The 69,818-nt window shown below is 37.7% G+C and overlaps 8 protein-coding genes and 1 non-coding gene across 9 annotated transcripts; 5 read left to right on the forward strand and 4 right to left on the reverse strand.

Moving 5' to 3' along the window:
- Window positions 1–1,933: 1,933 nt before the first annotated feature.
- Window positions 1,934–4,927, forward strand: LOC107820719 (psbP domain-containing protein 6, chloroplastic-like). The gene is made up of 3 exons (XM_016647055.2): window positions 1,934–2,294; window positions 3,807–4,123; window positions 4,625–4,927. The coding sequence occupies exons 1-3, from the start codon at window positions 1,970–1,972 to the stop codon at window positions 4,793–4,795; spliced, it is 813 nt and encodes a 270-aa protein (XP_016502541.1). The 5' UTR covers window positions 1,934–1,969; the 3' UTR covers window positions 4,796–4,927.
- A 159-nt stretch (window positions 4,928–5,086) lies between these two features.
- On the reverse strand, window positions 5,087–6,240 carry LOC142176812 (F-box protein CPR1-like). The gene has a single exon (XM_075245179.1). It carries the CDS (start codon window positions 6,180–6,182, stop codon window positions 5,220–5,222), a length of 963 nt encoding a protein of 320 aa, XP_075101280.1. The 5' UTR covers window positions 6,183–6,240; the 3' UTR covers window positions 5,087–5,219.
- A 1,259-nt stretch (window positions 6,241–7,499) lies between these two features.
- LOC107772893 (protein-tyrosine-phosphatase PTP1-like) lies at window positions 7,500–14,893 on the forward strand. Its single transcript, XM_075244606.1, has 8 exons — window positions 7,500–7,837; window positions 9,193–9,289; window positions 9,380–9,462; window positions 9,592–9,726; window positions 11,154–11,288; window positions 12,652–12,800; window positions 12,889–13,030; window positions 13,736–14,893. Exons 1-8 carry the CDS (start codon window positions 7,649–7,651, stop codon window positions 13,817–13,819), a joined length of 1,014 nt encoding a protein of 337 aa, XP_075100707.1. The 5' UTR covers window positions 7,500–7,648; the 3' UTR covers window positions 13,820–14,893.
- Window positions 14,894–15,044: 151 nt separating this feature from the next.
- Window positions 15,045–18,038, forward strand: LOC142176594 (psbP domain-containing protein 6, chloroplastic-like). The gene is made up of 3 exons (XM_075244608.1): window positions 15,045–15,405; window positions 16,918–17,234; window positions 17,736–18,038. Exons 1-3 carry the CDS (start codon window positions 15,081–15,083, stop codon window positions 17,904–17,906), a joined length of 813 nt encoding a protein of 270 aa, XP_075100709.1. The 5' UTR covers window positions 15,045–15,080; the 3' UTR covers window positions 17,907–18,038.
- Window positions 18,039–18,197: 159 nt separating this feature from the next.
- On the reverse strand, window positions 18,198–19,351 carry LOC142176593 (F-box protein CPR1-like). The gene has a single exon (XM_075244607.1). The coding sequence runs from the start codon at window positions 19,291–19,293 to the stop codon at window positions 18,331–18,333; it is 963 nt and encodes a 320-aa protein (XP_075100708.1). The 5' UTR covers window positions 19,294–19,351; the 3' UTR covers window positions 18,198–18,330.
- Window positions 19,352–20,630: 1,279 nt separating this feature from the next.
- Window positions 20,631–27,256, forward strand: LOC107772662 (protein-tyrosine-phosphatase PTP1-like). The gene is made up of 8 exons (XM_075243895.1): window positions 20,631–20,968; window positions 22,324–22,420; window positions 22,511–22,593; window positions 22,723–22,857; window positions 24,285–24,419; window positions 25,783–25,931; window positions 26,020–26,161; window positions 26,867–27,256. Exons 1-8 carry the CDS (start codon window positions 20,780–20,782, stop codon window positions 26,948–26,950), a joined length of 1,014 nt encoding a protein of 337 aa, XP_075099996.1. The 5' UTR covers window positions 20,631–20,779; the 3' UTR covers window positions 26,951–27,256.
- Window positions 27,257–34,619: 7,363 nt separating this feature from the next.
- LOC142176926 (U6 spliceosomal RNA) lies at window positions 34,620–34,727 on the forward strand. Its single transcript, XR_012705725.1, has one exon. It is a non-coding gene; the product is annotated as a U6 spliceosomal RNA (small nuclear RNA).
- Window positions 34,728–34,754: 27 nt separating this feature from the next.
- LOC107773121 (ABC transporter G family member 1-like) lies at window positions 34,755–38,636 on the reverse strand. The gene is made up of 8 exons (XM_075242756.1): window positions 38,375–38,636; window positions 37,920–37,999; window positions 37,341–37,784; window positions 36,522–36,608; window positions 36,309–36,428; window positions 36,027–36,218; window positions 35,585–35,671; window positions 34,755–35,471 (listed from the first exon to the last, which is right to left on the reverse strand). Exons 1-8 carry the CDS (start codon window positions 38,634–38,636, stop codon window positions 34,755–34,757), a joined length of 1,989 nt encoding a protein of 662 aa, XP_075098857.1.
- A 16,686-nt stretch (window positions 38,637–55,322) lies between these two features.
- On the reverse strand, window positions 55,323–56,442 carry LOC142175767 (uncharacterized). The gene is made up of 2 exons (XM_075242757.1): window positions 56,311–56,442; window positions 55,323–55,847 (listed from the first exon to the last, which is right to left on the reverse strand). Exons 1-2 carry the CDS (start codon window positions 56,440–56,442, stop codon window positions 55,323–55,325), a joined length of 657 nt encoding a protein of 218 aa, XP_075098858.1.
- Between the last annotated feature and the right edge of the window lie 13,376 nt (window positions 56,443–69,818).

Below are 69,818 nucleotides of genomic sequence, written 5' to 3' on the forward strand. Positions count from 1 at the left end.
CGATAAACATAAAGACGACTTGTGTCACAAGAAAATTTATAAATATCCTAGCATTGATTATATAGAGACATGTTCTCCTGTGGTGGATGTCGCCATTTCAGGTTTTAATCTAGCAATACAAGAAAAACGTGATATGCGTATAATGGAAATCATTGAATGATTTAAATTGTTCTGAAGCATATTAAGGTTTCCAAGAAATTTATTAAATAAAGCTTTAAAAATTCTTATACGGATTGAAACAATCAGTGCGCATGTGGTATAGTCGCCTGAGTGAGTACCTGTTGAAAGAAGGGTACAAGAAGGATTCAATTTGTCCTTGTATCTTTATAAAAAGATCTGGATCTAAATTTGTTATAATCACCGTGTATGTTGATGATTTAAATATTATTGGAACTCCTAGGGAGCTTCCTAAAGCAGTAGGGGGACTACAATCATTGCCATAAAATAATCTCATATCGGTAGTCCCTTTTAGATACCGCAATATGTGTTTGATTCCATTCCAATATCTCCTTGTAGGAGCAAAGCTATATCTTGTTAAGACATTAACTGAAAAAGTTATGTCAGACCTTGTAATGTTAGAAAGATATATTAGTGCTCTAATTGCACTAAGATATGGTACTTCAGGACCAATAAGCTCTTCATTATTTTTATGAGGTCGGAATGGATGTGCTTTATCCATATATAATCGCTTTAAAATCATTTTAGTGTATGCTGATTGAAGGACAAAAATTCCATCTTTCATATACTTAATTTGTAGACCATGACAAAATTCTGTCTTTCCAAGATCTTTCATTTCAAATTCTTTCTTTAAATAGTCTACTACGATCTTGTTGGTTATGCCGATGCTGGGTATTTATATGACCCACACAAGGCTCGATCTCAAACAGACTATGTGTTTACATATGGAGGCACTGCCCTATCTTGGCGATCGACTAAGCAATCAACCGTGGCTACTTCATCTAATTATGCTGAGATAATTGCTATTCATGAAGCAAGTCAAGAATGTGTATGGCTGAGGTCTATAATACACCTTATTCGAGACAAATGTGTTTTGAAGTGTGACAAACTACCCACAATTTTGTATGAAGACAATGCAGCATGCATAGCCCAATTGAAGGGAGGAATTATAAAGGGGATAGGACAAAGCAAATTTAACCAAAGTTATTTTTCACATATGATCTTCAAAAGAATGGTGATATCAATGTGCAACAGATCCTTTCAAGTGATAATATGGCTAATCTGTTCACCAAATCTCTACCGACGTCAACAAACTAGTGTACAAGATTGGGATGCGAAGGCTCAAGGATGTGAATTGATGCTCTCATCAGGGGGAGTTAATACACGTTGTACTCTTTTTCCCTTACAAGATTTTGTCCCATTGGGTTTTTCTTGCAAGGTTTTTAACGAGTCAACCAAAAGGCGGATTTCTAAACATGTGTACTCTTTTTCCTTCACTAGGATTTTTTTTTCCCATAGGGTTTTTTCCTAATAAGGTTTAACGAGACACAATATCTATGGACATCCAAAGGGGAGTGTTATAAGAAAAATCTAATTATGGTGGATGTCTACTCTTCCTCCATGATCTTCTCAAATGCTTAATGATATATTCAATGACATATTTCTATGCTTAATGATATATTCAATGACATATTTTTCTTCACTTTTTATGCCTATATAAATGCCTTGTAATAGATAAGAAAATACACACAATTGAAGAAGAAAATCTCTTCCTTCTCTCTATCTCTATTTCTTGTTCATGTTTTACTAAATTACTTTTATTTCATAACAACATGTCTTGTTCATGTTTTACTAAATTGCTTTTATTTTATAATATTTTTTGAGTATTTCTATTTTTGTTTTTAACAACCAAATAAAATTGCCGAAAAACACAAAGATACGTACGGCCGAGTCAGACCTCATCCCAAATGGATAAAAGCGGGAACCCCAACTACCTAATAACCACTGCCACATGCGTTTCTCCACACACACACACACAAACATGGCGTTTTCTTCAGTGAAGCCATTGTCCTCAATCTTCTCAAATTCAGATCCACCATTATTCACATCTGCAAAAACCCAGCAAAGTTTGAAGAAAAACAACATAGATCTATCATTATCGAGAAGAGATTTCATGAATGTTGGACTTTGTGTAATGCCACTGGTCTTATCTCCTCCTCCTCCGCCTTCCATTGCTCGAGAAGTTGCAGTTGGTTCTTACCTGCCTCCTTCTCCTACTGACTCTTCTTTTGTTCTCTTCAAAGCCACTCCTAAAGACACCCCTGCTCTTCGTGCCGGTATTATGTAGACTCTTCAACCGTTTTCTTCATTTGATTTTTTTGGGTAGTTTCGTATTGTCTTAATTTGTCCTCAATTATTTGTTTGGACTAACGGTACCACTTTCTTTCTCAATTTTGGGCAAGAATTGTCACTCCAGGGTCAGGAAAAGGTTCATAATTTTGATTAATCTTTTTACTACTCCCTCTATCCCACTTTATGTGATGTAAGCCTCTTCCAGAAAGAATGATATATTTCTATTTTTACAAACAATTTAACCATTTTACTCATGATTTATAGCAACACAAACATTTATGTGGTTTGAGATGCAAGCTCATAAATATATGTTGTATAAACTTTATCCTAAAAAACTTGTATTTGTAAAACCATTGGCTTTTTATATCTATCTTTATCTAAGGCAAATTTGGTCAATATGGAAGCAAACTATTTGGCTTTTTCTATTGTGGATGAACCACCTCTATCCTCTAAAATTCTCAATTTCAGCATGTTCAAGTTCAGCACTTCAGCATATACATGACTTGAATTTCAGCTGTTGTTTTTAATAGTTTTGCACCTGAAGTTATAAGCAAAGCATTTTGAAGTAATTTGTGACATATCGCCTGCTATTTTGCTAGAAGCTTCTGCGAGCAATATCCTGATAACAAGCTCATTAATCTGTAAGAATATTGATTGTATTAGAACTAGAAGCTTGAGCAAAGTTAAGTGGATCCAGAAGCAATATAGCTGTAAAAGTGGACAGAAGACAAGTCTCTAATTCTTTGTAATTCTTTGATAGACTACCTCTTAGGTGCCAAATTACCTGTATTCTGGAATTTGCATAGTTTAAAGCCCAAGCCTAAAATGATTTAATACTTGTATTCTCATTGCTTTTGAGGAATTTATCATCTCAAAAACAAGTTCTAAACTCCTTCGAGATTATATAGTGTAGTCAGAAAGAAAAACTATTCTCTGCTTGTCAGCATGAAACTTGTGTAAAACCTAAGATATGACAACGGAGTGACAGGTCGGAGCCATGTTATAATGCATTTGCTGATACTATGGAACATTTGGTCAAAAAAAACCTAGTCCATTGTAACCTTGCAATATTGTTGCTGCTCAAGTTTTTGTTTGAGTAAAATATTCTGCCATATGATGCTGTTGTAGTTTTTTTGGATAAATAAATGGTGTTGGCAGTAACGCTGGATCAATTTGTAAGTATCTCTTCTGTGGTGTGGACTGCGTCCTTGCTGAGCGATGAGCAAGTTCAGATATGAGAGTGCAATCAGAGTGTTTTCTATATTAGCGCTTCATTTCTTATGTGCCTGTCGCCTATTACGGTTGTTTGCCCAATCAAGTTGATGCCAATTTCCTAGTTATAACATTTCTAGTACTTCTTTTTTTCTTTTTTTTAGTTTATTTAATTTCTTCTTGATATGTCTATGAAGCTTATGATTTGCATAAAATCGTCTCTTTTTTCCTACATTTATTTCTCCGGCAGGTGCTTATGATGTTTTATATTTAGTTGGTTGCAGGAAATGTGCAGCCTTACACGTTTATTCTTCCTCCAACCTGGAAACAAACTCGTGTAGCTAACATATTATCTGGAAATTATTGCCAACCCAAATGTGCAGAGCCGTGGGTGGAGGTGAAGTTTGAAGATGAAAAACAGGGTAAAGTTCAAGTGGTGGCTTCTCCTTTGATCCGTCTCACAAACAAACCTAATGCAACTATTGAAGACATTGGGACCCCTGAGAAAGTTATTGCTTCTCTTGGTCCTTTTGTCACAGGAAACACATTGGATCCAGATGAACTCCTTGAGACTTCTATAGAGAAACGTGGTGATCTAACGGTGATAGTCCTTTTCTTTTTTCGCAACCATTTATCATATTGAAAAAATTATCTTTTCTCCCTTATCTGATGGTTTACTCAAAGCTATACTGAAGCATGGTAGGAAATGAGTCCTGACTAAGTTTCTTAGATAATACCTTAAAATCTCAGCGGGGAAAATGGCATGAAGAAAATTATCCATAGGTTTTATCTTCTGCCCCGACAGTACGTAACACCCTGATTTAGCAAATGTTAGGAGCAGCATAGTTATGTTTTTCCTGGAAAAAAAATCAAATTCTGGTTCTAAAATAATGGTTTCTCTGTTAGTGCTCTGAATCATGTGCTTTTATAAGGGACATGATTGTTTTATCTGCCAAAAAAGTATGCTACTCGAGACTCCTATATGTTTTCTAAGTATTCCATAGAACAATGTATTTCTATGCACTTGGTCTTCCTATTATCTGCAACAGTTGCTCTCTAAACCTCCTGATGAATAGAATACTTCTGTCTTTTGTGCTCGCAGTATTACAAGTACGTTCTTGAAACTCCATATGCTCTTACTGGATCGCACAACCTAGCAAAGGCAACGGCGAAGGGAAATACTGTTGTCCTCTTTGTGGTCAGTGCCAGTGACAAACAGTGGTCTTCATCACAGAAAACTCTAGAGGCTATTCTTGACTCCTTCGAAGTGTAGCTCCTTCCCCTCTTGTCTTAATCTAGATGAACTGTCTTCAATTTCACAGTGTTTCCATACATACAGTGCCATGGTATGAGTGGCTGGAAAATGATTTTTGTAATGCAATAAACAAGAATTGTTTCTGTTGAACCCAGATTATATCATTCTTTTTACTGTATCCCCCCCTCCCCTCCCCCCTCTTCAATTGATCTACCAAAGCTGCTAGTAGAATTTACAAAGTGCGGACAACTTCCGTGCCAAAATTCTTGAGTGAAAGTAAGTTTGAGATGTGAGTAGAGGCCCAGAAAGTACAGAAGTTACCACTAAAATACTCGATTTTGGTCAAAGTTTTCTTCTCAGGATGATAAGTAAACAAGACATCTTCCCACCACTGAAACAAGATCTCTCCATCTTGGAAAACTTTCAAGACTTGTATCATTTGTTAGCAAATCCAATTCCATTCTGGTGTTATGTTTATGACAATTTCTTCGCTCCAAGAACTTGTCACTCCATATTCCTTCATCACCCACACATCAAGATGACTTTCTGCATTATTGTCACATATGCAAAGATGATTTCCCAACACTCCAAGATTTAGAAGATTTGGGCAGTTTTCTTTGTTAAATCCAGGAGCAGTGGAAAAGGTGTGAGATAACTCATCCTGCATGTCAATGAAACAGATTGACTCATTTCCATCAACATCTCCAACTAACCAATGAAGCTTTCCATTCAAATATACCCCAAAATCTCGACATCCAAAACATAGCTTGACATTGCCTATACTTCTCCAAGACCCTGTCCCAAGAGTGTACACTTGAACTTCCGATGTGTAATATGCTCCTTTTGCAGGATCATGAGTTTCTACTTGATAAATTCTTACCACTTTGTATTCCATTCTCACAGGATCTAACCCAAAGCCATAAGTGACTAAATTTGGGTACTTTCTTAGCCCTTTAACCTCAGGAAGAGTGATATATTCTCGAGTAGTTGGATTGAAAATATAAACATCGTCAAGACCACTATCACAGTGCATACGGAATAGGCAAACAAGACCATGGATTGAGCCAACTAGAGAGAAATCAACATCTGGAAAGTTGGGTTTCATGTCGAGGTCAAGATTTGGTTCATATATGAAATTATGATAACGAGGTGTATCTTCAAAATTTACAAACTTGAAAACACTTGTTGAGGGAAGTTCACCCCAGGAACTCTGAGAAAAGTAGATGAAAAGGTTAGCATGGGATTTTGAGAGATGAAGTTTGGAAAAATCAGGCAGTGAAATTAGGTTTAACCAAGACTTGCAAACACTCCTGCAAATGAAGATTGTTTTTGGTGATAGGTTTAAGAGAATATTTTCCATAATTGAGAGTGGTAGATTCATAATGGTTGTTGTTTGATCACTCATTTTCTTCTCTCTTCTTGTGCAGATGCTATTGTTGAATTTCTTGTTTATTGGATTTGCATGGTTTTTTGGTGTTTATAAAGAGTACTACTCATACGTGTTGGACAAATTCTACGCTTTGAATTGTATTCTTTGACCCTATCATGTACAATAGTCCAAACCTGCAGTTTCTGTTGGGAAAGATACCTTTCAGGTATTGGTATTTAAATTCGTTCTTTGTCAACAAGTAGTCTCAATTCACTTACAAGAAAACAATGCATTCATCAGAATGGTGAAGTTTGTTCATGTAGGTTTGGGTTTGAAATAATTTAGATAAATGTATATTTTTAGCCGCTCCTAAAAATAATAGCCGACAAAATATGTATTTTTTGTATATATGTGTATGATATACAAAACAAATACATATTTATACACTTTTTGGCTAGCGAATGCAAATAATTTTGTATTTTCCCTGACCGACCAATTATATATTTTGTCCAATTAAATGCATAAAATCAGTTAACCATGGTAGGTGATAGTATATAATTAACTCCTAATAAAGCACACTTGGCTCCGCCACAACTCACACGTGCTTTCCGGTTTTTCTGTGAAAAAAAAAAGGAAAAAAGCTCATATATATGAAATAGCAGAGCCGGCTGCTTATTTTGTCACATACTTTCTTAATTTAGTTTATCTTGGGAAAAAATGCCTTAATTTAATTAGCACCAACTCATTTACATAAATGTTACCCTTTTACAAAGGTTGCAAAAAGTTATGATATTTCGACTTGATGAATAATTAGGTGTGTGCATGAATCAATAGTCCAGCCACGAACTGATGTAACAAAATGCGTGTTCGTTTATATATCTAGATCATCTCAACTTTCAGCAGCCTATATAAAATTATAAATGGCGACTGTTCAATTCACAAATAAAAAATAACACAAATACCTATAAAGACCAACAATAATTAGTATTATTTGGTGTTACATTTAAAAGAGCAATAATAATTCGTTTGGTTTGATGTTAAATAAGCAAAAAAATATGAAGAAACTGACTATCACTTACATTGTTTTCAAATAAATGACTTGGTAGACATTAATGTAATGTAAACCTTTTCTTTCTCCATAAAAAGATGGCAGTACGATTACTATTCATACAAAAATGAATTGTCTCAACTCTACATTTCTACAACTTTGAAAGATATCGTTTATTGGTTAAGGGCCTAAGTGTTAAATATAAAGTTTAATTTTAATGTTGGATATCCAATATTTAACTAAAACGGGAACGCAAATAGTAATTCAAAATATTAACCAAAAATCTGAAAATGGGATTTCAATTTGAGACTTTTGAGTACATATTTGATTCTGTCGAAAGCAGAACTCTGCTAACTCCCAAATAGAAGAAGACAAAGCAAAATAAATAAAAAAAGGCGAATCCGGAGCCAAAGGTAGCGTACTTTTCATTCAGAATCGAAGCCGGAGATCGGCGATGGATACCGCCGGTAAGCCCTTGTCGTCGGCGGCCACCAAGTCTTTTGATTTCTCCGACGATTCGGTTCCGAAGAGAGTGGTTCTATCTCCTGATCAGCAGCGTTGTTGCTTGGAAGCACTCAAAGTTTTTAAGGACAAGCGGTTTTCTGCTCCCGAAAAAATCCGCCAAGAGTTCATGATTTTGCAGGTCCTTTTTTTTCCTTTTTGTTTCTAGATTATGCTACCTTTTTCTCAATTTTATTGTTATTTTATAGTAGGTGATAATATCATGAATGTTCTAGACATAAAGTCGCTGTGACATTTGAACGGAGCTCAAATCAATTGAAGCTGAGCCGACCACAGCTAGTTAGTGATCGAGAACTAGACGAGAAGTAGTTTACTGGTAGTATGATTGAAGTTTTGGGTGATTAATGAGGTTTAGTTGGATATTTTCCAGTCATTTTTTAGGAAAAAAGATGTTTCCTGTTATTGGAAGCAATTACTGGAATTTAATGACAAGAATCGTATTTTTTTACTTTGGCTTGGTTCCTAAGTGATTGCTTCTAGGCTCTACTTGATTATTTAACTTTAGAAGATGCTGTTCTTTGGACTGCAACATATTATATATACACCTCATTGATGTGACTTTACCTTCCTTATTGTTCTTATTGCATTAGCAATGGCCTTTATGATGATTGGTGCATACCGTGCTCTATCCCCCTCCTTCTTTGCATCTTCAGTTTGAATCTGAAGTAGATGGTTCAAAATTCTAGAAATAAGTTGGAGCTACTCTATCTAACATGGTAAAGAATTCTAGAGGGATAGAAAGAATAGTAAATTTGGGAAGAAGAAAAACTTTGACTGAATAGGTGATGTAAGGTCGCTCTAATACTCAATCGCACACTCAGCAGACTATATTGTTTTCTTACTTGAGATGTGGAACATAATAGGAAAGGCCTCACTCAGGGTATCAACTCCGATGAGAAAAAAATGGAATTATATGGCGTTAGGTGGTCTTAAATGTCTATTTGAAGAAAACAAAAAGCACCTTCCAATAGTTTTAGGTTAATATTGAGAAGCTCCTTTGGTGATTGGGTTCATTTATGTAGTGTTTCCAGCTCTCATTTATATCTAGTTATCCAAAAAAATCCGAGAATCCATTTTATGATGTTTCTGGTGGTGGATTAATTAACTAACTCTAGACTAACTAACTAATATATATATATATATATATATATATATATATATATATATATATATATATATATATATTGTTTTTTAGTGTTTCACTTTTATTTTATTTTGGTAATGATGATGATATGAGTTGAGCTTAATGAAAAAAGTTAGGATTCATATCATCGACCTCAACTTGTTTGGGACTGGGGCGTAATTGTTGTTGTTTTAAAATTATTAAAAGTTAAGATTTATTGAGCTAATTTTTGTCAAAGGACCGCTCTCTTATATCTTGAGAAAATTATTGTTTTTGCTTCTTTGTTACTATTAGCTTGTGATCATGTCACTCCGCAAGTGGCATTAATTTCATGAACATCTCTGATGACTCAGGCAACTAGGATGAGAGCTTCAGAAATGAAGAGTAGATGCTCAGTGGCTTTGGATAGCGTAAACATTAGTAAAAATCGATATACTGATGTTTTGCCATGTATGCAGTTCAGTTTGTTAATCTTTCTCTTGACTTTGGAGCTGTGCATTTTAACTTGTGAATAATTGTATCAAGCTTCATTCTTCTCAGTTGACAATAACAGGGTTGTTTTGGACCCATGTAAAGACTATAGGCCATCAGCTAGTGGATATATAAATGCAAGCTTCATTAAGGTAGACTTCTACATCCTTCATTTAGAATTAGTTAACCGTGCTTTCTTTTTGTCCACGCTTTCTTGGAAATGTCAAGCTCTCTTCCACGAGTCTGCTTCATGATTATTATAATGCTCCTTTTTGTTGTAGATATCCGAAAACGTGTCTCAGTTTATTGCAACACAAGGTCCGCTACCGCACACTTTTGAAGACTTCTGGGAAATGATAATCCTGCATCACTGTCCTGTGATTGTGATGCTTACCCAATTGGTTGACAATTACAAGGTATTTAACTGTAATACTGTATAAGTTACCGGTAATCATTGTAATGTTAACAAGACAAGATATCCTTGTTCTGTGACAAAACATTTGAGATTTTGTGACAATGGTTCTGATCTAAAATTTGCTTCACAGGTAAAATACTAACTTCTCCGTATTTTTCATCTTTTGATCTGCATCATCCATTGTAATTAGATCTAGCATTTTTTTATATTGTCAGAAAGCAAGTATCTTTGATACGGTTTTTGCATATTTGCTAGAGATATTTTGTCCTCTTTCTGTGTACTCTTCTATCTTTTAAGTGGTTAGATAGGGTGAGGGGAAAGAAACTGTAGAGATAAATTCTTAGCCTTTCTTCTTGTTTGGCAACCTATGTTTCACTCCGCTGTGTGTATAATAACATATACAGAAAGGAACAAATTGGTTGGTATTACAGATTAGTTTCTCATTTTCTACCTGCATTCTTTTACATCATCCTTTTGGGCACCAACTTAACCAGAGGTGGTGGGTTTTAGGTCTATTGGAATTTGAAAATAGTCATCACTGTCAATCTTTCTCAGTAGGATATGTTTCTCGTATTAACTATTTGAGAGCTTGGGCATCTTTTGATGGAGTTGGTTTTAAGTGGGCTTTGAATATGATATTAAGGATATTATGCAGTCACTAGCTTGTGACTTAGTGAGGAATGTCGAGCTTAAAGGTGAATAACGTTTGCTATAGAATCAGCTTCTGTTGGGAAAGGTTCCAAATGCAGTTCCTATTCGATCACTGGAAAAAGCTCAAGATCTCCCTCCTAATAAGCTTCGCAGATTGTTTGTTTGTTTATTTATTTATTCTTAGTCTTTCTCTAGTTTCAAAATTGTTATACTTGGATTTTGTTGGTTGTGCTCATTTTTGTTTAGGAAGAGCCAATCTCAATTAAAGAGGCTTGTCACCTGAATCCAATAACTTTTTTGGACTTCTGAGTAATGTCAGTGGAATTATGGTTTTTCGGGGGGTTTGTGCTGGTGGCATAGAATTCCATGAGTATGTTCTCTGGTTATTTGAACTGCAGAAGGATTAGCAAAGTCTAACAAGCAAAGGCTTGGCTACCTTTTTGGAATTGGAATTTAGACTTAATAAGTTCTTCTTTCCGTTCCATCTTCCTAACCTGAGTAGCTGATAAACAATTTCCCGTGCCAAACGAAAAGGGAAGATAGCGACCTTCTTGTTTCATGATCTGTAATCTGGATTATATTTAACTCCACACAAGTAGAGACACTACTAGTCCTTTCCATTCAATCATTCTATAAAACTTGTTAACCTCTGAATAAATTTAAGCTTTTTATTCCAGTAGGTTTTTACTTCATTTATAAGGTGATTAAGCTGGTCTTAATTGGATTGCGTCATTTTCATGATCTCATCCTTCCCTCTTTATGAAAAATGCAATGCAGACGGTCAAGTGTGGGGATTATTTTCAGGCAGATGGTGGTCCTAGAAGATTTGGCAATATATGTATTGTCACGAAGTGGATAAAGACGAGTCAGACTTCATTGATTTTGCGATGTCTGGAGGTGAACCATATTGAGGTTAGTAAATTATTCTCTGTCCGTGTTGTACTCAAGGAAAAGAGCATGAAGAATCTTATTATGTTATTGAGCATGGATATGGGACCCGCCGAAGACTATTTACCTATTCTTTGATGGAGGCTGAGAGTTGCTGATGTACCTTTTTTATTTATTTCTGCACCATTTTACATATCCAGACTGCTACACTTCGGCACCAGTATTATGAGTACTTTCCTCTAGGATACCCTTCTTTAAAGCTGTATGATCATGCATAGCTCTTTTTGCAGAAGTTCTCTCAAGAGTAGGAGTTCTATTTTTATGAGAGAAAGAATAAGAAGGAATTGCAGCATATGAGGAATAGTTTGCAATATTAGACGATGATTTCCATCAGTAATGACTTTAACAATCAACTGGATACTATTGTGTCATTTTTGTTTCTCCATCACCTCTTAAGTCTATGATTGATGCAACTCCAGCTCTAGGTTCAACCTGTGGCCTGTTAGTTTTAAAACCAAACCTGTGTTTGATTTTTAAACCAAACCGAAGGACTAGTTGGTTTGGAAACCATCCAGGTTTGGTTTTGAAAACCAGTTTTTGTCTGGTTTCAAGGCCTCGTGTTAGTTGCAGCAAGAGTTCTAAGCAATCCTAGATAAACATTATAAATCTAAGTAAGCAGCATTGTCTGGAAAAAGATTCTTTGATGGTTCCACCATCCCTCTTTCACTATTTTCAAAGTCCCATTTCGAAGCACTTTGTTCTACTGTGGAAAATCCTTTCTGACTGCACTCGGTCCTTTTCTTACAATCTTCAACGCCTCGGGAAACTATTTGAGATAGATGACAACACCTTTTGCCCTCTTCCTTACTTGAGGGCAACTAGAATCTTAGTTATTTTCGCTTTATCTTCTTGTGTTTTAATTACTATTGTTTATACCCCTTGGTAGTAGTTGAGACTGTATAGCAGATCTAGTTTTTCTCTAGCCATATTGTAGGGGGAAATAGACTGCTTAGGTAGAATTAAGCATTTGGTTGTGTGACAAGGCTTCACAACTGGTACAACAGTTATTGTGACAATCTCTTTTGGATCTGCATCAAGCAATTCTGGCATTGTATTTTCGTGGCTGGAGTAAAGAAAACTTAAATCTTTCGCTTTGCGGTGCAAATGATTTATTTCATATCATGATATCAGATATGTTGTTTCTTCAAACTTGTGCTTTTGGTGGAAGTACCTTTTGGTCTTATAAGTAGTTTCTATGATGGTATGTAACTGTTGCCCAGTTCTCCCACTCAATTGCCATCCTTATATATAGTTAATGTTAACTTCTTCACATATTATGAGTGAGATGGCAAGAAATGTGTGATCTTTTCTCCTTGCTATGTGCCAGTCAAAAGAACCACCTTTGTGTGTTTTACACATTCAATACCCCGACTGGCCTGACCACGGAGTTCCAAAGGACACTCTTGCTGTTCGTGAAATACTGAAACAAACATCTAGTGTCCCACCCAGTCTTGGACCAATTGTAGTCCACTGCAGGTATCTGTCATCACCCTCCCTATAATGCACCTAGAAAGATTCTGTAATTGATCCTTTCTAAAGCCTGACATCTCATTCTCTTGCTCAGTGCAGGTATTGGTAGGACTGGTACATACTGTGCTATCCATAATACCATCCAAAAAATAATGGTTGGAGATATGTCTGCTCTAGATCTTATTAATACGATAACTGTTTTTAGGTCTCAGCGAATTGGGATGGTGCAGACCATGGTACAGCAGCTTATCCTCGTTATTAAAATTGTTTAATGGCTGTATGTAGTGTTTTTTTATTGATAATACAGCCAATATTACATAAGCGTATAACTGCGGATGCAATATTTTCTAGTTAGTTAAAGTAGCAGGTGCCATGTATGTTTTCCCTGAGAAATTTAGCCACTTTTTTGTTTATCACTTAGTGCAACCACATTAATTAAACAGTATTGATGAAACATATTGTAAAAGATAACCTATTGTTTTCACCCGTGCAGTTTACCCCCAAAGAGCAGGTCCACAAAATATTTTTATCTTTGGTGTATTTTTTTCTGTAAGCGCCTGAAAACACAACAAAAACATTAGAGGTGTAATGTCTGACAATCAATTTTAGAAAGTATTTAGAACGCACACAACTTGAGTAGTTCCCAGTGTCCTTTAGTTCTTATTTGTCCATCTTCGATCAATGATGTATGGATGTGTATGTTTAAAGTCTTTCATTGGCCTTCTCAACCGCTCAGATTATTGGAAAGGAAATGTCTTACAATTTGTTCTACTCAAGCTGAACATCTTGCATGTTTTCAGCTAATATTCTCTTTTACTCTTTTGGTATTCCTTGCCCTCAGTATCTATGCTACTGTGTTTCAGTATTCTTAATTAATCTTTGCTCTTTGGTTTTTAAGTACTTACTAAATGTCTGTACTAAATTACTACTGTATATTTCAGGAGCAATACCTCTTTTGCTATGATGCCATTATTGATGAACTTGAAGACCTCATTTCAGATACTAATGCAGAAGAGAGCTCATAATTGTAACTCTCAGTTAGCAGGAAGTCCAATTGGTTATTGAAGCAAATACTCGCACTTATTTGGCTTTCTACAGCTGGATTTCACCCCTTTATTCTTTCTTTAAATAGTCTACTACGATCTTGTTGGTTATGCCGATGCTGGGTATTTATATGACCCACACAAGGCTCGATCTCAAACAGACTATGTGTTTACATATGGAGGCACTGCCCTATCTTGGCGATCGACTAAGCAATCAACCGTGGCTACTTCATCTAATTATGCTGAGATAATTGCTATTCATGAAGCAAGTCAAGAATGTGTATGGCTGAGGTCTATAATACACCTTATTCGAGACAAATGTGTTTTGAAGTGTGACAAACTACCCACAATTTTGTATGAAGACAATGCAGCATGCATAGCCCAATTGAAGGGAGGAATTATAAAGGGGATAGGACAAAGCAAATTTAACCAAAGTTATTTTTCACATATGATCTTCAAAAGAATGGTGATATCAATGTGCAACAGATCCTTTCAAGTGATAATATGGCTAATCTGTTCACCAAATCTCTACCGACGTCAACAAACTAGTGTACAAGATTGGGATGCGAAGGCTCAAGGATGTGAATTGATGCTCTCATCAGGGGGAGTTAATACACGTTGTACTCTTTTTCCCTTACAAGATTTTGTCCCATTGGGTTTTTCTTGCAAGGTTTTTAACGAGTCAACCAAAAGGCGGATTTCTAAACATGTGTACTCTTTTTCCTTCACTAGGATTTTTTTTTCCCATAGGGTTTTTTCCTAATAAGGTTTAACGAGACACAATATCTATGGACATCCAAAGGGGAGTGTTATAAGAAAAATCTAATTATGGTGGATGTCTACTCTTCCTCCATGATCTTCTCAAATGCTTAATGATATATTCAATGACATATTTCTATGCTTAATGATATATTCAATGACATATTTTTCTTCACTTTTTATGCCTATATAAATGCCTTGTAATAGATAAGAAAATACACACAATTGAAGAAGAAAATCTCTTCCTTCTCTCTATCTCTATTTCTTGTTCATGTTTTACTAAATTACTTTTATTTCATAACAACATGTCTTGTTCATGTTTTACTAAATTGCTTTTATTTTATAATATTTTTTGAGTATTTCTATTTTTGTTTTTAACAACCAAATAAAATTGCCGAAAAACACAAAGATACGTACGGCCGAGTCAGACCTCATCCCAAATGGATAAAAGCGGGAACCCCAACTACCTAATAACCACTGCCACATGCGTTTCTCCACACACACACACACAAACATGGCGTTTTCTTCAGTGAAGCCATTGTCCTCAATCTTCTCAAATTCAGATCCACCATTATTCACATCTGCAAAAACCCAGCAAAGTTTGAAGAAAAACAACATAGATCTATCATTATCGAGAAGAGATTTCATGAATGTTGGACTTTGTGTAATGCCACTGGTCTTATCTCCTCCTCCTCCGCCTTCCATTGCTCGAGAAGTTGCAGTTGGTTCTTACCTGCCTCCTTCTCCTACTGACTCTTCTTTTGTTCTCTTCAAAGCCACTCCTAAAGACACCCCTGCTCTTCGTGCCGGTATTATGTAGACTCTTCAACCGTTTTCTTCATTTGATTTTTTTGGGTAGTTTCGTATTGTCTTAATTTGTCCTCAATTATTTGTTTGGACTAACGGTACCACTTTCTTTCTCAATTTTGGGCAAGAATTGTCACTCCAGGGTCAGGAAAAGGTTCATAATTTTGATTAATCTTTTTACTACTCCCTCTATCCCACTTTATGTGATGTAAGCCTCTTCCAGAAAGAATGATATATTTCTATTTTTACAAACAATTTAACCATTTTACTCATGATTTATAGCAACACAAACATTTATGTGGTTTGAGATGCAAGCTCATAAATATATGTTGTATAAACTTTATCCTAAAAAACTTGTATTTGTAAAACCATTGGCTTTTTATATCTATCTTTATCTAAGGCAAATTTGGTCAATATGGAAGCAAACTATTTGGCTTTTTCTATTGTGGATGAACCACCTCTATCCTCTAAAATTCTCAATTTCAGCATGTTCAAGTTCAGCACTTCAGCATATACATGACTTGAATTTCAGCTGTTGTTTTTAATAGTTTTGCACCTGAAGTTATAAGCAAAGCATTTTGAAGTAATTTGTGACATATCGCCTGCTATTTTGCTAGAAGCTTCTGCGAGCAATATCCTGATAACAAGCTCATTAATCTGTAAGAATATTGATTGTATTAGAACTAGAAGCTTGAGCAAAGTTAAGTGGATCCAGAAGCAATATAGCTGTAAAAGTGGACAGAAGACAAGTCTCTAATTCTTTGTAATTCTTTGATAGACTACCTCTTAGGTGCCAAATTACCTGTATTCTGGAATTTGCATAGTTTAAAGCCCAAGCCTAAAATGATTTAATACTTGTATTCTCATTGCTTTTGAGGAATTTATCATCTCAAAAACAAGTTCTAAACTCCTTCGAGATTATATAGTGTAGTCAGAAAGAAAAACTATTCTCTGCTTGTCAGCATGAAACTTGTGTAAAACCTAAGATATGACAACGGAGTGACAGGTCGGAGCCATGTTATAATGCATTTGCTGATACTATGGAACATTTGGTCAAAAAAAACCTAGTCCATTGTAACCTTGCAATATTGTTGCTGCTCAAGTTTTTGTTTGAGTAAAATATTCTGCCATATGATGCTGTTGTAGTTTTTTTGGATAAATAAATGGTGTTGGCAGTAACGCTGGATCAATTTGTAAGTATCTCTTCTGTGGTGTGGACTGCGTCCTTGCTGAGCGATGAGCAAGTTCAGATATGAGAGTGCAATCAGAGTGTTTTCTATATTAGCGCTTCATTTCTTATGTGCCTGTCGCCTATTACGGTTGTTTGCCCAATCAAGTTGATGCCAATTTCCTAGTTATAACATTTCTAGTACTTCTTTTTTTCTTTTTTTTAGTTTATTTAATTTCTTCTTGATATGTCTATGAAGCTTATGATTTGCATAAAATCGTCTCTTTTTTCCTACATTTATTTCTCCGGCAGGTGCTTATGATGTTTTATATTTAGTTGGTTGCAGGAAATGTGCAGCCTTACACGTTTATTCTTCCTCCAACCTGGAAACAAACTCGTGTAGCTAACATATTATCTGGAAATTATTGCCAACCCAAATGTGCAGAGCCGTGGGTGGAGGTGAAGTTTGAAGATGAAAAACAGGGTAAAGTTCAAGTGGTGGCTTCTCCTTTGATCCGTCTCACAAACAAACCTAATGCAACTATTGAAGACATTGGGACCCCTGAGAAAGTTATTGCTTCTCTTGGTCCTTTTGTCACAGGAAACACATTGGATCCAGATGAACTCCTTGAGACTTCTATAGAGAAACGTGGTGATCTAACGGTGATAGTCCTTTTCTTTTTTCGCAACCATTTATCATATTGAAAAAATTATCTTTTCTCCCTTATCTGATGGTTTACTCAAAGCTATACTGAAGCATGGTAGGAAATGAGTCCTGACTAAGTTTCTTAGATAATACCTTAAAATCTCAGCGGGGAAAATGGCATGAAGAAAATTATCCATAGGTTTTATCTTCTGCCCCGACAGTACGTAACACCCTGATTTAGCAAATGTTAGGAGCAGCATAGTTATGTTTTTCCTGGAAAAAAAATCAAATTCTGGTTCTAAAATAATGGTTTCTCTGTTAGTGCTCTGAATCATGTGCTTTTATAAGGGACATGATTGTTTTATCTGCCAAAAAAGTATGCTACTCGAGACTCCTATATGTTTTCTAAGTATTCCATAGAACAATGTATTTCTATGCACTTGGTCTTCCTATTATCTGCAACAGTTGCTCTCTAAACCTCCTGATGAATAGAATACTTCTGTCTTTTGTGCTCGCAGTATTACAAGTACGTTCTTGAAACTCCATATGCTCTTACTGGATCGCACAACCTAGCAAAGGCAACGGCGAAGGGAAATACTGTTGTCCTCTTTGTGGTCAGTGCCAGTGACAAACAGTGGTCTTCATCACAGAAAACTCTAGAGGCTATTCTTGACTCCTTCGAAGTGTAGCTCCTTCCCCTCTTGTCTTAATCTAGATGAACTGTCTTCAATTTCACAGTGTTTCCATACATACAGTGCCATGGTATGAGTGGCTGGAAAATGATTTTTGTAATGCAATAAACAAGAATTGTTTCTGTTGAACCCAGATTATATCATTCTTTTTACTGTATCCCCCCCTCCCCTCCCCCCTCTTCAATTGATCTACCAAAGCTGCTAGTAGAATTTACAAAGTGCGGACAACTTCCGTGCCAAAATTCTTGAGTGAAAGTAAGTTTGAGATGTGAGTAGAGGCCCAGAAAGTACAGAAGTTACCACTAAAATACTCGATTTTGGTCAAAGTTTTCTTCTCAGGATGATAAGTAAACAAGACATCTTCCCACCACTGAAACAAGATCTCTCCATCTTGGAAAACTTTCAAGACTTGTATCATTTGTTAGCAAATCCAATTCCATTCTGGTGTTATGTTTATGACAATTTCTTCGCTCCAAGAACTTGTCACTCCATATTCCTTCATCACCCACACATCAAGATGACTTTCTGCATTATTGTCACATATGCAAAGATGATTTCCCAACACTCCAAGATTTAGAAGATTTGGGCAGTTTTCTTTGTTAAATCCAGGAGCAGTGGAAAAGGTGTGAGATAACTCATCCTGCATGTCAATGAAACAGATTGACTCATTTCCATCAACATCTCCAACTAACCAATGAAGCTTTCCATTCAAATATACCCCAAAATCTCGACATCCAAAACATAGCTTGACATTGCCTATACTTCTCCAAGACCCTGTCCCAAGAGTGTACACTTGAACTTCCGATGTGTAATATGCTCCTTTTGCAGGATCATGAGTTTCTACTTGATAAATTCTTACCACTTTGTATTCCATTCTCACAGGATCTAACCCAAAGCCATAAGTGACTAAATTTGGGTACTTTCTTAGCCCTTTAACCTCAGGAAGAGTGATATATTCTCGAGTAGTTGGATTGAAAATATAAACATCGTCAAGACCACTATCACAGTGCATACGGAATAGGCAAACAAGACCATGGATTGAGCCAACTAGAGAGAAATCAACATCTGGAAAGTTGGGTTTCATGTCGAGGTCAAGATTTGGTTCATATATGAAATTATGATAACGAGGTGTATCTTCAAAATTTACAAACTTGAAAACACTTGTTGAGGGAAGTTCACCCCAGGAACTCTGAGAAAAGTAGATGAAAAGGTTAGCATGGGATTTTGAGAGATGAAGTTTGGAAAAATCAGGCAGTGAAATTAGGTTTAACCAAGACTTGCAAACACTCCTGCAAATGAAGATTGTTTTTGGTGATAGGTTTAAGAGAATATTTTCCATAATTGAGAGTGGTAGATTCATAATGGTTGTTGTTTGATCACTCATTTTCTTCTCTCTTCTTGTGCAGATGCTATTGTTGAATTTCTTGTTTATTGGATTTGCATGGTTTTTTGGTGTTTATAAAGAGTACTACTCATACGTGTTGGACAAATTCTACGCTTTGAATTGTATTCTTTGACCCTATCATGTACAATAGTCCAAACCTGCAGTTTCCTTGAAGTTGTCTATGATTCTGTTGGGAAAGATACCTTTCAGGTATTGGTATTTAAATTCGTTCTTTGTCAACAAGTAGTCTCAATTCACTTACAAGAAAACAATGCATTCATCAGAATGGTGAAGTTTGTTCATGTAGGTTTGGGTTTGAAATAATTTAGATAAATGTATATTTTTAGCCGCTCCTAAAAATAATAGCCGACAAAATATGTATTTTTTGTATATATGTGTATGATATACAAAACAAATACATATTTATACACTTTTTGGCTAGCGAATGCAAATAATTTTGTATTTTCCCTGACCGACCAATTATATATTTTGTCCAATTAAATGCATAAAATCAGTTAACCATGGTAGGTGATAGTATATAATTAACTCCTAATAAAGCACACTTGGCTCCGCCACAACTCACACGTGCTTTCCGGTTTTTCTGTGAAAAAAAAAAGGAAAAAAGCTCATATATATGAAATAGCAGAGCCGGCTGCTTATTTTGTCACATACTTTCTTAATTTAGTTTATCTTGGGAAAAAATGCCTTAATTTAATTAGCACCAACTCATTTACATAAATGTTACCCTTTTACAAAGGTTGCAAAAAGTTATGATATTTCGACTTGATGAATAATTAGGTGTGTGCATGAATCAATAGTCCAGCCACGAACTGATGTAACAAAATGCGTGTTCGTTTATATATCTAGATCATCTCAACTTTCAGCAGCCTATATAAAATTATAAATGGCGACTGTTCAATTCACAAATAAAAAATAACACAAATACCTATAAAGACCAACAATAATTAGTATTATTTGGTGTTACATTTAAAAGAGCAATAATAATTCGTTTGGTTTGATGTTAAATAAGCAAAAAAATATGAAGAAACTGACTATCACTTACATTGTTTTCAAATAAATGACTTGGTAGACATTAATGTAATGTAAACCTTTTCTTTCTCCATAAAAAGATGGCAGTACGATTACTATTCATACAAAAATGAATTGTCTCAACTCTACATTTCTACAACTTTGAAAGATATCGTTTATTGGTTAAGGGCCTAAGTGTTAAATATAAAGTTTAATTTTAATGTTGGATATCCAATATTTAACTAAAACGGGAACGCAAATAGTAATTCAAAATATTAACCAAAAATCTGAAAATGGGATTTCAATTTGAGACTTTTGAGTACATATTTGATTCTGTCGAAAGCAGAACTCTGCTAACTCCCAAATAGAAGAAGACAAAGCAAAATAAATAAAAAAAGGCGAATCCGGAGCCAAAGGTAGCGTACTTTTCATTCAGAATCGAAGCCGGAGATCGGCGATGGATACCGCCGGTAAGCCCTTGTCGTCGGCGGCCACCAAGTCTTTTGATTTCTCCGACGATTCGGTTCCGAAGAGAGTGGTTCTATCTCCTGATCAGCAGCGTTGTTGCTTGGAAGCACTCAAAGTTTTTAAGGACAAGCGGTTTTCTGCTCCCGAAAAAATCCGCCAAGAGTTCATGATTTTGCAGGTCCTTTTTTTTCCTTTTTGTTTCTAGATTATGCTACCTTTTTCTCAATTTTATTGTTATTTTATAGTAGGTGATAATATCATGAATGTTCTAGACATAAAGTCGCTGTGACATTTGAACGGAGCTCAAATCAATTGAAGCTGAGCCGACCACAGCTAGTTAGTGATCGAGAACTAGACGAGAAGTAGTTTACTGGTAGTATGATTGAAGTTTTGGGTGATTAATGAGGTTTAGTTGGATATTTTCCAGTCATTTTTTAGGAAAAAAGATGTTTCCTGTTATTGGAAGCAATTACTGGAATTTAATGACAAGAATCGTATTTTTTTACTTTGGCTTGGTTCCTAAGTGATTGCTTCTAGGCTCTACTTGATTATTTAACTTTAGAAGATGCTGTTCTTTGGACTGCAACATATTATATATACACCTCATTGATGTGACTTTACCTTCCTTATTGTTCTTATTGCATTAGCAATGGCCTTTATGATGATTGGTGCATACCGTGCTCTATCCCCCTCCTTCTTTGCATCTTCAGTTTGAATCTGAAGTAGATGGTTCAAAATTCTAGAAATAAGTTGGAGCTACTCTATCTAACATGGTAAAGAATTCTAGAGGGATAGAAAGAATAGTAAATTTGGGAAGAAGAAAAACTTTGACTGAATAGGTGATGTAAGGTCGCTCTAATACTCAATCGCACACTCAGCAGACTATATTGTTTTCTTACTTGAGATGTGGAACATAATAGGAAAGGCCTCACTCAGGGTATCAACTCCGATGAGAAAAAAATGGAATTATATGGCGTTAGGTGGTCTTAAATGTCTATTTGAAGAAAACAAAAAGCACCTTCCAATAGTTTTAGGTTAATATTGAGAAGCTCCTTTGGTGATTGGGTTCATTTATGTAGTGTTTCCAGCTCTCATTTATATCTAGTTATCCAAAAAAATCCGAGAATCCATTTTATGATGTTTCTGGTGGTGGATTAATTAACTAACTCTAGACTAACTAACTAATATATATATATATATATATATATATATATATATATATATATATATATATATATATATTGTTTTTTAGTGTTTCACTTTTATTTTATTTTGGTAATGATGATGATATGAGTTGAGCTTAATGAAAAAAGTTAGGATTCATATCATCGACCTCAACTTGTTTGGGACTGGGGCGTAATTGTTGTTGTTTTAAAATTATTAAAAGTTAAGATTTATTGAGCTAATTTTTGTCAAAGGACCGCTCTCTTATATCTTGAGAAAATTATTGTTTTTGCTTCTTTGTTACTATTAGCTTGTGATCATGTCACTCCGCAAGTGGCATTAATTTCATGAACATCTCTGATGACTCAGGCAACTAGGATGAGAGCTTCAGAAATGAAGAGTAGATGCTCAGTGGCTTTGGATAGCGTAAACATTAGTAAAAATCGATATACTGATGTTTTGCCATGTATGCAGTTCAGTTTGTTAATCTTTCTCTTGACTTTGGAGCTGTGCATTTTAACTTGTGAATAATTGTATCAAGCTTCATTCTTCTCAGTTGACAATAACAGGGTTGTTTTGGACCCATGTAAAGACTATAGGCCATCAGCTAGTGGATATATAAATGCAAGCTTCATTAAGGTAGACTTCTACATCCTTCATTTAGAATTAGTTAACCGTGCTTTCTTTTTGTCCACGCTTTCTTGGAAATGTCAAGCTCTCTTCCACGAGTCTGCTTCATGATTATTATAATGCTCCTTTTTGTTGTAGATATCCGAAAACGTGTCTCAGTTTATTGCAACACAAGGTCCGCTACCGCACACTTTTGAAGACTTCTGGGAAATGATAATCCTGCATCACTGTCCTGTGATTGTGATGCTTACCCAATTGGTTGACAATTACAAGGTATTTAACTGTAATACTGTATAAGTTACCGGTAATCATTGTAATGTTAACAAGACAAGATATCCTTGTTCTGTGACAAAACATTTGAGATTTTGTGACAATGGTTCTGATCTAAAATTTGCTTCACAGGTAAAATACTAACTTCTCCGTATTTTTCATCTTTTGATCTGCATCATCCATTGTAATTAGATCTAGCATTTTTTTATATTGTCAGAAAGCAAGTATCTTTGATACGGTTTTTGCATATTTGCTAGAGATATTTTGTCCTCTTTCTGTGTACTCTTCTATCTTTTAAGTGGTTAGATAGGGTGAGGGGAAAGAAACTGTAGAGATAAATTCTTAGCCTTTCTTCTTGTTTGGCAACCTATGTTTCACTCCGCTGTGTGTATAATAACATATACAGAAAGGAACAAATTGGTTGGTATTACAGATTAGTTTCTCATTTTCTACCTGCATTCTTTTACATCATCCTTTTGGGCACCAACTTAACCAGAGGTGGTGGGTTTTAGGTCTATTGGAATTTGAAAATAGTCATCACTGTCAATCTTTCTCAGTAGGATATGTTTCTCGTATTAACTATTTGAGAGCTTGGGCATCTTTTGATGGAGTTGGTTTTAAGTGGGCTTTGAATATGATATTAAGGATATTATGCAGTCACTAGCTTGTGACTTAGTGAGGAATGTCGAGCTTAAAGGTGAATAACGTTTGCTATAGAATCAGCTTCTGTTGGGAAAGGTTCCAAATGCAGTTCCTATTCGATCACTGGAAAAAGCTCAAGATCTCCCTCCTAATAAGCTTCGCAGATTGTTTGTTTGTTTATTTATTTATTCTTAGTCTTTCTCTAGTTTCAAAATTGTTATACTTGGATTTTGTTGGTTGTGCTCATTTTTGTTTAGGAAGAGCCAATCTCAATTAAAGAGGCTTGTCACCTGAATCCAATAACTTTTTTGGACTTCTGAGTAATGTCAGTGGAATTATGGTTTTTCGGGGGGTTTGTGCTGGTGGCATAGAATTCCATGAGTATGTTCTCTGGTTATTTGAACTGCAGAAGGATTAGCAAAGTCTAACAAGCAAAGGCTTGGCTACCTTTTTGGAATTGGAATTTAGACTTAATAAGTTCTTCTTTCCGTTCCATCTTCCTAACCTGAGTAGCTGATAAACAATTTCCCGTGCCAAACGAAAAGGGAAGATAGCGACCTTCTTGTTTCATGATCTGTAATCTGGATTATATTTAACTCCACACAAGTAGAGACACTACTAGTCCTTTCCATTCAATCATTCTATAAAACTTGTTAACCTCTGAATAAATTTAAGCTTTTTATTCCAGTAGGTTTTTACTTCATTTATAAGGTGATTAAGCTGGTCTTAATTGGATTGCGTCATTTTCATGATCTCATCCTTCCCTCTTTATGAAAAATGCAATGCAGACGGTCAAGTGTGGGGATTATTTTCAGGCAGATGGTGGTCCTAGAAGATTTGGCAATATATGTATTGTCACGAAGTGGATAAAGACGAGTCAGACTTCATTGATTTTGCGATGTCTGGAGGTGAACCATATTGAGGTTAGTAAATTATTCTCTGTCCGTGTTGTACTCAAGGAAAAGAGCATGAAGAATCTTATTATGTTATTGAGCATGGATATGGGACCCGCCGAAGACTATTTACCTATTCTTTGATGGAGGCTGAGAGTTGCTGATGTACCTTTTTTATTTATTTCTGCACCATTTTACATATCCAGACTGCTACACTTCGGCACCAGTATTATGAGTACTTTCCTCTAGGATACCCTTCTTTAAAGCTGTATGATCATGCATAGCTCTTTTTGCAGAAGTTCTCTCAAGAGTAGGAGTTCTATTTTTATGAGAGAAAGAATAAGAAGGAATTGCAGCATATGAGGAATAGTTTGCAATATTAGACGATGATTTCCATCAGTAATGACTTTAACAATCAACTGGATACTATTGTGTCATTTTTGTTTCTCCATCACCTCTTAAGTCTATGATTGATGCAACTCCAGCTCTAGGTTCAACCTGTGGCCTGTTAGTTTTAAAACCAAACCTGTGTTTGATTTTTAAACCAAACCGAAGGACTAGTTGGTTTGGAAACCATCCAGGTTTGGTTTTGAAAACCAGTTTTTGTCTGGTTTCAAGGCCTCGTGTTAGTTGCAGCAAGAGTTCTAAGCAATCCTAGATAAACATTATAAATCTAAGTAAGCAGCATTGTCTGGAAAAAGATTCTTTGATGGTTCCACCATCCCTCTTTCACTATTTTCAAAGTCCCATTTCGAAGCACTTTGTTCTACTGTGGAAAATCCTTTCTGACTGCACTCGGTCCTTTTCTTACAATCTTCAACGCCTCGGGAAACTATTTGAGATAGATGACAACACCTTTTGCCCTCTTCCTTACTTGAGGGCAACTAGAATCTTAGTTATTTTCGCTTTATCTTCTTGTGTTTTAATTACTATTGTTTATACCCCTTGGTAGTAGTTGAGACTGTATAGCAGATCTAGTTTTTCTCTAGCCATATTGTAGGGGGAAATAGACTGCTTAGGTAGAATTAAGCATTTGGTTGTGTGACAAGGCTTCACAACTGGTACAACAGTTATTGTGACAATCTCTTTTGGATCTGCATCAAGCAATTCTGGCATTGTATTTTCGTGGCTGGAGTAAAGAAAACTTAAATCTTTCGCTTTGCGGTGCAAATGATTTATTTCATATCATGATATCAGATATGTTGTTTCTTCAAACTTGTGCTTTTGGTGGAAGTACCTTTTGGTCTTATAAGTAGTTTCTATGATGGTATGTAACTGTTGCCCAGTTCTCCCACTCAATTGCCATCCTTATATATAGTTAATGTTAACTTCTTCACATATTATGAGTGAGATGGCAAGAAATGTGTGATCTTTTCTCCTTGCTATGTGCCAGTCAAAAGAACCACCTTTGTGTGTTTTACACATTCAATACCCCGACTGGCCTGACCACGGAGTTCCAAAGGACACTCTTGCTGTTCGTGAAATACTGAAACAAACATCTAGTGTCCCACCCAGTCTTGGACCAATTGTAGTCCACTGCAGGTATCTGTCATCACCCTCCCTATAATGCACCTAGAAAGATTCTGTAATTGATCCTTTCTAAAGCCTGACATCTCATTCTCTTGCTCAGTGCAGGTATTGGTAGGACTGGTACATACTGTGCTATCCATAATACCATCCAAAAAATAATGGTTGGAGATATGTCTGCTCTAGATCTTATTAATACGATAACTGTTTTTAGGTCTCAGCGAATTGGGATGGTGCAGACCATGGTACAGCAGCTTATCCTCGTTATTAAAATTGTTTAATGGCTGTATGTAGTGTTTTTTTATTGATAATACAGCCAATATTACATAAGCGTATAACTGCGGATGCAATATTTTCTAGTTAGTTAAAGTAGCAGGTGCCATGTATGTTTTCCCTGAGAAATTTAGCCACTTTTTTGTTTATCACTTAGTGCAACCACATTAATTAAACAGTATTGATGAAACATATTGTAAAAGATAACCTATTGTTTTCACCCGTGCAGTTTACCCCCAAAGAGCAGGTCCACAAAATATTTTTATCTTTGGTGTATTTTTTTCTGTAAGCGCCTGAAAACACAACAAAAACATTAGAGGTGTAATGTCTGACAATCAATTTTAGAAAGTATTTAGAACGCACACAACTTGAGTAGTTCCCAGTGTCCTTTAGTTCTTATTTGTCCATCTTCGATCAATGATGTATGGATGTGTATGTTTAAAGTCTTTCATTGGCCTTCTCAACCGCTCAGATTATTGGAAAGGAAATGTCTTACAATTTGTTCTACTCAAGCTGAACATCTTGCATGTTTTCAGCTAATATTCTCTTTTACTCTTTTGGTATTCCTTGCCCTCAGTATCTATGCTACTGTGTTTCAGTATTCTTAATTAATCTTTGCTCTTTGGTTTTTAAGTACTTACTAAATGTCTGTACTAAATTACTACTGTATATTTCAGGAGCAATACCTCTTTTGCTATGATGCCATTATTGATGAACTTGAAGACCTCATTTCAGATACTAATGCAGAAGAGAGCTCATAATTGTAACTCTCAGTTAGCAGGAAGTCCAATTGGTTATTGAAGCAAATACTCGCACTTATTTGGCTTTCTACAGCTGGATTTCACCCCTTTATTCTCCTCATTAACTTTTCCTAAAGTAGTTTCCTTACCATTTACAGTGTTGTATTCCAACAAAGTTCATGTAGCTGTTTCTTCCTTTCTGCATTTGTGCCCGTTCTTGCTTACATATGAGAAATGTAACAATAATTTGTGCTGAAGAAGCAAATCAGTTGGGTCCAGTTGAGTTGTTTCCACTAGCTGACGAAGAAGAGAATTGATTTGGCATCATCCATTTTTTGAAAAGATATTTAGTAATTTTACTGCTAAAGAAAGTCTTAACTAAGGATAAAGCCCAAGCGTTGGAGGGGCAGTTGTCGGCTATGGGAGCTTGGAGGAGCAGTGGTGACGCGAGCACTATGTGGTCAGCGACATCAGACTATATTAGGGAGGCTGTAATGGGGCTACACCAAGGTTCTGCGCTCAGTCCGTTCTTATTCGCCCTAGTGATGGACGCGTTAACACACCATATTCAAGGGGATGTGCCATGGTGCATGCTATTCGCCGATGACATAGTTCTGATTGATGAGTCGCGAGCCGGTGTTAACGAGAGGTTGGAGGTTTGGAGACAGGCTCTTGAGTCTAAGGGTTTCAAGCTGAGCAGGACGAAGACGGAATACCTGGAGTGTAAGTTCAGCGCTGAGCCAGGGGAAGAGGGCGTATATGTGAGGCTTGATTCGCAGGTCATCCCGAGTAGAGGCAGCTTCAAGTACCTTGGTTCGGTTATCCAGGGGGAGGGAGATCGACGAGGATGTCACACACCGTATTGGGGTAGGATGGATGAAGTGGAGGTTAGCATCTGGAGTCCTGTGTGACAAGAGAGTGCCACCGATATTCAAAGGTAAGTTTTATAAAGCGGTGGTTAGACCGGCCATGATGTATGGGGTTGAGTGTTGGCCCGTTAAAAACTCACATATCCAGAAGATGAAAGTAGCAGAAATGAGGATGTTGCGGTGGATGTGCGGGCATACTAGGATAGATAAGATTAGGAATGATGATATCCGGGAGAAGGTGCATGTGGCTCCCATTGATGACAAGATGCGGGAAGCGAGGCTTAGATGGTTCGGACATGTTCAGAAGAGAAGCCCAGATGCTCTGGTACGGAGGTGTGAGCAGCTGTGAGAAGAGGTAGAGGGCGACCTAAGAAGTATTGGGGAGAGGTGATCAGGCGGATATGACGAGGCCCCAGATTTTCGAGGACATGTCACTTGATAGAAAGATGTGGAGGTCGAGTATTAGGGTTGTAGGTTAGGAGATAATTGAGTCGTGCCTTACTTCGTACCATTGTGGGACTAGCCATGTAGGGTTTTTGTTTAAGATAGCTAGTGGCAATGTTGTGGCTTACTATTTCGCTTTTCAGTGCATGTCCTATTTACTAGCTATCGCTTTTGCTTTGCATATTTCTTCTAGATTTCATGGTGTTCCTATTTTTCTTATGATTGTTGTGGTGATACTAATATTTACTAATATTGTCTCCCTTTGCTTTGCATCTTTCTTCTGGATTTCATAGTGTTCCTATTTATCCTATGATTGTTGTTGTGATACTAATATTGTCTCCTTTTTGTCTTTTTGTCATTTTGTCTTTTTATTTTTTTGAGCCGAGGGTCTTTCGGAAACAACCTCTCTACTCCTTCGGGGTAGGGGTAAGGTTTGCGTACACACTACCCTCCTCAGACCCCACTAGTGGAATTTTACTGGGTCGTTGTTGTTGTTGTTACTGCTAAAGAAATTATGTTCTAGATTATTTTTAAAAGAAAGGGAAACTGTGGTGATTGTACAGGAAATATTTCACCGAGGGACCACGAAGCCACATTTGTCAAAGAAACTAAATAGCCTAAATTTCTACCTTTAAGCATTAGAGAGCACTCATGTAATGTCAATTAGAAGTAGCTTGTAGGCATAGCAAGATAGATGGGGAAACTGTAGTTTGGGACTATGTCTAGTCTGGTTCTTAGTTTTGTTTCTCTTGAGCTGTACATGTTCTTACTTGGTAATGAAAGTTATTATTTACCAAAAATAAAAAATTATGTTCTAGATTATTTTTAAAAGAAAGGTTATTAAAAAGTAATGTTATGTAACGACCCGACCGGTCATTTTGAGCATTTGCATTCCGTTCAGCTATATGAAGCCCTGAGTAGCTTCATATGATGTATTACGGCTTGTGTGAATTGTAGATTTTTTCGGGTTATTCGGAATTTATTTGGAAGAATGATTCTCAACTAGGAAGCTTTAAGTTGGAAAAGTTGATCAAGTTTGACTTATGAGTATTTGACATCGGGTCGGAGTTTTGATGATTCCGTTAGGTCCAGATGATGATTTTGGACTTGGGCGTATGCTCGAATTTGCATTTGGATATTTCTAGAAGGTTTCGGCACTAATTGGCGAAAATTAAAAATTTGAAGGTTTAGAGTGTTCATAAGTTTGACTGATAGTTGATTTGATGATATCGGGTTCGAATTGTTATTCCGAAAGTTGGAATAGGTTCGTTATGTCATTTGAAACTTGTATGCAAAAGTTGGATTCATTTCGGATTGGTTAAGCATCAATCGGACGCTTGGTTCGAAGTTTGAACTTTATAAACTTAAGAGATTGATCTTGATCGACGATTCGTTGTTTTGATGTTAATATGTGTGATTTGAGGCCTCGAGTAGGTCCGTAATATGTTTTGAGGCTTGTTGGTATGTTCAGACGGGGTCCCGAGGGGCTCGGGTGAGTTTCGGGGTGGTTTCGGACAATTTCTAGGCCATTTTTAATTGCTGATTTTTGGCTACACCAGTGTACATCGCGATTGCGGAATTTGGGTCGCGTTCGCAAAGAGTAAAATGGGAAAAAGGGGCCTGTGAATCGCGTTCGCGGAGACAGATTCGCGTTCGCGAATAAGAAATTCTACTGTCACTGAGCCGACTTTGGAAGCTTATATCTTGCAATCTATAAGGAATTTGGAGATTATCCAAAATGATAGTTGTAGCTCTTAGTATCTAGTTTTCAGAAAATCAAACCATTTGTCATTTGAAGTTTTGTACAAAACGTTATGATTATTATACTAGAGGTTGTCTGGAAGAGTTGGCCAAGCTTGTTGGAATTTATTCATCGCGGCCGCGGGGGAATTTTCGCGATTGCGAAGGGTAAAAATTGAACTGGAATTTTTTTGAATCGCGATCGCGATGTTGGAGACCGTGATCGCGAAGAGGGACCCCTCGCAGTGCATTAAAACATCAAATTTCGGGATTTTGAGTTTCATTTTAGCATATTTGGAGCTATGGAGCTCGGATTGAAGCGATTTTTAAAGCGATTTTATCATATGGATTGGGGTAAGTGTTCTTAATCAGTTTTGATTATATTTCGTGAATCTATTCTCGTTTTAGGTATTTGGTTGATGATTTCAAAAGAGAAATTTGAGGATTTTGTCTAAAATTTCATAAAACGAATTTTCGAGTTTTGAACATCGATTCGTAGTCGGATTTGAGTGAAACTAGTATGGTTGGACTCGTAATTGAATGAGTTGTCGGATTTTATAAGCTTTTCGGGTTCCGAAGTGCGGGCCTGAGTTTGACTTTTTGGTTGACTTTAGGCTTTTGATTAAAGATTCCACCTTTATCGATTGGGTTTGTTTCCTTTAGCATTATTTGATGTTCTTGAGTTACTTTTGGCTAGTTTCGAGCCGTTTGGAGGCCGGTACGCGTGGGATGGCATTTCTAGAGTATTGCTTGGCTTGGTCGGTATTGGATTCGACTTGTTCGAGGTAAGTAATACTTCTAAACTTGGTGCTGAGGGTATGAACCCCAAAATATACGTGTTATGTGTTGGTGTTGAAGTGACGTACATGCTAGGTGATGGGCGTGTGGGCGTGCATCGTGTGAATTCCGACTCGATTGATTCTGTGGTACTGTGTGGTGACCTAATCTTGTTTCTATCCATGAAATTTCTACGTGCTAGAGTAATTGAGCGGTGATCCATATTAGAAACCATGTTTAGTCTATATGCTTATCCTGTTGGGACCCACTGAGGTCATTTATGTTGTTGAGTTATTTGCTTAAATTGAAATTACATACTCACTACTAGAAAATCAAGAATTTCTGACTAAAATTTTTTGTCGGAAATTACCGACGGAATCCGTCGGAATTTTCAAAAAAATATCTCCTATATATTTTTAAAATTTGTTCAACCACATTTGCGACCAAATCGGTCGCAACTTTTGGTGAAAAATTTAGTTTGACTTGTTTGACTTCATTTCCGACCGATTTGGTCGGTACTTTTAAAAAAAATAAATTAAAATGACAATTCCGACTGAATCGGTCGGAATTATTTTTTAAAAACACTACCCGACCCCGTCCCCAAAAAATAGAACCTCTCTTTTCTTCCTCCTCCTTCTCTCATCCTCCTCCTCTCTCCCTCTCGTCCTTCTGCCCCGTTCCAAGAACAAAATTTAAATGTATGCTCTCTCTCTCTCTCTCTCTCTCTCTCTCTCTCTCTCTCTCTCTCTCTCTCTCTCTCTCTCTCTCTCTCTCTCTCGTTTCCTCCTCCCTTCTCCCTCTCCTTCCTCATCCATTTTCCCCTTAATTTATTAATTTTTTTATCCATTTTGCAGCAGTGGTTGGCGGCGGTGGCGGCGGCAACAGCTCCTCAGTCGACTTCTCCAGCATTTTTTTCGTCGAGGTAAGTATTTCATTGACATATATATCTTGTTTTCATTGTTAAATTTGTAGTAATTTTCTATATATGAACATCCTAGCTAGTTGAAGTAGGTACAGTTGATATTTTAGGGATTTTAGTTTTTTAACGATTCTTAACATAAAACAAAAATAGAGAAGAATATGTTAAATTAGGTATGGTTGAAATTTTGGGTTAAACAAGAATATGTTAAGAAATCCTAAATCTAATTTTGAATTTGTTAAGAATATGTTGAATTTTAAAATATTCAGTGTTAGAGTAATGCAAATGTAAAAATATGAAGTTTGTGCGATTGTAAACTCATACATTTTTAAGTAGGCTGTTTATATCAAGTTTGCAACTCTCGTTTGTATTAATTGGAGTCAATTCATTATTCAGTCTTATAGTTTAAAGCTTTGGCGTAAAGTTTGTTGTACTAGGTTCATTGTTGCTTGTCAGTTTTATTATTTATTATTAGAATGATATTAAATTTAGTTTTTTTTTAATTTCAACATTAAGATTAATTTGTAAATGTGAGAAATCATTAGTTAATTTGGATTATATGAATTTTGCCTAGTTTTGCAGAAAATTCCGACTAATTTCTAACAAAAACAGTCGGACAACTGCCTAGATTTTACCAAAAACACCCAAATTTCTGACCGAATCGGTCGGAAATTAAAAACAAAATTAATATTTAACAGTTTTCGACGGATTATGTCGGAAATTAAATAAATTTTATTTTTTAATTATTAATTTCCGACTGATTCAGTTGGAAATTATATATTTTTATTATTTAATTTTAAATAAATAATTATTTTTATTTATATTATTACGACCGATTCAGTCGGTAAAATTCCGGCCACTTTGGTCGGAAATTTAAAAATATTTGGTCGTCTGATCTTTTTGAACGTTCCGTCTACTTTGGTCGGAAAGTACCGACGGATTCAGTCGGAAATTATTTTCCGACCGACCAATTTTGGTCGAAAAGTAGTCGAAAATTCATGATTTTCGATCGATTTTCGACCGCAACGGTCGGAATTCTGCCATTTTCCAGTAGTGTTAGTCATACTCATTCATTGCATATCATATCTCACTCTCTGTTATAATTTTCTCATATCATAATATCATTGTTTGGGTTGATTGGCATGATATTTGTGAGTTCGAGAGACTGGAGAGACTGATGACTGCGTGAGGCCGAGGGACTGATTGTGAGGATGTTTATTGGATCGGGCTGCATGCCGCAACAGACTTTATTGATTCATGCCATGATTGGCTTATATTAGCGCTTGGGCAGGATCCGTCCCTCCGGAGTCTAACTTACCAGCAGTGAGCGCATGTATTTACTGAGTGCGAGTGTCGAGCGCGAGTATCAAGTGATTAGGAGGACTGACTGATTGTGAGGACAAAGTGATTGTGAGGACTGAGTGACTGGGAGGACTGAGCGAATTGATACTCCGAGAGTATGCATATTATTTTATCATTGCGTTGCATTACAGTTGGCATGCATACTTGACATGTAGGCGTTGGGATGCATTTCCTCAAGTTGTAAGATATAGTGGCATTCATGACATTCACATGCACATTGCAATATAGGCATAGAGATGTACTTTCCTCATGCCATCTGATAATGAAACTTCTTATGTGTTGTTGAAAGTTTTTGGGAAAAACCACAGTTTTCCGATTTACTCATATTTTGGTGATTTCGGTGAAAGAGTTGGGTTTTACTATTATACATGAAAAGCATGCCTATTTTCCGTAACTGTGAATGAACTAAGCATCATATCTTTGAGTTATTTCTTGTACTGCTTTAATTATATTGTTACGAGTTGTTCCTGACTGTTGGTGTTGGACTCTGACCGTTGTCCAAGCTCGTCACAACTTTCAACCTAAGGTTAGGTTTATTACTTATTGAGTACATGGAGTCGGTTGTACGCATACTACACTTCTGCACCTTGCGTGTAGATTTTGAATGCTGATGTTGCTGTGTATGGAGGGAGTTGGCATTGAAGATGTACCTACATTCCGGTCATAGCTGCCTCTTGTTCTTGGTAGCTTTAGAATTTCAATCTGTTCATATATATCTCAAACAGACGATGTATTTAATTCATACCAGTTTTGTAAACTCTAAATCTTAGAAGCTCATGATTTGTACTACCAGTCCTTGGGAAATTCTTTGTATAAAAGTTCAATTATATTATCATTATTTCTTTCAGTAAATCTCATTTGAATTGGATTATTGTTAAATTGGCTTACCTAGGGGGTCGGGTTAGGTGTCATCACGACTAGTTAGATTTTGGGCCGTGACATGTTAGTGATTGTACGAGTGGCTTTCTTTGGAAAAGGTTGACTTTGCATACCTACCGAATAAATGAAATGACCAATCCTTATATAGTATTTCTTCCTTGGATAATTAGTTTGTGAACCAAACAACCCATTAATGTCTTAAGTAAAAAGAAATATAATTTGTGCAGTAATATTATATTATCGTTTCAAATTCATACACTATTACAAAATAATGTTACCTGGGTAATGAAATTGTCAAGATGACAGAGTGTACTTAACAATACACATTATACAAAAGCTTAAAAGCCAATTCGTTTTCTTCTCTACTTTTATGTAGTTCATAACTAGATTGGAGTTCAGTTGTTCGAGCAATTATTCAACTTTCATCACCCTCAAAACATAATTTCATGTAATAATTAATATCATCGTAATAATTTTATAATCAGTAGAACTACAGGCTCGAGTATTAGGGCATTCCGTTTTATTAAGCATAATTGACAAGTTCAGAAGAATCATTGAAACTACATAATTACCACAGGTTGAACATTACGAAAAAAGAAACACAATTATGTTTCATGTGAACCCTTTCATTTGGACTTTTTTGCTATAGAGAGAGATTTACAAAGGTTCCAAGAAGTATTACTAAATCATTAAATCGCAAGTCCTTTCGGGGACATCCGATGAAATTGGAACGATACAAAGAAGATTAACATAACCCCTACCTACACAGGGATGACACGCACAAATCGAGAAAATGGTCCAAATCATTAAATAGCAAGGAACTGCACGAACTATATTATACATTGTTGGTAGGAATTTCACTAGATGAAGTGAGTCCATGGAAAGGTGAGGCAGCTACGGACTGGGTCATGATTTGTCTATTTTTGTTTGATAGATCTGATATGGATCTTTTCACTGCATACATAACCTTTTCATTTGTCTTGATTATCAGAAAGAACACCAAACGATACAAAATTAACGTTACTACCAAAATGGCAAGATCTATCCATTTTGAGTATGTCATTTCTACTTGCCATCTATCTCTTAAGACATCTTCTCCACTCATTGTCTGATTATTTCCATTCAAATAATCCACAAACTTTAACCCTTCAAATTCATTCTTAAACATACCTTGATATGCATACTTTTGAAAGGAAATATAGTATAATGGGTACTTCCAAAAAGGTTTAGGCAATTTATCAGGTAATTGAAAAAAACCACCTGTTAATATCATCAATCCTTCTATTGCTGCACCTATTACAATGCCAGTGAGGAAATTAGGTACGATTGCTGCAACGTTCATCATTAGGGTTTCGACTATCATCATACAAGTGAAGAGGATCAGAGTAAAGTAGCTGAAATGGCCAAATCCACTTTGAAATCCAGTAATGAAATAGGCAATAGCTCCTGGAACCAATGAATTTAATAGCAAGTATGGTATAGAAGAAAGTGTGTTGCTTATTACAAAAGCAAAACATCCATAATGCCCGTTCAAATTTTCTCGTTGAAATACCTACAATTTTTATCGAAGCAGTTAAAATTAATTAGTCATGATACAAAATAAAATGTTGAATTCGTTAGTTATGTTAGATGAAAAAGAAGATATATATATATATATATATATACCTTCATGTCCTCCACAAATGAAGGGAACCCACCAATTGCCATAAATGTCATAAATGAAACAATGAAAGCCACCATAAAACCTCTTTCCTAAAAATCAATATTCAAAACCAAGTTATGATTCATAAAATTGTGTGCCAGCGTTTGCACTCCTTTTTAAAAAAAAATGAAATATATATTTTACAATTTTATTCATAATAATGATAACATTTCAAAAAATTTGGAAAATGATGATCTAGAGAATGAGTACTCTTTAATGAAAAGGGTAAAACAGGAAAAAAGATTGTCTTTCTCTTGATTTGTTAAAATAGACAAGTAATAGTGAAAATATATTTTTAATATAGTGGACAAACAAAGGTAAATGGAGGGAGTATGTATAGTAATTAAGGAAGAAATTTCAAAAATTTCGTCAGAACATTCTATTTCCTGATCATATTATATGTACCTCGATTGAACGATAGCTCGTGCCAACATCATAGTAGATGGAGCCAATACCTAAAGCAAGGGCGATGTAAGTAGCTAATCGCATCCAATAGTAGCCAAGATCGCGAAACATGTTCACAGCTGACCTCCTTGTCAACACTAGACATTGTGTAGTGAAATTGGCATGGCTTCTTTTTTCCAATACTTCACCACCCTGAAAATAATATACTAATGAATGTTATACAGTTTCTTCTCATTCCAAACAAGCAACCCTTCTTTCGCTATTAGGGTTTTTTTTCCTTACCCGTTGACATATTTCTACAACATGATTCTGAACTTTATAATAGCTCTCAAATGAATTTATGAGAAGATCCACTACTTCTTCGGTAGGTTTTCTTCCAGCTGATGAGCCTTGCTCAATATCCTATAATTATTTATGAACAGAAGGCAAGACATTCAATAAAAAGCAAACGTTGCCCTCTCTCTTAGAAAAGGGAAGTGTATACATTTGACTTACCTCATCAAAGTCTTTGTTTATTGTTTTCAGAAAATGGTCTGGCGGATTTTGAAGAGGCGGGCATGGAAATCCATTTGATGCAAAAAACTATCACAAAACAAAATAAAAAGAGAGATTAAAAGCTGATAAAATCTTGACCCCCACTCTCTCTCTCTCTATATATAAGAGGGACATATATACTAATTTTTTGATTCAGTTAGTAAGAGGATCTTGAACTAAGAAATAGACCTTAGAAGCCAAAAAAGGCTATGCTAGACCCTAGAAGCTAAAATAGGCTATCTTGCAATAATCGGTTTCATTGATGTTCCTAGTATTGTAGACAGAGGCGAACTCGGGATTTAAAGGTCATGGGTGTACTTTTAGATTGAACCAAAATCTACTTTGTATATAGTGTATTCACTACTAATAATATATTACTAGTTTTTAAGAACATATACATATACACAAGGAATTTTTGCAGAACTTTACGGGTGCGGTGACCCCTCTCAGTATAGCATAGGTTCGCCCCTGATTATAGATGCTATCACACATACAATTATACTCAATTCGATAGAATTGTTTGATCTTAAAGGGGATCTTCTATAATTTCGCACGTTAGGGGTTATTTCTTGGTTTCATCCGATTATTAATAACTTTATTATTTGTAGATAATAGTAGATAGAAACTATGATTGTAAGGAGCCCTATTAAAATCAAGAAATATAAGTATGCCTGTCAATTCACACCAAAATAAATAGAGTTTTCCGAAAAAAATCCGGCAAGTGAAGGAAGATTTCCTAGGGATAAGAGACATAGGGTATATATATAGCTTGCATTTTACCTCAATTGCTGCACTAGCTGGACCAAAATATACCATTCTTCCTGAGGACAAAAGGCACAGGTTTTGAAAGAGGTTAAAAACTTCAGCACTAGGTTGATGTATGGATGCAATAATGGTTTTTCCAAATCTTTGACGTGAAATTCTGTTCATCACATAATAAGATGCAGCACTGTCAAGGCCACTGGTTGGTTCGTCAAGGAAAAGAAGTTTTGGTTGCGTTAGAATCTCCATGCAAATACTTAATCTTTTCTTTTCTCCTCCACTGATTCCTACAATTCTTGTGTTCATCGCATCTTGTAACCCCATCTCCTTTATACTTTTCTCTGCTATTCGTTTCTTCTCTGATTTTGTCGTGGAATCTGACAGTTGAAGTTGCGCTGAGTAGTAAACTGCTTCTTTAACCGTTAGTGTTGCTATCAACATTTCATCTTGAGTCACGTAAGCCTGGTTTTATAGGAAAAATTACGATGAATTCTAATCTTAACAATCATTACAAGGAAACGTTGATTAATTAAGGAGACGTTAATTAAGAGAAAGAAAACTTAAATAATGATATTAATTTAGCTGAATGCTACTTACAGATGTTCCATAAGAAAGTTTTTGTTTGTGACCATTGATCAGAATATCACCGCTCTGCCTTGTGCTGAAATCCAATCGTCCTAAGAGGTAGTCATCAGGTGAGCAGTCATAAATTTTTTGAAAAGAAACTAGCTAACTAGAGTAATCCTACTAGAATAACAATTAATAAGAAAATGGTATTAATGCTTAATTCATTAGCTAAGATATATCACTACAAAAGCTAAGAGGGCCAACGTCGGTAACAATAATTGGAATGAGCCTCACACTAATACCATGATAAATAGACCTTTTGGGCCTAACTCAACCTCAAAAGCTAGCTTACGTGATGAGGATTGCCCGAGACCATATAAGGAGACCAAGAATCTCAAAACTCACCGATGTAGAACAACTCAACAAATATATTTGGAAAAAACAAAGATGTAATAAAGATGTTTGAATGTAATAATTATATTTACCAGCTAAAGCGTTGAGAAGAGTAGATTTGCCAGAGCCAGAAGGACCCATGACGGCTAAGAGTTCACTAGGGCGAGCATAGCCAGTGAGACCTTGAAGTAGTAGTATGTTTTTGCTGCCACCTAATTTTCTATTGGAGACAGTAACCCACAAATCATTCCAAGTCAAGAACACACCATCACTATTACTACTACTCTTTGAATTATTCAATTCTTCTTCTTCATCTTTTCCAATTCCAATATCTCCTAACTCTATAGGTGCCATTGCCAGATTTACGTTTTGATATATATCAGAAGATGGACTTCAAAAATATATATAATGTCACTAGTCTTGTTGTCCAGCAACTGGGCCGACATATACTCTCATTATTTGTTATTTCTAATTCATTTTTTATATGAAAAAATCTTTTTAAATCCACAAGAAATAAGAGCATTTAAAGCAGGGATCTCCTTCATAATAACTTCTTGTTAACAGCTGAGATTCATAATAAGTAATCCCTCCGTCTCAATTTATGTGAAGGTATTCGAATTTCGAAAGTCAAACGAGTTGTTCTTTGAACGTAATTTTTTTATACATCTTTTAAATATTTTTGAATCATTAACTATTTTAATTTATAGCACTTTTTACATAATTTTTAAATATATAAATTTTATTTCAAAAAAATTAAAATTCTATATCCAAATATCCAGTCAAAATTAAGAAATTTGAATATCAAAAATGAAACTTTCACATAAATTGAGACACACGGAGTACTATAAGAACACAAAATTTTGAGTTAAATAATGTATATTACAATATATATACTTCGAGTTTAAGCTATATCACTGACTGTAAAGATATTTTGACGCTATGAGTGCATTTTGACCTGTTAGAAGATTTCTTTTTCATTTTCTTAAGATTACCAATTAATATATTTATACAAAATTACCTACATACTCGTTGTATACACCCTCCATTTAAATTTAAATGACACACTTTCATTATTAATCCATTCCAAAAAGAATGATAATTTTCTCTACTTAGAAACAATTTAACTTTGCACTTTTTATTTTACTCACGTTACCTTTAATGAGAAAATTTTATAGCCACACAAATGTTATGACCCCACAAAACTTGAATCCCTTAACTTTTAGGACCACATATTTTAAAAGTCTTTTTTTTTTCTTAAAAGTATTGTTTTCTTTTCTAAACTTTGTGTCAAGTCAAACTAACTTATCTAAGCATTAAGTAATTAAACTCTTTTTGATATACAGGAGTAGTATATAAAGGGAGACATATGATTCCTTAAGATAGATATGATAGATAGATATAGGGAAACTACACAGTATAGCCGCTTCAAAAATAAATAGTAGATGGTAAACATATATATATTTTTGTAAGTTGATGTATAATATACATATAATATATATTTTATACATATTTTTTGTATATTCAATTATCAAATGTAATTATTTTTGACCGACTGACCAAATATGTAACTTGCCGATATATATTTGGTCAACTTTATGAATAGTAGACATAAATTAATTCAATCAACTATGTGATCAACAGTCAACACAACCGGCTAATATAACATGATTGGCTAATAAGGGCGATTCTCTTCAACAACTCTGTGATTTTAGGGTTGTATTGTGATGACCCGACAAGTCATTTATAATTTTACTTTTTATTTTTATGTTTCGAGATCCCGAATAGTTTCGTTTAGTCTTTCTCGATTTGCGTACACATTCTGTGTCCTTTTTTCGAAGGGTTTTATGAGAAAATTGATGAAAATCTGAAATTATGCCTTAAAACTTATTTGAGTTGACTACGGTCAACGTTTTATATAAACGGATCCGGATCAGTATTTTGACGATCTCGGTGGGTCCATATCGTGATTTGGACTTGGCCGTATGCCCGAAATCGAATTTGAAAGCCCCTAACTTGATTTATCATAATTTGTTAAAAACTAGAAGTTTTGACCGTAGTTTGACTTTGTTGTTACTGAACTCGTATTTTGGTTCTGGAACTTGATATAAGTTCATTTCAGTATTTATGACTTGTCCGCAAAATTTAGTGCAGAACGGAGTTGATTTGATGTGATTCGGACGTCCGGTTGAGAAATTAAAAGTTCTTAAGTTTCTTTGAAAATTTCCTTTGATTTGGTGTCTGATTCGTGATTCTAGGTATTATTTTAATGTTTCGATCGCGCGAAAAAGTTTGTATAATATTTTTACACTTGTGTACATGTTTGGTCTGGAGCCCCGAGTGCTGGAGTGAGTTTCGGATAGGCTATAGATGATTTTTGAGTTTAGGAAAAATGTTGGTTCCGTTTATGTTGGTTTCTGGTGAATGCTTCTTCGCGATCGCGAAGATACTCCCGCGATCACGAAGAGTAGTTTGGGGACTGGGGTGGATTTACTCATCGCAAACGTTAGGTTTTGGTCGCGAACGAGGAGCTGTAGGGGTTTTCCCCTTCGCGAACGCGACCCTTCCATCGTGAACGCGTAGTGTTAGAGAGGCAGGGGGTTGGGATTGGAACTTATTCTACGCGAACGCGAGCCCAGGCTCGCGAACGCGAAGGCGAGGAGGGCTAAGCCTACGCGAACGCGTAGAGTGTTTCGCGATCGCGTAAGCCAATTGGGCAGTGCCTTTCGCGAACGCGTTAGGTGTCTCGCGAACATGATGATCACCTGACGCCCAGTCATATAAAATTCTTAAAATCGTAATTTCACCCATTTTCACCATCTTTTCATCGGCGTAGTGGCGATTTGGAGGAGAAATTTCATCATCCTTTCATAGGTTAGTGTACTTTAACTTATTTTCTTCCATTTCTATCATCACCCACTAATTTCTAACCTTAATCTATGTTCGTTCATGGTAGGAAATTAGGGATTTGGAAAGAATTGGGGGGTTTTGTAAAATCGAAACTAATTACATAATCGGGCTCGGAGGTGAATGAGTAATTGAGCTTTGGTCCGAATCTCGGGTTTTGACCAAGCGGGTCCGGGATTGACTTTTGTTAACTTTTGAAAAAAGTGTAAAGATCTTAACGTTATGTATTGTAATTGATTTTCCTAGCATTATTTGATAGTATTGAGTCGATCTTGGGTAGATTCGATTGGTTTGGAGGCAGATTTTAGAGGAAAGGCCCCGGTAAAGCTTTGATTTGCTTGCGGAGCGAGGCAAGTATTGGATCTAACCTTGATTTGAGGGAATAGGAACCCTAGAGCTATGTACTATGTGAATTTCATGTGTAGCGGCGTATATGCGAGGTGACGAGTGCATATACGCTGTCAATTACTTGTTTCCATGTCTACACGTATTTTATTAATTATTTTATTCCATGTCTTAATTGTTACATGCTTTAATTTATTCCTATACCTTAATTACCACTTTCTTCTCGCATTAAAAATGTTATCTTATTAAAAATGTTATCTTATTAAAAATGTTACTTTCTTCCATGCTCCCATGATTAATTACCACTTTCCTTAATTATCTTATTTGTACACTTTAACGATCATATATTTGACTTGTCTTGTTGCTCAGTATTAATTGTAGCCTTTCTTGATTTGGTTCGAGATATTTTTATGGTTTTGATTTCATGTTCATTAATCATAGAGATTCTTGTGATTCGAGTTGGTAAATTGATTGCACTTGTTGATTTTATTTATGAGTCGGATTACACGCCGCAACAGGTGAAATAAGGGAGGATTGATATTGATATGGTGGGATCGGGTTGTATGGCGCAACAGGTGGAATACGGGAGGATTGATATGGTGAAATAAGGGAGGATTATGATATTGATTCTGATTATATGGTATGATCGGATTGCGCGCCGCAACGGATTTTACTTGTCACTATTGATATTGATACAATAAAATAAGGAAGGATCGTGTTGTACGGTGGGATCGGGTTGCGAGCCGCAATAGTTTATGTGTTTTGTATTCCTTGTTGTATTGTGTTGCTTCGGTATTTTTGTACGAGATTCTGAGGATTTGTATTTCTGGTTTTACTGGTTTTTTTAGGATTGAGTTATTTCATAAGTTAACTGCCTTATTTTCCTGTATTTTCCTTTCATGTTATTATTATTATTATTATACTACGTACAGGTTATTGTATATGATACGCCTTAGCCTCTTCACTACTTCGTCGAGGTTAGGCTTGACACTTACATAGTACATGGGGTCAGTTGTACTCATACTTCACTCTGTACTTCTTGTGCAGATTTTGGAGTCGGTCCTAGTGGCGGTCAGTAGATTGCTCGGATTGGAGACTTGAGGTACAACTATTCGGCAGTCTCATCCCTGAAGTCCCCTTCTACTTTATCCTAACTGTTTATTTCCTTTCAAACAGTTTTACTTTCATTCAGACTATTATCTGTATTATTCTAGTAGCTTGTGCACTTGTGACACCATATCTGCGGTTGTATTTAGATATTTCGATTATTATGACTTTTCACACTTTATTTCAATTCTATTTCAGTTTAATTGAGATCAATTAATTTGATTTGTTAAAAATGGCTTAAAACTATTCTAACGTAGGTTTGCCTAGCAAGGAAAATGTTAGGCGCCATCACAGTCCCGATAATGAGAATTCTGGGTCATAACAAGTTGGTATCAGAGCACTAGATTACTTAGGTCTCACGAGTCATGACCAAGTTTAGTAGAGTTTGGAGGATCGGTGCGGAGACGTCTGTACTTATCTTCCAGAGGCTATGGAGTTTAGGAAAAATATCACTTCTTTCTTACTCTGTCGTGCGAGTTTTATTATATAATTGATGATTGAACCCTTATATTCTTGTTCTCTCACAGATGGAGAGAACACGCACTGCATCTACAGTAGGACATTAGCCGGAGCCCCCAGTGGCGGCTATGACTAGGGGCAGAGGTCGAGGTCGCGCCAGAGGCCAAGGCAGAGGCAGAGGCAGAGGTCAGCCTAGAGGTCGAGCAGCAACACCCGCAGTGGAGCCTCAGGTGGAGTTTGAGGAGGAGGTTCTAGCTTAGACTGTACCCGTTGGACCAACTCAGGTTTCGGAGGGGTTCACAGCCACGCTAGTGCTTCAGGACGCTCTAGTCCGTTTGGTGGGCCTTATGGAGAGTGTGGCTCAGACAGGTACATTTTCGGTGGCACCAGCCATTTCTCGGGCTGGGGGAGCACAAAATCCCGCTACCCACACCGTGGAGCAGGTGGCTCCCCAGTATCAGACTCCAACAACCTCACCAGTTGGGGTAGTTCAGTCGGTTGTTACGGCACAGGTTGGTGGTAGGCCTGCTTTGTCTTCTGAGGCTCTGTTAAAGTTGGATAAGCTCACCAAGCTCTTTCTTGTTCATTTTAGTGATGCATCTTCTGAGGACCCACAGGATTTTCTAGACCGTTGCCACAAGGTATTGTGCAACATGGGTATAGTTGAGACCAATGGGGTCGATTTTGTAACATTTTAGATGATTGGTTCTGCCCGGATATGGTAGAGCGATTATATGTTGACCAGACCAACTGGGTCGCCTGCACTTACCTGGGATCAGTTCTCACAGATATTTCTAGAGAAGTTTATTCCTGTCACTCTGAGATTGTATTGCAGTATGCAGTTTGAGCGTCTTCAGCAGGGTAGTATGATTGTTACCTAGTACGAAACTTGATGTGTAGACCTAGCTCTCCATGCCGCTATCTTGCTTCCTACTGAGAGGGAGAGAGTGATGAGATTTATTGATGGGCTTACTTACATTATCAGGCTTCAAATCGCCAAGGAAATCGAGAGTGATATTTCTTTCCAGACGGCCGTAGATATTGCTTGACGGATCGAGTTGGTTCGTGCACAGGAGAGGGAGTCGGTGTCAGGTAAGAGGCCTCATCATTCTGGTAGTTTCAGTGGTGCCTCATCTGGGGACAGAGGTACATTTGGTAGAGTCCATCCTCCTAGGCCATTCCATTCAACGCTTCAGGCATCTCAAGTGCTTTAGGGAGTTGTGGTCCCTATGTGCCTCATTCTAGGGAGATAGCTTACAGTGCACCATCAGCTCGTATTAGTGCACCCCCAATTCAGAGCTATCACCGTGGTTATTCGGCCCGTTCGGGTCAGCTTCACCTTCAGCAGCCACAACAGCAGGATGGGTGTTTTGAGTGTGGTGATATTGGTCACGTCAAGAGGTTCTATCCGAGATTATTGGGCGGCATGCCACATCAGAGTTCTCGTTTCATGGTTCCAGCACCGGTTGTTCCACCGCCTACTCAGCCAGCTAGAGGCACGGGTCAGGCAGCCAGGGGTGGAGGTCAGGCCATTGGAGGTGGAGATCAGGCCATTAAAGGTGGAGGTTAGGCAGTTAGAGGTGGAGGCCAGTCAGCTGGAGGTCGTCCTAGAGATGTAGTTCAGAGTGGTAGGGCCCAGCTTTGATGTTATGCTTTCCCAGCTAGGCCTGAGGCCGAGTCATTTGACGTCGTTATCACATATATTGTTCCAGTTTTCCATAGAGATGCTTCAATTCTCTTTGATCCTGGATCTACTTATTCCTATGTGTCATCCTATTTTGCTTCATATCTAGTTGTGCCTCGTGATTCTTTTAGTTCTCCTGTGTATGTGTCCATGCATGTGGGAGATTCTATTATTATAGATCGCGTTTATCGCTTGTGTGTGATTACTATTGGGAGTCTTGAGACTAGCATAGATCTTCTTCTTCTTGATATGGTCTATTTCGATGTTATCTTGGGTATGGATTGGTTGTCATATTATCATGCTATATTGGACTGTCACACCAAGACAATGACCTTAGCCATGCCGGGGTTGCCTCGATTAGAGTGGAGAGGGACTCCTGGCCACTCTACCAGTAGAGTTATTTCTTATGTGAAGGCTCGACGTATGGTCGATAGGGGAAGTCTAGCTTATTTGGCATATGTCCGTGATTCTAGTGTGGAGGTTCCTTCCATGGATTCAGTACCAGTTCTTCGTGAGTTTCCAGCGGTGTTTCCTGTAGATCTGCCAGGGATGCCACCTGATAGAGATATTAACGTCTGTATTGATTTGACTCGGGGCACTCAGCCTATTTCTATTCCACCGTACCGTATGGCCCCACCAGAGTTGAAGGAGCAGTTGCAAGATTTGCTTGATAAGGGATTCATTAGACTCAATGTCTCGCCCTAGGGTGCATCCGTGTTGTTCATGAAGAAAAAAGATGTGTCGATGAGGATGTGTATAGACTATCGGCAGCTAAACAAGGTCACTATCAAGAACAAGTATCCGTTGCCGAGGATTGATGACTTATTTGATAAGATTCAAGGTGCCAAAGTGTTTTCGAAGATTTATTTGAGGTCTGGCTACCATCAGTTGAAGATTAGGGCATCTGATGTCCCTAAGACGGCTTTTCGAACTCGGTACGGGCATTATGAGTTCCTAGTGATGTCATTTGGGTTGACAAATACCACATCATCATTTATGGATTGATGAACCGGGTGTTCAAGCCCTACTTGGATTGTTTTGTGATTGTATTCATTGATGATATCTTGATCTACTACCGCAGTCGAGAGGAACACGGGCAACATCTTCGGATTGTACTTCAGACTTTGAGGGACAGTCAATTATATGCCAAGTTTTTAAAGTGTGAGTTTTGGTTAGACTTAGTCGCCTTTTTTAGGCATGTTGTATCGGCAGAGGGAATAAAGGTGGATCCTAAGAAGATTGAGGCAGTTCAAAACTGGCCTAGACCTACTTCAGCTACCGAGATCCGGAGTTTCCAAGGTTTTGCGGGTTACTATCGCCGGTTCGTGGAGGGGTTTTCATCCATAGTATCCCCATTAATCAGATTAACCCAGAAGGGTGCTCCATTCAGATGGTCGGATGAGTGTGAGTTGAGCTTTCAGAAGCTCAAGACTGCTTTGACTACGATGCCAGTGTTGGTGTTGCCCATAGGTTCGGGACCTTTCACGGTGTATTGTGATGTATCTCGTATTGGACTCGGTGCAGTATTGATACAGGATGGTAGGGTGATTGCATACCCATCACGGTAGTTGAAGGTATATGAGAAGAATTACCATGTTTATGACTTAGAAGTGGCAGCCATTATTTATGCGCTGAAGATTTAGAGGTACTATATTTATGGTGTGTCGTGTGAGGTATTCACGGACTATCAGAGTCTACAGTATTTGTTCAAATAGAAGGATCTTAACTTGAGGTAGTTGGAGCTGTTGAAAGACTATGATATCACTATTTTGTATCATCCCGGGAATGCCAATGTGGTGGACGATGCCTTGAGTAGAAAGGTTGTGAGTATGGGTAGCCTTGCGTATATTCTAGTTTGTGAGAGGCCGCTTGCATCAGATTTTCAGGCTTTGGCCAATCAGTTCGTGAGGTTAGATGTATCGGAGCCCAGTCGTGTTCTAACTTGTACAGTCTCTCGGTCTTCCTTGTATGAGTGCATCAGAGAGCGACAATATGATGACCCTCATTTTCTTATCCTTAAGGACATGGTGCGGCACGATGGTGCCAACCAGGTTATTGTTGGAGATGATGGGGTTTTACGGATGCATGGACGTATTTATGTGCCAAATGTGGATTGGCTTCTCGAGATGATTCTTAAGGAGGCCCATAGTTCCCGAGATGACCCTCATTTTCTTATCCTTAAGGACATGGTTCCGCCAAGATGTATCAGGATTTGCGGCAGCATTATTGGTGGAGGAAGATGAAGATAGATATAGTTGCATATGTAGCTCGATGTCTAAATTCTCAGCAAGTAAAGTACGAGCATCAGAGGCCTGGTGGTTTGCTTCAGAGGCTAGAGATTCCTAAGTGGAAGTGGGAGCGTATCAGTATGTATTTTGTTGTTGGACTCCCACAGACTCAGAGGAAGTTCGACGCGGTATACGTCATTATGGACTGGTTGACCAAGTCGGCACATTTCATTCCAGTGGTAGTTACCTATTCTTCAGATCGATTAGTTGAGATCTATATCAGCGAGATCGTTCGTCTTCACAGTGTGCTCGTGTCTACATTTTTGATCGAGGTACGCAATTCACCTCACACTTCTGGATGACCGTACAGTATGAGTTGCGCATGCAGGTTGAGTTGAGTACATCATTTCATCCCCAAACGGACGGACAGTCCGAGCGCACTATTCAGATATTTGAGGATATATTTCATGCTTGCTTTATGGATTTCGGGGGTTCTTGGGATCAGTTCTTACCGCTTGTGGAGTTTGCCTACAACAATAGCTACCAGTCCAGCATTCAGATGGCTCCCTATGAGGCATTATACGATAGGCGGTGTTGTTCGCCAGTTGGATGGTTCGAGCCGGGGGAGGCTCGGTTGTTGGGTACAAATTTAGTAGGGATGCCTTGGATAAGGTCAAGATTGTTCAGGATCGACTTCGCACCGCTCAGTCTAGGCAGAATAGTTATTCCAATCGTAGAGTTTGTGATGTTGCATTCATGGTTTGAGAGAGGGTATTGCTCCAGGTTTCACCCATGAAAGGTTTGATGCGGTTCGAAAAGAAGGGCAAGTTGAGCCCTAGGTATATCGGACCCTTTGAGATTAATGACAGATTGAGTGAGGTGGCCTATAGGCTCGCATTGCCACCTCGTTTATTAGGAGTCCATTCAGTGTTCCATGTGTCCATGATACAGAAGTATCACGGTGATTCATCTCATGTGTTAGATTTCAGCTCAGTCCAATTGGACAAGGATTTGACTTATGAGGAGGAGCCGATGGCTATTCTAGCCCGGCAAGTCCTACAATTGAGGTCTAAGAGTTATCCTTTAGTTCGAGTGCAATGGAGAGGTCAGCTGATTGAGGCAGCCATGTGGGAGTCTGAGTCAGATATGCGGAGTAGATATCTACACTTTTCACCAGTCCAGGTACCTTTTTATATCCGTTCGAGAATGAACGTTTATTTTAGAGGTGGAGAATGTGATGACTCGATAGGTCTTTTATAGTTATACCCTTTATTTCAGTGTTTTGAGACCCCGAATAACTCCGTTTAGTCTTTCTCGATTTGCGTTCGCAGTCCGTGTCCTTTTTCCGGAAGGTTTTTATGAGAAAATTGACGAAAATATAAAATCGTGCCTTAAAACTCATTTAAGTTGACTACGATCAACGTTTTTTGTAAACGGATCCGGATCAGTGTTTTGACGGTCCCGGTAGGTCCGTACGTGATTTGGACTTGGGCGTATGCTTGAAATCGAATTCGGAAGTCCGTAGCTTGATTTATCATAATTTGTTGAATTTCAAAGTTTGACCGTAGTTTGACTTTGTTGTTACCGGACTCGAATTTTGGTCCTGGAACTTGGTATAAGTGTATGAAAGTATTTATGACTTGTCTGCAAAATTTGGTGCAAAATAGAGTTGATTTGACGTGATTCGGACGTCCAGTTGAGAAATTGAAAGTTCTTAAGTTTCTATGAAAATTTCATATGATTTGGTGTCTGATTTGTGGTTCTAGGTGTAATTATGATATTTTGATCGTGCGAACAAGTTTGTATGATATTTTTACACTTGTGCACATGTTTGGTCTGGAGCCCCGAGGACTCAGGTGAGTTTCAAATAGGCTACGGGATGATTTTTGAACCTAGGACAAATGTTAGCTCAGTTTGTGGTGGTTTCTGCTGAATGCTTCTTCGCGATCGTGAAGATACTCCCGTGATCGCGAAGAGTAGTTTGGGGACCAGGGTGGATTTACTCATCGCCAACGCGAGGTTTTGGTAAGGAACGCGGAGCTGTGGGGGGATTGCCCTTCGCGAACGTGGCCACTCCATCGCGAATACGTAGTATTTGATAGGCGGGGGATAGGATTGGAACTTACTATACGTGAACGCGAGCGCAGGCTCGCGAATGCGAAGGCGATGTGGGCTAAGCCTATGCGAACGCGTAGAGTGTTTCGCGATCGCGTGAGCCAACTGGACGGTGCCCTTCGCGAACGCTTCAGGTGTCTCGCGAATGCGATGAACACCTGACGCCCAGTCATATAAACTTCTAAAAATCAGGATTTCACTCATTTTTCACCATCTTTTCATTAGAGCTTGGCCTAGAAGCGATTTGGAGGAGAAATTTCATCACCCTTTCATAGGTTAGTGTACTTTAACTTATTTTCTTCCATTTTCATCATTACCCACTAATTTCTAACCTTAATCTATGTTCGTTCATGGTAGAAAATTAGGAATTTAGAAAGAATTGGGAGTTTTTATAAAATTGAGATTTAGACCTCAAAATGAGGTCGGATTTCGAAACTAATTACATAATCGGGCTCGGGGTGAATAGATAATTAGGTTTTGGTCCGAATCTCGGGTTTTAACCAAATTAATTATATAATCGTGCTCGGGGTTAATTTCATTTGTTAAAATGGCTTAAAACTATTCTAACATTGGCTTACCTAGCAAGTGAAATGTTAAGCGTCATCACGATTCCGAGGGTGAAATTTCTGATCGTCACATCTATTAAATTTTTAGTATTTAAAAGTATAAATGCTCCCTTGCCATTATTAGCAAAAAAAGATCCCTTGCCGCATTGCAGGCGATAGTTAACGTGCATATTGTAATGTGCGCAGTCTAATCAGAGTACATTTCTAAGCCAAAGAATAAAATAAACTTTTTTTCTTGAAAACTACTTATTATTTTGTTCAAACTGTACATTGATGATTAATCTATTTTATATCTGTTCTTTTTATTATCGAGAAGTACCATGCACGCATGTCTATTTTGAACAAACAGGCATAAAAGCATCTATTTGTTTATTTATTTACTAGTCTTCGCATATACACTTTGTGCGTGTACCTTTATCAATGATATAACTAACTTTTTAAGAACAAAACACATAATATCAAAATAGTTTGTGTTATAAAATAAATTAACAAAAAATTGCGAATTCTTGAAAATAATAAATGTTAATCATGTCTGGTGTATGGATCCACTTTAGTAATTTTTTCTCTGGTTTGTTTCAGTATTTACTTATTGTAAAAATAATATTTGGAGTCGTCTTTCTTTTTGTAGTTATTCGCAAAAAATTTTCGTAGTCCGAAAAATAAACTGCAACAAAAATAATATGAAAGAAAGAGATTTTATTGATAAATATTTGTGAGTACAATTCTATGTATCCCTTGATTCTCCTCTCTAAAGTTCTTCGTGATTCGAGGGCTTTAGAAGCGTCTTTCTCAAATGTGCGATAATGCGGACCTCTTTGTGATGTATTTAATCGCCAAGAGCGTCGAGCAACACTTTGTTGTTACGGTTTGATCTTCGGGAAGAACTCCATTGATCACTCCTTTGTTGAAGAACTATGCACTTGATGATTGATCTCTCTGTTTGTGGATGCCTTCACCAATTGCAGAATGTTTTTCTCCAACTTTGAATGTCCTCTGAGAGTTATGTAACCTCTCTATTTATAGTTGTAGAGGATGGACAGTCCAGCTACATATGAACTCTCTTGCTTGATTCTGATTGCCCGTGTCATTTTAGCCACTTGGCGACCTGTGGTTGGTTCTTGCTTTTTGACTTGGATTGCCGCATCATTTAACACGTGACATCATCTTTTTGGCTTGCAGTTTGACTAGATATGCCATGTCACTTGACACATGGCATGAGTCTGGGCCTTAAGATGAAATGAACCTTGGGCTCGAAAATAATAAAATGGACTAATTTAACGTGTAAAGCCCAAATTAATTATTTAACCCAATTGAATTTAATCCAAATTTTGTATGGATTAGATTCAATAATTTTTATATGTCTACAGATGCCCCCTACTTCAGGGCTTGAAGGGGTGTAGGCTTGCTGAAACGAAAGACGAGACTTGAAGTATGAGAGAACATTGATTTGTTTCAGCACTTGTGGTGACTTCTACCGGTCAAATCTGAACTTTTATTCAGTTGCACATTTATTTGAAGTGCTAAATGCAAGCTCTAAGCAAAAATTAACCTTCCAATACTTCAGGTGTAGAACACGTGTGTGCAATGTAATTTGGTTTGGAAGTAACAATTGCAAACTATAGTAATGGAATATTCTTGCAAATTGTCAGACAATTTTTCATGTTTGTCTCACGTTAGACCTCTTTCCATTTTCACCAAGAGAAAACAAGGAAAAAATATTTCTCGACCTTGTAGGGCAAGGCAATATTTTTTCTTCTAGGATTCTAACTCTTTATTTTATTTACTTATAACTCAGACTTTGTTAGATCCCTTTTTCAAACTTGGCATGTATTGTGCAAGATTCATCATTAACTTTGCCATAACTTGCATTGTATCTTAGGATGGAAACAACTCGGCCAATAATTCACATAAGAATTAGAATACTTAACGCCACCTATTTAAGCAGCCATCCTTTGGTGTATGTTTTCACGGTGCAAAATTCTTGGAGAGAAGCTGTCTCTCACCTTTGCGCACTTGCGGTGAAATATTCACATCTCGCCATAGGAGAGTCCAAATCATGGGCGGCCTAATTCTATAGAAACCAGACGTAGAGTGGGGCAAAGTATCTAAAACAAAATCAGATCCAAACTCCTTCTAGATCAGCTAGAGTTAAATTTGAAAAATGATCTACTGGCCTGGCCTGTAAAGCTGACACCATCGCGCCCTCTCGCCAAAAAAGTCATACTATGGTGTACGAGTGTCGAAAGTACAAGCCGTTTGATTCTTATGAAAGTATACACAAAGGGCTACAATATATCTAATAATAGGAGCAAAAGACCTTCTGTATCATCTCAGGTAAGATTTTAAATTTTTGCTTCAGATTCTGCCATGTTTGATTTTGCAGATCATGCGCCTTCACAAAAAGAGCCATATCTCATTGTTGGAACGTTCAAATCATGAACCGCTTGATTCTACTGATCTAAACTCCTTCTGAATTGTCTGAAATTTATTTTTAAAATTGATATACGCGTCTGACCTGCTGATCTCATAGCTCTGCGTACTCTCGGCAAAAAAAACCGTATCTCGAGATAGGAGCATCCAAATCACAAGCCATTTGTGGTGTTGAAAATTAGACTCCTGGAGCTAAGACATATGTAGAAATTACAGTTAGAATATTCCTAGGTTTTCCTTGATAATTTGTTGAATCTGGAATACGAGTTCTGATGTGTTGGCTCCTTCATCTTTGCACGCTCTTGCTAAAAAATGCATATCTCAAGATAGGAGCATCCAAATTACGAGCTGTTTATACCGTTGGGAAGAAGACTCGGAGATATACAACATATATAAAACTCGAAGCTTCAGCCCTTTTGATTCAGTCGTAACAAATCTTTGAATCAAGCGCTGAAATAGAGAAGATTGTTCGGGCAGCAAACTTCTATTTCCTTTTTTTTGTTTTGCAGGTTTGGAGAAGATATACATGGTGAGTTCTCCAATCCGCATCATGAGAAGAAGTGGATGATCGACACTCTCTTTTTTTGTTGGCAAAAAGGTGCATGAAGCATATGATCCATCAAGATTTGGCAGAGAAGTGCATGTCACAATGTTCACCATCCGAATTGAAGCGTCGTGTCATTGACACCGGTTCTTGTTGCTGAGTGAAAGCTCTGTACCGTTGTACTTATTGCTTGTGCGTGGCTGGTGGAACTTCTGGTTTCGGATACTCAACGACCTAACTCATAGTCGAGGCTAGAGATTAATGAGGCTCCCAAATTTTAACTTCCCTTTCCATGCTGATTAGTTTTAATCAAACTTTTTGTTACTCATGCTAACCTTTTTTTCTTCTTTTCTTTTTTTAGAACGTGGGGTTGTGGAAAAGTATTCATGAAGTAGCAGAACCACTAAACGAAATCAGCTATAGCCCATGAAGCATTGGTTTCTGAACTGAGCTTTGCACCGTGAACACCAATCAATCATGTGAAATCAAAAGCTTCTTGTCGTCTGCATCGATATTGTGAAATTAAAGTATCGTGTTGCTGAAACGTTATGCTATTGGCACCGAGGACTCCTAAAATATATTTTTTTGCAGGATTTTGAGAGAGTTCTATAGATCTTGATATCCCTAGGAGTGTCTAAATTGCAATCCAATTGATTCTACAGAGTCAAAACTTGCACCATAGCATCATATCCAAAACTTAGGGCCAAATTTCATCAGGACATGTCGGAATGAACTTTCGAAGGTGATGCACAAGTCTATCATTTCGACTTCACAACATTGCATGTTGTCATCGGAAGTACATATCTCAAACTGGGAACATCCAAATAGTGAACCGTCTATATCGGCCGCAATGTTATTTTGACGACGCTCCTGATGTCTATCTTGCTACTTTTCTGCTTTGTTTATTCTCATAGAGAAATTCATATCTCGAGCTTCGGGTGTCGGAATCGCGATCCATCTATACTGTTGGAAAGAAAACTCCAAAAATTACAATATCTTTAAATAGCATGCCAAAAATCCTTTCAGAATGCCTGCCATAATATTTTGAAGTTGCTACAGACAACTGCCGCACTTGATTTCTAGATTTGCGCACTCTAGATAAAGAAAGTCATGTCTTAGGCTAGAAAGATCGAAATAACAAGCCATTTGCGCCAATAGAAAGAAGACTTAGAGATAAGAAAATTCTCAAAATATCACAGAAGTATTCCTTCCAGATTGACCGCAACAATTTCTTGAAATTGATCTAGACGTCTACCTTGCTGCTTTTCAGCTTTGCACGCTCCAGGCGAAAAATTCATATCTCAAGCTAGGAATCTCCAAATTGCGATCCGTTTGCGCCGAAGCTGCATCACATTTGAATTTAATGGCAGAAATCCTTTTGGTATGGAAACAGAAAATTCTCAAAGTCGACCTAGCTGCAGTAAACTTTCAGATTCGTGTAGTTCCGGCGAAAAAAATCGTATCTTGAGCTAGGAGTCTCCAAATCACAAACGGTTTGTATTGTTGGAAACTAGACATCCGAATCTACAACATAAAAAAACTATTAGTGGCAGAATGTCTTCCAGATGGACCGCTGTAATTTTCCAAAATTGATCTTGTTGTCTGTTGAGCTCGCTTTCCATCTCTATGCTCTCTGAGTTGTTTTGAGAGTGTTTTTTTTTTCTTCTAGAAATTGACTTTACTATCTTGCATGTAGTAACTTTGACTATCATGCTTCATAAATCTTATCTCTTAGTTTTCTTTTGCAGACTCGCAAAGAAGCTCAAAGGATCCAGATATCAGACTGAGGTGTCATACAAGATGCGGAGCCACCCCTTCACCAACTGTTGCACTTGATTTGTTGATAATATTGAAGTTCATCAACGGCGGCTCCCATGGTGATTGAAGATTGTTTTTCAAGAGAGACGACTTCTCATATATGTGACATTCAACCAACACTTGCACAAGATAAGCAAACTATCATGCTCTTGACCTAACAACAAGATATGTGGTCAAGAGATCATCACAACTACTGAACGCGAGAGACATACACCGAGAATGGCATTAAATTTGGAGACGTAATACGGACTTGGAAAAGCATTTAAGACGTGTCAGCAACAAAGCCTAGTTTACGATCATCTTCGTGATTTAGGCTTTTGTATAGAAAAATGTCTAGTTCCTTTTGTCTCTACATTGGATGTATCAACTTTTGTACTATTGAAGCAATAAAATATCTTTTGTACTTCAACGCAAATCGTCTTCTTTTCCTCATAGATATGTGCCTCTACACTTGAAGAATTTATGTGATGATCCCATAAGCCAAACCCTTTTTTTTTTATATTCATGCAACTGAACTTAGAATGAAAGTCTAAGCTGCCTACGTACTTCGGTGAAGAGGATCAAGTCATAACGTAGTTCAGAGTGATGAGTTTTTTTTAATGTTCTATTTTTTTTCCTAGGTCGCCTCTCGTGAGGTTTTCAACCTAGCAGACTTTTTTTTTTTACTTTTGCCTAGGCCGTCTCTTTTGAGGTTTTCAACCTAGCAGATTTTTCTTTTTGGCCGTACACACTTTAGACTTATGCAGGCCAGGAGTGTAGCAACGTGCAGTTTAGGCTCATGCATCAAGGAGGGTCGTGACTTGCAGTTTAAGCTAGTACGTCGAGGAGCATAGGTGAATTTCATGGGAAGTATTGCTTCAGATGTTTTCCGTTGATCGGACCAACTCTAAGACCATCCTTATCAACAATTTTGTATGCGCCACTTGAATAGGTTTCCTTCATAACATATGGCCCATCCCATTTTGAGGTAAACTTGTCGCCTATGCGTTTGTTGAGGATTATGGGTCGTCGAACAGCTAGAACTAAATCTCCCACTTGGAATGATCGTGGCTGCACTTTCTTGTTGAAGGCTCTAGCTAGTCGAGCTTGATAGCACTCTAATTTTTGTTGCGCTTCCAATCTTTTCTCATCCAATGCCTCTAAATCTGCTAGGCGAAGTTGAGTATTCTCTTTGGACGTGAGTCCTTCTTGGATTGCGATCCGCAATGATGGAATTTGTTGCTCCAACGGAAGGACTGCTTCTATGCCATACACCAAAGAGTAAGGAGTTGCTTGTGTAGCAGTTTTGAAGGTTGTCCGGTTTGCCCACAAAGCTTCACCAATTTTCTCATGCCAGTCTTTCTTGTTCTTTGCAACAACTTTCTTCTAAAGGTTACCAAGCGTCTTGTTAAAAGCTTCAGCAAGGCCATTGGCGGGTGCATTATACATTGAAGACTTATGTTGCTTAAAACCAAATTTCTCGCATAGACTCCTCATGAGCTTGTTGTCAAATGGCATTCCATTATCAGTGATTATGTATCTTGGTATGCTGTACCTAAAAATTATGTTCGACTTGATAAAATCGGCAACCATTTCCTTTTTTACTTCCTTGAGTGGAACAGCTTCAGCCCATCTAGAGAAGTAGTCTGTACATATATATATATATATATATATATATATATATATATATATATATATATATATATATATATATATATATATGTCCATTTGATGATTTTGGAAGCGGTCCAACAATGCCAAGTCCCCATGCATCAAAAGTCCATGAAGCTACAGTTGGATGAAGAAGATCTGGAGGTTGGTGGATATAGTTGGCATGGAATTGACATACTTGACATCTTTTGGCATGTTCCAAGTAATCCTTCACCATTGTCGGCCAGTAGTAGCCCATCCTCTTGATGCGAAAATAGAGTTTAGGACCAGATTGATGTGCTCCACATGAGCCAGAATGTGCTTCCTCCATCGCTTGGTGGGCTTCTTATTTGCCAAGACATCGCAAGAATGGTCCTTCAAAAGAGCAGCGAAATAATGTCCCCTTGTAGAAGATGAATCGTGGTGCCCTTAGCTTGATGTCTGTTCTTTGTCGCGGATCCTCAGGTAACTTTCCATGTTCAAGGTACTCTATCAATGATTTCCTCCAATCCTCTTCTTCAATCACCCCAACAGACGTATGATGACTTTCGTTGATTTGAAGATCAAGAAGTCTAGGAATGACCTATCAATGACACACATGTACCTTTGTTGACTCATTCTCTCCAAGTGCCATCATCGTGGCCAAGTTAGCCAAAGCATCAGCCATGCAATTTTCTTCTCTTGGGACGTGGTTTAAGAACACTTGGTCGAATCTTTCAAGTAAACCAGAAGCATATTGATGGTATGGCTAGAGATCTTCCTTCTTTACCTCGTAACTCCCCAATAGTTGGTTGATGATCAGCTTAGAGTCGTCGTTGATTTGGAGCATGTTTCACCTAAAACAAAGGAGAATGGCAAGTCTTGTCTTTCTAGTAAGATCAACACAACACCTGCCCCTGTGCCATTACGACGTGTATATCCATCAAAGAACATTGTCCACTATTCTTCAATGAAAAAAACATCTTCATCCGGAAACTCATCTAAAGTCTCCCATTCCGCCAGAAAAGAGTGATCAGCTAGAAAATTGGCTAGTGCTTGTCCTTTCACAGCCTTTTAAGGTGTGTATGTGATCTCATATTAGTTAAAAGATATGGACCATCTTGCTAGGCGTCCCGAAAGAACAGGTCGAGTCATCACGAACTTCACAGGATCTGCTCGAGAGATGAGTTTGACATTGTATGCTTTAAAATAATGTCTTAGTTTCTTTATTGCATAAAGTAACGCTAAGCATATTTTATCAACAGGCGTGTAGTTCAACTAAGTTCCTATCAAAGTTCGACTGAGGTAGTACAAGGCTTGTTCCTTTCCTTCATCATTCTCTTGAGCAAGTAGTTCCCCAAGTGAGCGTTCTTGTGCCGCAATGTAGAGTATCAATGGCTTCCCAAGCATTGGTTCCCCTAACACAGGTGGATTCACCAAGTGTCTTTTGATGCTTTCAAAAGCATTTTTGACATGACTGATCCCAATAAAAAGGGATATCCTTCCTCAATAGATTATTGAAAGGTTGACATCGTCTGGCCAGATTAGAGATGAACCTCCGTATGAATGCTAAGTTTCCCCGTAGACTTCGAAGCTCCCTCAAGTTCTTTGGCTCGGGCATTTTCTGATTGGCATCAATATTTGCGGGATCAACTTCAATTCCACGATGGCGCATAATGAAGCCAAGAAACTTTCCTGAGGTAACTCCAAATGCACACTTGAGTGGATTCATCTTTAGGTCAAATTTTCTTAACCTTTGAAAAACAATTCGAAGGTCTTCAAGGTGGTAACGCCTACACTTCGTCCTCACCACCAAGTCATCGACGTAGCATTCAACCCTCTGATGAAACATGTCGTCAAATATGTTTTGCATCGTGCGTTGGTAGGTGGAACCAACATTCTTCAGACAGAAGGGCATCACTTTGTAGCAGTATATCCCTTTTGGAGTTCAGAAAGAAGTACACTCTTCGTCTTTTGGAGACATTCTGATTTGATAGTATCCGGAGGACCCATCCATGAATGACATAGCTTCATGCCCTATTGTAGCATCAACCATAAGTTCAATAATTGGTAGCGGAAAGTCATCTTCCGTACATGCCTTGTTTAGGTCTCTAAAGTTAACACAAACACGTATTTGATCATTCTTCTTCTTGACATGTACAATATTCGATATCCATGATGGTTACTTCACCTCTCAAATAAATCCAGCCTCGATGAGCTTGTTGACTTCGACTTCAATTTGTGGTTCTAGCTCGGGTCGAAATATGCGTTGTGACTGCTTCACAAGGCGTGCTCCACCTTTGATCCCTAAATAATGAACGACTACCTTAGGACTAAGACCATGCATTTCTTTATACGACCAAGCAAAGACATATTTGTACTCGGTCAATAACTTGGAGTATTCCTCCTCCTCCTGAGGCGTAATAAGCACACTAATGAAGGTGGGGCGTGGATATTTTGGAGTGCCTAAATTGAGTTCCTTAAGCTCATCCACAGTTGATTGACCGCTATCTTTTAGTTGAGGGGGAGCCTCGTGGACTTCATCATCAACGTCAAGGCATGGGCTATCTTCCACAGTTATGTGATAAGATGTTTCCACAAAGTCTGACTTTTCTCTTCGACTTCCTTGGATGGTCGGCCTGGCTTCTTTCTCTTTCCTTGCTTCTTTACGAGGCTGGCAAGTGTAAACAATGGTTATCCTTTGCACCTTCAGTAGACCAACTGTGGATATTGACAAAATAGACCTCATCTTCATACGTGATGGGACAGCACTACAGATTTCTTTGTCACCAACAACTTTAAAATGATCTGCTCCTCATGGATTTGCTCTTTATGTTTTGACAGTATCTTTCTAGATGGTGACTTCCTTTTGGTTCTGAGGCGACAAAATAAGGAGGTCTTTGAGGTAGTAGAAACTTCTTTTAGATGTTTTGAAAATACACGTTCACCTTTGTGACCTAGCCTTTCAAACACCGAGACCGGAGGGGTTGAGCCTCCAATGCGATCAAACACTGAAGCTCGTTGTTTTATTTTCTTTTCCTTAACTTCCTTCATCTCCTCTACCGAGGTGGGTTATGATGAAGCTATCTTTTTGCTTCTCTTAGATGAAATTCGAAGAGGCTCTGCCAAACTAAATCACAACCTAAACTTTGGAGTGGCGACGTAGTGCCCTTGCTTTCTCAACTTCATTTGGGACTCATTAAGCCCATGTATCTTTTTACCAATGACTTCGTCTTTGAGTTCTCCTAGTCTTGATGGATTGGAGAAATCATAACCAAACTTTTCAAGCAGTATGAAGGCCTTAAGATCATAGTGCCCTTTTATTTTATCAGCTTGGAGATTTCCTTTAGTAGACTCACAAGTCACGTATAGGATTTGTGCAACTGGGACAGTCATATGCTCCTTCAAATGTTGGATATCTTTGTGACTCATTTGCTTCTTGGAGTACATTCCTGTAGCAAAGGTTGCCCTTTCTTTCGACACTCGCGTGGAAGATAGCAAAAAACTAGATGCTCCTTATCAGGCTTTGTCTGTATGTCACCTTCAGATGATGATAACTTAATGGAGATTTCTTCAGTTCTCTTCTTAGGCAGCTTGGTGGTAGTCCATTGAGCCTCATTTTTTTATTCTGACTTGACATCAACTTCGTTGACTGATGATGGTTTCTCCACACTCGGTTCACAAGAATCTAGGTAGAATTTTGCATCTGCAAAGTATGACTCTGTCTTAGTGAAAGGATTGATGTCTGCATCAATTTTGACTATCTATCCATCCCTTATGTACTTCAGACATTGATGCAAAGTAGACGATACCACTCCATTCTCATGAATCCAAGGACGTCCGAGCAGTAGGTTGTATGATGTTTTAGCATCTATGACGTGAATCAAGGTCTTTGACTTTATCTCACCAATGGATAATTCCACGCGGATCATACCTATGGCTCGTTGTCCTCCTTGGTTGAAGCCTTGGATTGTTAGGTTACTTTTGGATAGCTCATTGATAGAGATCCCAAGTCTTTTTAGCACCATCTTTGGCATGATGTTGATAGGCGAACCATTATCAACAAGTATGCGATTGAGATGTTGTTCCCGAATGGCCCCTACAATGAACAAAGGTCTATTATGTGGCCTAGACCCCAGCAACAAGTCATCATCTGTGAAGGAAATTGTTGCACAATATGTGACAACTTTTCCGTTATCATGATGTTCTTGTGTTTTCATTGGAGCGAGCTCATCGTTTATTTTCTTTGTTTCGTCAGTACTAGAAACTACATGAGTTGCACCAATGTGACCTCCATGAAAGAATTTTCCAGGAAAAAATTCATGCAATGTGATGGGTTTTCGGAACTTCGGCGATAAGGCATCGTTAATCTTCTTGCTAATAGAAGATTTGATAATTCTTGGTGGTTGTATCTTATCCACATCGCTTATTTTTGGTCTTGGATTAGGAAGTGGTAGCCTTAAAACTTCTTGATGTTTTCATTTCTTATGAGTGACTAGAGTCCAATCCTCATCGTCTTTGTCTTTAGACTGAGTGTCCAGCTCTAGTGAACCTTCAAGAGTTTTCCCTGGAAGATCAACTTCAACGAGCTCGAAACTTCCAAATTGTAAGAAGGCGGTGCTTGACGCGTTCTGCAACCTTGAACACTTATTTTCCTTGAGCGCGATACTTGCATGATTTGCTTCTGTTGTTTCATCCATGTCTATGATGATTTTTCCTTCACTTACAAGAGCCATGATTTTCTCCTTTAGGATGAAGCATTTCTCTGTAGGGTGGCTAATGACGCGATGAAAATTACAGTATTTCGGATCGCCAAATTTACCAATTTCCTCATGCCTTTTTTATTCAGGGAGATCGATGACTATCTTAGTCAACAATTCATCGAGGATCGTGGGTACGTCTGAATCTGAAAATGGATAAACCTTCGCCTCCAATTCCTTCAAGGTTGGACTACATTTCTCCTCTTTGGGATATTGACTCGGGGTCTTATCCTCCTTGACCTTTTGCTTAGTCGTGACTTTCATAGAAATTGCTTTCACCGCCATAGATTCTTTGGTTTGGTTCTTTGATGCAACATTTTTCTTGAACTCCTTCTGATCAGCGAATGGAGATGCATTTCCATGGCTTGCGATGCTTAAATCCATGTCGTGAGCTCGCGTTGCAAGTTTCTTCAAAAGTTCGCGGTTTGATCCCTTGTAGGATGTACAAAAGGCCCCAGTGCATTCCCTGAATGCACATCTCCATAGCAGATATTTCTGAAAGGCGATCCTTGCAGTCCAAACTTAATGCCCTCCAACGATTAATGTAATCCACCACGGGCTCGTCCTTCCTTTGCTCGGTGCCTGTCAACTATATCATGCTTACAGTTCTTCGGGTACTGTAATAACGATTGAGGAATTCCTTCTTAATTTTCTCCCAACTATCAATGGACCCGGGCTCCAAATCAATATACCAGTCAAATGCGTTCCCTTTCAGCGAATGAACAAACTGCTTTGCCAAAAGGTCACCATGCATTCCAACATTGCTACAAGTCTCGACAAAGTGGGAAATATATTGCCTTGGGTTTCCTTTGCCATCAAATTGATGCAGCTTTGGTGGTTGATAATTGGTTGGCATAGTTAGACAATCAATCCTCTTAGTATAAGGCTTAGAGTAGTACAATAAACTTTGTGACGGCCCGCCATATTGAGCTCTGATGGTGTTTGTTATCATGTCTTGTAATTGTTGGACAGATAATGCCACAACCGAAGTGGATTGTTGTTCCCTCTGAATGCTGAACTTGAAAAGAGATTCCTCAACAGCCGTTTTTTGCGAGGTGAAGATAGGTGAACGAGGAGGGACGTGGCTTGACTCTCCAGGTACATAGGCCTCCAGTTTGTTCATGAGTTGAGCGATTTGAAGGTCTTTGTCTTCAACAGATTTCTTCAAGACTTCTATAGTCTGTTCTATCATGGCAAACTTTTCGTCCACGTTAGTTGCTTCGGTCATTAAAGCATTGACTTTCGTTGAAACCGTAGAATCCACTAGATCCTCAAGTTCACTAAGGTTGGAGGTTGTTTGAGAAAGTTCGTCAAATAGCGAGAATGGGGTGTTGCTCCCAAAGATTGTGGTTGCAAACGTCATGTGAGATCTTCTCTTCTTTGCCATCTCCAAGGAGACGAAGTATTCGGATCCATCCAAGCCACTAACTTGCTTCGAGTGATTGGGCCAACATGACTGAGCTCAGCGGATGCGACATCAGTAGTATCTTTGCATGAAACATCACACTTGCGGAAGGCCATTGTAGCAGTAGATCTGAAGTTCATAGTTTTCAACTTGCAAGAATGAGAGATGAAGGGAAGAATAGGTCCCACTGGGCATGCCAAAATTTGTTCGCAATAAATTTTCGTAGTCCGGAAAATAAACTGCAACAAAAATAATATGAAGAAAAAGATATTTTATTGATAAATATTTGTGAGTATAATTCTATGTATCCCTTGATTCTCCTCTCTAAAATTCTCCGTGATTCGACGGCTTGAGAAGCGTATTTCTTGAATGTAGGATGATGCAGACGTCCTTGTGATGTATTTAATCGCCAAGAACGTCGAGTAGTACTTTGTTATTATGGGTTGATCTCCGGGAAGAACTCCGTTGATCACTCATTTGTTGAAGAATTAGGCACTTGATGATTGATCTCTCTATTTGTGGATGCCTTCACCAATTGCGGAATGTTCTTCTCGAACTCTGAATGTCCTCTGAGAGTTATGTAACCCCTCTATTTATAGTTGTAGAGGATGGACAGTCCAGCTACATATGAACTCTCTTGCTTGATTCTGATTGGCCCATGTCATTTTAGCCACTTGGCGACCTGTGGTTGGTTATTACTTTTTGACTTATTGCCACATCATTTAACACGTGGCGTCATCTTTTTGGCTTGCAGTTTGACTAGATATGCCATGTCACTTGACACATGGCATGAGTCTGGGCCTTAAGATGAAATGAACCTTGGGCTCAGAAATATTAAAAGGATTAATTTAATGTGTAAAGCCCAAATTAATTATTTAACCCAATTGAATTTAATCCAAATTTTGTATGAATTAGACTCAATAAATTTTATATGTCTACAGTAGTATTTGTGCAAATTCTAGTTTTAGGCCATGCGCTTTGCTTGTGTACCTATATCAATGACTATACAATTAAAAAAATATTTTTTATTCGCTTGGCAAATAAATTTATTTCCTTTCTCCCTCTCGATAGTTCTTACACCACAAGAAACTATATGATTTATTTATTTCTCAAGTATTCAACTGAAAAGTTTTGGCGTAGCTTCTTTCATTAAACTTTTTTTTCCTGATGTTTGATGTGAATAGTATAACATCTCCAAAAGAATGAAATTTAAACGTTTTTTCATGAGTTTATGTTATTAATTTGATGCATTGTGCATCTAGGAACGCTAATGTGCATTAACCCTCTATCAATTCACTTTCTTTTGTTTATTGTTTGTTCTTTTTTTTTCTTTGTAAATAAAAGAGCATACAAATTCTTTTTCTTTTCAAAATAGTTGATATATTCTTCAAAATCTTGATAAAATTATCATCATTTAATAATTTGGTGCCTGTTATTTTATATTTTATTTAAAAGCAATCATTTCACCATAGTGCATGGCATTCCATATAATATATTATTTTATGTAAGTGTGAACTTATGCAAAAGACACAAGCATGTTTAAATGATATTGTTGTAGTTTTTCAAAAACATGTGTAGTAAATATTTAAATGTTGTTATAATTATATCGAAATACTAAAGTATTTTATACTATATTGCTCTCAACAACTAGAAGATTACAGATCTAGAATGTAAACAACAAAAATAATTGCAGAACAACTGAAGAAATATGTCAGAAAGGGGATGAGGAATTAGACATATTCAGAAGAGGAGGTGAGAAAGCAGACTTTGCCTAAGCATGGTCACAATACACATGCCCTGTATACCGCCTGGATCCCAAATATAATGTGTTCTATTTGGGTGTTCAGTCATTGGGCCTTTTCTCCATTTAGCTCCAGGCTCGATACTACCAATTATACTACTAACTGGATCGGCCTTGTTGCACACTTCTGGCCCATAATCCCATACCGGGTCACGCCGATTCACAACAATACTTCCGCCGACAAAAAAAACCTTGCCCTCAAGGTTCTAGTCAGGAAGGCAACTTCGAGAGCTAAATCCATGGCTGCGATAGGCAAAAACCACTAGGAACAATATCATAGTTTAGTTGGTAGCTTGGGGCAGTGTCGACTTAGTTTCATCATTATCGCCTAGCTTCTGTAGAATAACCATTTTGTTCAAGATAACATGACAATAATGTGTAGTAATTAGAGATGTGTTCAAAAACACAAAGCACCTAATGATGTCATTCAAGCTTGCATATGGCATGGTTCTGATCTTAGAAGCAATATTGGTTGTCCCATAAACTTTCTTAGCAACATGAGGGGGATTTGTTGTACTTTATAACAGCAACACACATATATGGCCAACAATAGCTGCAATGCCCCTTTCACTCCATTCTCTTTCAACATCAATTCCTGATGAAAGGACAAGAACAAGTGGACTAGCTTGCACCGACGAAATTGCTGGCCAATTGAAAACCTTCTTGGTATTAGTAGAGGCATCTCCCTCTCTATCAAATGAAATAGTCACATGATACGCCACAATGTTACTAATAGTCTCAGATAATTGGATGCCAAGAAATCCCTCAAGAGTACTACTATGATCAAAAGGATCTCCAAAAGCATGTGAAACATAAGACATACAACACTTCTTAATATGCTTGAACCCGTCGAAGCTAGAATTATCCATCTTGAAGTGCAAATGAACAATTTTAGTAGTTTTCTCTTCACCAAATTTCTCCATTGCTACTGTTATCAACCAACCATGTTCTATTTGGTTTACAGTAAAATTTATCAACATTATCAAATTGAGTTAAATGATAACCTGCCATGTAATCACACACTTGTTCAAGAGGATAACATACACTAATGCATGCCCTAAGCCATGATGAAAACTATGATGTGCAACCAACTCTATCATTTTAATGACACCATAAAATGTGTAAGCAACAAGGTGCGTGAAGCTTCACCTTATAGCCACTCCTTAATTTTAATACTCTTCGCTCCTGTAATATGGCAGCAAATGCGGTTGCTGCCGGTTGCATTTTACTACTGAAGTTTGTAGCAAGAAGACGAGCATATGTATTGGAATCATCAACACCAATTATGACAAGCCCATTAGAGTTAAGGTTCATTGTTATTGCAATAGAATGCGAGACTTGGGCCAAGAGATCCAATAGTAAGTCCAAGAAATGTGGTTTTGGAAGTGGCCGAGGTGGAATAGTTTGTACATCCATTATGCAACTGGACATTTCATTAGACAGCTTGCCACCTTCCATAGTACCATTGAGGCCAACGGGATCAAATGAAAACTCTATTCCGAACTGATCAAGGAAAAATTGATATAAAGCCATAAGAGGTGTAGCATGATCGAGTGCACTATATGAGTCGAATGTACTTCTCTTTATAAACTGGTCACAAATGCAAGCGGAAAGAGTACAAGGCAACTCCTCCAAGTGTTGAGCAAGCTCAAGTCCATGTTGAGGGTAGACTTTTCTGGAGTGTCCAGCCAATAATTGATTCCAACGATCATCACCCATGAAATGGCAATTACGGACTACAGTTAGAAGTTGTCCAAAAATATCAGTAGTTTCTTTGTCTAACGAATATCCGCGGCAAATTGTTCCATCAAACCGGTCCCATCTTGCCCAAAGTTCCAGCACAAGGTGCGTAGAAAACATGTCCTCAGAAGATGATGGTCCACTATGATGTTCGAGGTTGCCACATCGTACTAGTAAACCAATTGCATCACATGAATAGTTGATATTAGAAATTCCTACAACCTCGACAATCTGCCATACTAGCCACCCCAAATGCAGTACTATGCAACTCAAAACTATCACCCGAAAATCATGTAGTGGTAGTTGCTTGATAATTGACGCAAGCTCTTCAACATTGGATTTTCAGACTCAATAAAAATAATTCAGCATGGACAGAATTCTTAGTATCTAAAATCTCATTAGCCATCGTGAACTTCTTATCATGTTGCAGGACAAACCCACAACCAAGAAAACGTATCAGCCATGATTCCTCATGTAAACTGTGAGTTAGACCTTCAGATTGAACAGATAAAAGTACATATGAATCAGTCTTGAAATCTTGCCCTGTGTCGAACCAATTGTCCACATAGCACTAAAATAGAATAGTCCCTATAGTTGATCCAGACACATAGTGGAGAGACACACAAGCCCTCGTTTGACAGCAATAACAAGTATCAAGCATATGACAATCATCCAAATTGACACTAACAGGCACAACAAGTGTTCGACCAATAAGATTATGTGCACAAGTATATTCCTGTCCCAAAGGGATGGCCCAGTTGAGTTTGGAGGGCGACGTCCACACAGACGACGCGGGTTCGATCCACCACAATGCCCCTCTAGGTCTGAGCCTGTCACATGGGACTTGCCTAGTGCGGTTTACATCCCCTATGTGGTTTGCAGGCTACTACACAGTAGGGGGTTTACCCAGTACGCACATAGTGCTCACCCGAAGGGCAGAGGTTGTGGAAGAGGATGTAGCGGTTCTTGCCAACCATTATCTCTCCCCCTCTACCTCTCCCTCTCTTAAATTGTTATATATTTTTCAAGTTATTTATTCTAATCATTGATTGTAGTTTTTAGACCTTATACAAAAAAATCAATGATTAGAAAATATATTATTTGAGTAGGAATTAGTTCAAATATAATATGAAGATGCATTATAGGTCATATATATAGTCAAAGGTAATATGGAATTAATACAGTTGCTTTACATTGTTTTAAAAAAATATAATTTATATAAGGTGATGGTAGGCTATAATTGATTTTGGCAATTAATTGCACTCTAACTCGCTGCACTTAACTAGTGTTTGAGCTTTAAATGGTATTATTTTGTATTGAGTATGTGGTTTATGCTTTGTAGGAGCTATTTCGAGTTACGATGAGGTTTTGGAGCTAATTCGAGCTATTCCGGAGCTTTAAAGTCTGCGTAAAACCCATGGATTTAGTTGGGATCGTAATCGAGGATCAATGGACAATAATGCACTTGATGACGAGAAACAACGAATGGAGCAGGAAGCCACCCAGGTGAGCGAGCGCGTACTGGGCGCGCAAGTGGCGCAGAACACTGTCCAACATGCGCAACCAGGTGCGCGGTCACCTGCCCAGGTGCGCGCCCGCGCACTTCTGGTTCGAAAAATTTTCAAGACTATTTTTGTAAATTTGGAGGCGACTCCTCTTGACCTATATGAAGCCCAACTAGTTTAAAAGGAGGGTATATTGGATTTCTAAAGCAACATTTGGGAGAGAGGGAGGCAAGGAAGCAACAAAAACGCAAAATACTTGATCCAATTCATTCAATACGGAAGTTAGTTTGAACTTAGAAATTGTAATGTCTTCTTGTTCTTCTAATACTCTTGTGATGAGTACTTTATCTATTATGGAGTAATCTTCCTTAGGGTTATTGACGGATATTATGATTTGACTATCGTTTTGGGTTCTACTCTATGTTAACTGCCCGAATTGATTGAATGAGTTATTAATTAAATTGCAAGGCTTATTGTGGTCTTACTTTAATCGAAAGAGAAGTGTTACTGCTATTCGCATTGTGCCATATTATTTGGGTTGATTTTACGCCTTTTCAACGTAATCGAAAAAGCTTAGAGAGTTATCAATTAACCCAGTTTAGAAGAATAATCGAGAGGTGTTCTTCGAAAGATCATTCATTCACTATTTTGTGCATATGTTCATAGGACCTATTATTAGGTTGATCAAAGGAATCTCATTCATTCGGAAGAATAATTTAAATCTCTAAAGTAGCCTAATCATCTGTTGAAATTGAAGGAGTCAATAGAAGTTAAGAATGAACTTAATCCAGAGTTAACCGGAACAATAGTTGATCACATTTCTCGTCACACCCCTTACTTCTGACCCTGATATTCAATCGCTCTTACTAGTCAGTAAAGTATCATTAGTTTCTTACAACTGATAATCTTAGTTTTATTTGTAGTCGATAATAACATCAATCAAAGGTTTATTATCCTGGATAGTGTTGAGCTGAAGATTTATTAGAACATTATTTAAACCAATCCCTGTGGAGACGATTTAATACTATACTATCTTTGACTAGCGAGCCTATATTTTCTACACCAATTTTACACTCGTCAAATTTTGGCGTCGTTGTCGGGGATTGGCGATTAATAGTGTTTAAATAAATTTTCAATGCTAATTCAGGAACAACTTTATTTTATTTTCCTTTATTACGCTCTTCTCATCTGTGTGCAGGCAACAGGTTAAGTTTAGCGGTGTATGACTCGATCCCCTTCAAAGGACTTGGTGCTATACGACCCAGAGTTAGACAAGTACCTGAGGCAGTTGAGTATAGAGAAAGGATCGAGTGGATTGTTGTTGGGTCGGCCTTCAACACAAAATATAATGGTAAACAACTAAGAGGTAGTGGACCTAGATGCAAGAGAGGCCTCAGCAACGGGAAGCACGGTTAGCAGCTGAAGCATCCAGAATTGCGGATGAAACGGTCGACGAGAAGTGAAGGTTCAATCCCAATCGAAACGTGATAGAAGATGAATTTGAAAATGCAGCTCCTAGACCTGGGAGGTCGATAGGAGATTATGCCAGACCGGTATACAACTAACAACAGTCTAGTGTGAGACCCCCACCCATTGATGCCAATAATTTTGAACTCAAACAGGGAGTCATCCAGACCATTCAGAATAATTGCATATTCAGAGGGAAGCCCAATGAAGATCCCAACAACCATCTGATGGACTTCGACAAAATTATGAACACATTCCATTACAAAGGAGCATCACATGATATATCTCAGAGCATTCCCGTTCTCTGTTAAGGATGATGCAAAGCAGTGGTTGAGAAGTCTACCCATAGGGTCAATCCGTACGTGGGAGGAAATGAAAACCAAGTTCTTAGAAAAATATTTCTCTACCGCTAAGACTGGACGAATGAGAAAAGAGATTCACAATTTAAGCCAAGGTGATAGGGAGACAGTGTTTGATCCATGGCAAAGATTCAAGGAGCTATTGCGGAGCTGCTCTCATAACGGAATGGAGCAATGGATGCAACTCAAGGACTTCTGGGACAGTTTAAACCCATCATCAAGGAAATTGTTGAATAATGCGGTTGCAGGCCCTCTGATGAAGAAGACTCCTGAAGAGATTGTCACTCTTCTGAATAAACTATCTGAAGACGCAGAACAATGGTCCACTGATCAAGGAGATCAAAAAGGATCAGCAGGGGTGCACCAACTAGATTCCTTGGTAGCAATGCAGGCCCAAATTGCAGGTATGGCTAAGTACATCAAGCAACTGACGCTAGCACAAGTGAAAAATCAACCACAGGTGGGATGTGACATCTGTGGGTTGGAACACCCGACACATGAGTGTCAAGCTACAACTAGGGAAGTTAAGGATGTGGGTAACTTCAACAAAGGCAACTACCAAAGAGGTGATAATTGCAATTCTATGGGACATATACATCCAAGGTTCTCATAGAGTTCTTCAACTGGTAGTTTGAACTAATGGCAACAGCAAAATCCCAGAGTACCAGTGCAAAGACCTCCTGGTTTCCAA

The sequence above is a fragment of the Nicotiana tabacum genome, chromosome 22 (genome assembly GCF_000715075.1).
Source record: "Nicotiana tabacum cultivar K326 chromosome 22, ASM71507v2, whole genome shotgun sequence".
Classification (NCBI taxonomy): Eukaryota; Viridiplantae; Streptophyta; class Magnoliopsida; order Solanales; family Solanaceae; genus Nicotiana; species Nicotiana tabacum.

What these genes read in the sequence shown, in the direction of transcription:
- LOC107772662 (XM_075243895.1), top strand. Translation starts at nt 20,780, where the DNA reads ATGGATACCGCCGGTAAGCCCTTGTCGTCGGCGGCCACCAAGTCTTTT. An exon ending in AAGAGTTCATGATTTTGCAG is followed by an intron (nt 20,969 to 22,323) that starts GTCCTTTTTTTT and finishes CTGATGACTCAG; the next exon opens with GCAACTAGGATGAGAGCTTC. An exon ending in TGGAGGTGAACCATATTGAG is followed by an intron (nt 24,420 to 25,782) that starts GTTAGTAAATTA and finishes GCTATGTGCCAG; the next exon opens with TCAAAAGAACCACCTTTGTG.
- LOC142176812 (XM_075245179.1), bottom strand. Translation starts at nt 6,182, where the DNA reads ATGAGTGATCAAACAACAACCATTATGAATCTACCACTCTCAATTATG.
- LOC142176593 (XM_075244607.1), bottom strand. Translation starts at nt 19,293, where the DNA reads ATGAGTGATCAAACAACAACCATTATGAATCTACCACTCTCAATTATG.
- LOC107772893 (XM_075244606.1), top strand. Translation starts at nt 7,649, where the DNA reads ATGGATACCGCCGGTAAGCCCTTGTCGTCGGCGGCCACCAAGTCTTTT. An exon ending in TAAATGCAAGCTTCATTAAG is followed by an intron (nt 9,463 to 9,591) that starts GTAGACTTCTAC and finishes TTTTTGTTGTAG; the next exon opens with ATATCCGAAAACGTGTCTCA. An exon ending in TGGAGGTGAACCATATTGAG is followed by an intron (nt 11,289 to 12,651) that starts GTTAGTAAATTA and finishes GCTATGTGCCAG; the next exon opens with TCAAAAGAACCACCTTTGTG.
- LOC107820719 (XM_016647055.2), top strand. Translation starts at nt 1,970, where the DNA reads ATGCGTTTCTCCACACACACACACACAAACATGGCGTTTTCTTCAGTG. An exon ending in CACCCCTGCTCTTCGTGCCG is followed by an intron (nt 2,295 to 3,806) that starts GTATTATGTAGA and finishes AGTTGGTTGCAG; the next exon opens with GAAATGTGCAGCCTTACACG. An exon ending in AGAAACGTGGTGATCTAACG is followed by an intron (nt 4,124 to 4,624) that starts GTGATAGTCCTT and finishes TTGTGCTCGCAG; the next exon opens with TATTACAAGTACGTTCTTGA.
- LOC142175767 (XM_075242757.1), bottom strand. Translation starts at nt 56,442, where the DNA reads ATGGAGGAAGCACATTCTGGCTCATGTGGAGCACATCAATCTGGTCCT. An exon ending in AACATGCCAAAAGATGTCAA is followed by an intron (nt 55,848 to 56,310) that starts GTATGTCAATTC and finishes GGTAACCTTTAG; the next exon opens with AAGAAAGTTGTTGCAAAGAA.
- LOC107773121 (XM_075242756.1), bottom strand. Translation starts at nt 38,636, where the DNA reads ATGGCACCTATAGAGTTAGGAGATATTGGAATTGGAAAAGATGAAGAA. An exon ending in TTGTAGAAATATGTCAACGG is followed by an intron (nt 36,219 to 36,308) that starts GTAAGGAAAAAA and finishes TATTATTTTCAG; the next exon opens with GGTGGTGAAGTATTGGAAAA. An exon ending in CATTTGTGGAGGACATGAAG is followed by an intron (nt 35,472 to 35,584) that starts GTATATATATAT and finishes TAAAAATTGTAG; the next exon opens with GTATTTCAACGAGAAAATTT.
- LOC142176594 (XM_075244608.1), top strand. Translation starts at nt 15,081, where the DNA reads ATGCGTTTCTCCACACACACACACACAAACATGGCGTTTTCTTCAGTG. An exon ending in CACCCCTGCTCTTCGTGCCG is followed by an intron (nt 15,406 to 16,917) that starts GTATTATGTAGA and finishes AGTTGGTTGCAG; the next exon opens with GAAATGTGCAGCCTTACACG. An exon ending in AGAAACGTGGTGATCTAACG is followed by an intron (nt 17,235 to 17,735) that starts GTGATAGTCCTT and finishes TTGTGCTCGCAG; the next exon opens with TATTACAAGTACGTTCTTGA.